Source organism: Egretta garzetta, unplaced genomic scaffold (genome assembly GCF_000687185.1).
Source record: "Egretta garzetta isolate BGI_Z169 unplaced genomic scaffold, ASM68718v1 scaffold336, whole genome shotgun sequence".
Lineage (NCBI taxonomy): Eukaryota > Metazoa > Chordata > Aves > Pelecaniformes > Ardeidae > Egretta > Egretta garzetta.
The window spans coordinates 70,967-143,055 of record NW_009259966.1 but is presented as its reverse complement, the minus strand read 5'-3'; positions in this window follow the sequence as shown (position 1 = coordinate 143,055).

The following is a 72,089-nucleotide window of genomic DNA, read 5'->3' as shown; positions in this document are numbered from 1 at the left end:
TTAAATGAAGTTCCTAACTCATGCAAGCTAGTCATTCTGACAGAAGATTAAATGGTCAATAATAAGAGAAGGAATACATCAATTACTGTTTTCTCCTCACTTCTTGTTTCTCCTCATATTTTGTTTTTTTTGTATGTTCTTTCTTTGAAAGAACAGGTTGAAAAAGACACAGTAATGAAATTTTTAAAGAAAGAAAATACTGTCATCTTTTGTTCAATGTGTACAAGATGGTTTTAAAAGTAGCAGTCATGAAAAAAGCCCCAAACCAACTCCCTTCAAAACCAACAAAACAAAATTAATAAAAGATAGGATCTTTATGTTCTTGGTGTTTTGTTTTTTTTCCTTAGCACTACATGAAAATCTACAGCAAAATTATTTTCCCAAAGGCATGCTGCTTACATAACCAGTGATATTTATGGATGCCTTCATGGTCCAGTTCTGTGTTGTCTCTGTAGGTCTGTTTTATACATGATGTTGCTTCTCTTCTACTGTGGGTATCTTTCATATCCCATGAGAGCACTTGGAAAATGAGTCCTGAATAACTGTGCACGAACTACCCCAGAGACTACCAATATGTAAGTAGATAAAAAGAAATCTCTATTTACCACACCATTGTCCTCTGCTGATAACGGGTCTGCTCCAGACCCAAACTTACCTTCCCTCTGTATGATATGGTAGAAAGAAAGAAAGATGGAATATATTCTGAGAGTGGTAATCTTGCCTAATGTATCCCAACACCCCCCCTCCGAAAAAAAAAAAGAAAAAATTTATATCAAAACAACTAACAATGGCACGTCACTACAGGTGGGCATGAGTAGATGTGTGCTGCCTTCAGCTCTTCTTAGGAAACCAGCTCCTGCCTTGAAACTCTTTGTCAATACTTCTATGAGGCTGAACCTTGACTAATGTGTCCTAACAAATTCAAGGTGCTTTTCCATGAAATATTTAATCATTTACTGGAACAGGATTAACAGTTGAATGTCTTCAGTATCTTAAAGGAATGACTTAGGTCCAATCTCACGCATCTCATCGTGCTTCCTTTCACAAACATCTGTTCAATGAACAGTTTGTGCCAATGAACAGTTCCCCCCAGTGACATGGTGGGTAGGACCCACCCCAGTTTGGTGGGTAGGGCATGCATTTACACTCCGATCCCAACTGAACCAGTTATCTGTTGCTCACATAGCCCTTGGTAGAGGTAATTGAAATCCACTGGAAACCTCTCACATGGTCTTTCCATCCTCATGTTCATTACTCTATCTAGTGAATATTCATTTGATACCTGTGGTATGATGTTGTTCAGCATTACTGCTTAAAATCTATCATCACTAGTGTTTTGAAAAATAAACTAAACAAACAAAATTAGCATGGTCTTAGGCTGTATTTTTACCAAGCAATTCGAGACAAATGCGTTCCAAAACTCAACAGGGGCATTGTCCGAATCCAATGTCAGGGAGTTTTCGATACAATCCCAAGGACGAGATTAAGACACTAAATCCAGTCAAATGTGGTACAACCTTTCAACTTTATTTTTGATGCAGAGGGAACCACGTGAGGAGGTTACAGAGGAGGTGAATGGGGCAAGGTAAAGGGGAAGAACCGAGGAAAAAAGGGGGAAAAAGGGGGGGCGAGAGAAAAGGAGAGCTAGAAAGGGAGTGGGTTTACGTCAGGGAGGACGGGGTGAATGAGAGAGAGAAAGAGAGAGATAGAAAGAGAGGACTAGCTACCACCGCCCCGGGTCCAGCGATGTTCTAGCGCCTCTGTCTGTGGCGTAGTCGGCGCTCTGGCACCCACATCTGCTACTCCAGGTTCAGTCCACGTGATGCTGGCTTCGATGAGACGGGTTCCAAGAGGTCCGAAAGGGAAGGATGAAGACAGGAAAGAGCCCCCTTACTGGAGTGCACATGCTCCTTTTATAGGGGTTGGGGTCCCTTGCTCATGCGCAGATTGCACTGGCGTACGTGCAGTTCGTGCCATACGTGTTGTCTCCTTAGGATGCCTTCTACCTTTTTCGCGCCTTGGGCATTGTGCAGGCGCATGGTGTTGTTTGTCTGCAGACCGTGAGGGCAGGATCTTCTGAGTGCTGGGAAGCAGTGGTACAATGGCAATGGCAAGACAAAACTACATTCAGTAATGGTTCTCTACAGGCATGTACTACCACTCTAGCCCCAATACATGGTTAGCAATCATCTCCTGCTGTCACAGTGTTCTGTTTTCCCCTTTTCCCATTCCTAGAAAATGTACACGTGTGTTATATTTAGCAGTGTGCTGTCTCCTTTTCTACTTATGCCCTTACACATATTTTTTTTTAACATCTGCTTTATTTATAGCATAACATTATAGCAGATATATCAAGAACCAAATATTTCTAAACAATTCTCATCACTCATGTGAATTCCTTCACCACAAATCAATTTCAGAATCAATCCCAGGCCATTTTAAGCTCCCTCACATCCTTTTATTTCTCTTCAGACACGGTGCCAATAATTCTATTAACCTTCTTGAAAGAGCCATGTGAATTCACTAACACATTCAGCACATCTTGCACCAAAAATCTGAATTTCAGTTACCTTGTGGGGCAGAAAAATGCTTGCTGGGGACACTGTAACGCATCAGAATTAAGACATAAACGTATTTCCTGTAGCTGTATCCTTGACCTGTGGCCTCCCAGCACAGTTTTTATTATCTTTTTCCCTTGTTGCTTCTTTCTCCATTTTTTGTTGCACTCATTTACTGAGTCACACTGCAAAACTAGTGCAACCAAGACCCTCCATAGTGCTCTTCTAGGAAACCCCAAAAACTGAGGGTCAGAAGTCATAATCCCACCACTGGAGTTGAGACCATATGGGTACCATGCTGTTCAGGCTCTTGGAGTGAGGAAAGATGGATTAGGGATTAAGTCTCTTCAGACTGTTAGGGCTCACAGGCTGCAGCTTGCCAGAGAGGGGGCTACACAGTGTGCAATGAAGTCATACCTCCCTTCTTCAGCATCTGGATTGCCTTAAAATGGACTTTTCAGCTGAGGACCATGGCTTTAAGCTATCCGTTGCTTTTGTTCCAGTCTTTTAGCACTTCGAACTCAAATTCTCATGTATCACCTCCAAGGATTTAGTTGGGTTCATTCTTGCATTCAGAATGCTCTGAAAATTTTCCTGAAAGCTTTCTCAATGCATTCCCTCCCCTCCTTCCCCTCTAACTTTTAGTCTTTAATTCCAACTCCTTGCCTTCATTCCTTTCATGAAACAGAGGCTTCTTGCTTGCAAATCATCTGTCACTAAATTCCTTCTTCCTTAAAATCACGCATTTGCAAAACCTTTCTTTCATAAAATCACTCTCCATACCAGTGTAGTCTCTTCAACTTCTTTGGAACAGGCGTCTTTTTTTAAATTGATGCTATATCTCGTTTTATATTTGGTTATAATTACATTTTTGTCTTCTCAGTGCAACACAGTTGTGACTTGTCAGTATTCTTAATCACTGTGACACATGCATAACTGTGTAGGTACTGACAGATTGCTAACCTCTGCTTTAGGACTGTTACTTTTGAGAGAGACAGGTATTTAAATAGTTTATATTTCACTGGTTGCCTCCTTTTTCCATAGCTTTTACAGACTCAGGTACATCTGTATGTAACTCCAGAGGACTACAACACAGGTTGTGGTTTGTTGTTTTTTTTTTAAAGTGAGTTTTTATCTCATTTAACTCTCTTATCTGTACTACATATACCTCACTTCTTCCATATGATATAGACAAAACTGTGAATAATGTATGCAGTGTCAGTACTAATAAACTCAACTCCTTGGGCTAAAGTGCATTAACATGCCCTACACACCTGGGTGGTACACTAGTAAAACACTCCCTAAACTCTTCATATCATTGGTGTTAAAGAATAAACTGCATTTTCTTAGCTCTCTAATTTTTTTAATCACAATTTCTGTTTTTTTTGTAACATCCCTATTTTTTAAACTTCTATTTTACAAAGGCCAGCAGGTGACTCAAAGCTAAAAGTATTTCTCCGTCATCATATGAGTGTCACACATGATCCCAGCACTTGTAATTTCACACACCTTAAAGCAAAAATTCCATCTTCACTGTGTCAGAGCTCATTATCTACTGCTTTCTGATAGCCTCATACGCTGCTGCTGTCAATACTGCTTCTTGCAAACATGTGCATTGAACAAGATAAGAAAATCCTACATTAAAATTATTATTTGCAACTGTGAAAAAATATACTTGTTTCCAAGCGATTGTGCTGACACAAATTTGTAAGGGGCCTGCTTTGACTTTATTAATTAATGGCATTTTTCCATTGTCATTATCCACTGTTAATGGACCAGAAATATATAAATACATTTCTGATACACAACATCATTCCCGTCAGTGAGTTTATAAATACAATATGACAGCACCACTACCATGTACCTGAGAGTTAATAAAGGAAAGCATCACTAAACCTGCCTAAATTAAATCTGGAAGAAATAGAAACAGGATTTAGATGAACTGAATTATATTCATATGCCTATATTACATGGAAAAGCCAAAGGTAGCCAACTACAAGAAAATTTGTGCAACAGCAAAATATTATCTGATATTTCTACAGGATTATAACAACATTTTGCTGCTGTTTTTTCCATGCCTATTCGTATAATATCCCAAGCATCTGATCATTCCTGAGGTGGTCTTTCCACTGATTTACTTTATAAAAATGTCACAAAGGATTTCACAGAAAATGAAGACTTTGTGATATACCTTATACCATCTTTGGTAACAATAGCAGCACTGCATTATTACTATGGACTAGAAGTCCAGATAAACACAAATTAAACAATCTTGGAGAAAATAAAGGCTAAGTTATATTTTTAGGTTTATTATTAGAATATTACTAAACTCCAAATAGCGATGTTGTTTGTATCACCTTGCTTTTCACAGCTTAGTCCTTCCCCCGCTAGGATTTCACAGGTACAAAGGAGAATTACTTTAGTTACATTCACTCCAGTGTGACTGGATGAATCTGGGAAGAAGAATCGAGTCTGTCATAGAAGTTCTGTGGAATTCTATGGAATCACAGAATAATTTAGGTTGAAAGGAGCTTCTGGCCATCTTCTGGTCAAATCCTCCCTCATAGTTACAATGGTCAGGACATGTACCCATTGTAGTTTGTGGAGGTGCAATGTGAATCAGACCAGTGAAATGCTCCAGTATTAAGCAACTCTGCATGACAGCTGAACTGTGACAATATTGCACAGTTAGGAAAGAGCTGCTGGAGACATGGAAAACAGGAATGTTTCTAGCCAGCATCTTTCAAAGAAAAAAAAGAGAAAAAAGATGTGGCACTATTCATTCAGTCGACACCAGGCGCATACTATTGTTCTGCAGCTTGATTTGCCACTACAGGCTGAAAAATTCATCAGTCATCTTACAGAGATATCACATTGGTTTTAACTTTGATTGTGACAGCTTAATTTTGGTTTGCAGAGATGATGACCTCCTTTCACATCGTATCTGATTATTTTTTCAGACTGATTTAGAATCAGTTTCTTTCACTAGTTGGAACAAGGAAAAGTAAAATGACACTTTAATTTTTTTTTCCAGGTTTGAATTTATCTTTTGTCTAAAAATGTGAAAGAGTGGCAATTTAAATGTGTATATATATACGCACACACACACATATTTGTTTACCTTTACAAAAATCTTGGCTGTTCCATGATCTTGAATCCTCACCATCTTTTTCTTCCATACCTGTAGGTGTTCCTGACCACTGAAGATTTATGGTGGATCTGTTGACTGTGGACAGTGTGGGACACACTCTATGCAGAAGATCTCTCTGATTCAGCAGATTCCCTACCCCTACACATTCATGCATATTAGAATTTAGGGGGCAAATGTGTAGTGAGAAGATGAGGGTGTAGAACTGCTGAAGATCCAGAGCCTTCCATGATTTTTTTTATGAAATGAAATCAGTATTTATATATATTCTTCTGCCTCTTCCTGACATGGTATAGGCTTTTCATAGCCTCAGGGATTGCTTTTAAGAATAAAGTAGTAATGAAAGTAGCTTTTGGGGAAAGAAATGGACTCTTTTTAACTTCTAAAGGTTAGTTCAGGACTTGCTATGTGTTTGGTTTGGTGGTTTGGTTTTTTTTTTTCTGATCCTTATTGGAATAATGTTGACGAATTTCAAAAGGATGAAACAAACAGCTAGAAGAAGGGATAGTCTGGAAGATGTAGCATCACAAAGAACAGAAAAAAAAAAAAAAACAAACAAAACAGTCCACAGAGCTGTTATCTAGGAAGATCCTTTCTGTTTGAAAGATTGTGAACTATAAATTGCAAAATATTTGTTAAGAACCAGCTCAGTTAATGTCCTTTTTTTTTTTCTCCTATGCTGTTCTCCTTCTCACTGCTGTGATGGAGAACTAGCCTGCCTTTATTTTTCCACCTCAGTGTCATGCCCTTGTAGTGAAACTGTACTCAGTCGAAACACATTTTTTCTTTCGCTTGCTGTTCCTGTTGAAAATCTCTTGCACCTGCAGGCAGATGTATTCACAAATACAAGGCAGTTCTTTCCCTGACATGTGCTGAACCTGAAGGATGTATAATGAAAAGCGTTAGTATTCTGCTTTTGACAGAGAGTCCCTAGGAGTAACCTTCAAAAGGTGCAAACATGTAGCTCGCTGGTATTACATGGCTCCCCAGGGACCGTGCTACGAGAGTACGGAGATTGCAACAGAGCCCACGAAGCTGTTTTAGTTCAAACTGCAGCCTGGCTGGATCTTAACTCTGGAGACCCACAGCCCGCGCCCCAGCTAGCCCCACGGTCACCATACAGACCTTATGGGATGTAGCCTAAATATTACTCTGTACCAAGGTGCTGCCGTGGTACTTGCTGCTTTCTTTCTTCCCTCAGAAAAATTCAGTAGCACCTAAAAATGCTGAGGCTCACTGAGACTCAAGCTCTTCGTGGTGTGAGCGCTGCATTTTTTCAAAGGGCTGACACGCAGAACTCTTCCACATAGCAAAGCCTGACCTGGACAGTCATCAGCGCACTCATACTTTGCTGAGGGTCTGGCTGCATCCTGTAATCTGCACTGTGCCCAATGCCTGTAGGAGTCTCTGGGGAAGGTCACTCAATGCTATATGACCCGTAAATTGTTACGTTACAGCTTCTTATCTGTCTTGTCCTAAAACCATCAAGATTTTACCTTGTAAAATGCACTTACATTTCCTAGAGATTCCCTAGATTGGGTAGGTCAGGAGGATGATTTTCATAATGTGACATTCAACTTGCGTGACATCAATTTTTTCATTACAATAGTTATTTTAGAGAGACGGGTTTATTCATTTTGTGCACCTAAGAGTATCTATTTTTAGGATAGTGTACAAATGCTTTAATCCATTTGCTTTTGGAATCCAAACTTACTGAACATAATTCACGTATTAATGAAGCTACAATTATGCAGACGGTGTTCTACTGAATTGAAACATATGGAATCAACACATTTAATATAACTAGCAATATAAGACTTGCTGATTCAAAATTAATTGATAACTAAAGGCAAATCCTTCATTTACATAAGCTTTCAAAATTTTACTTCCTATCTTACACAAATAAGCCTCTGGGGGCCGGGGTGGTGTTGGGGGACAAGTACAAAATCCATACCTCACCTGTGGATTACATTGCCAACTATGGTATTTTCAGTACCACAGTCTAAGCAATGTGTGAAAAGGCAACACTTTTTCTTAGTGCCTCAGACATGAGGGTAGATATTTTGGGACATATATTTTCTGCCTGATGAGAGAAAATATAACATTACCAATTATTAGTTAAGTAAATCCAAACCTCGGGGCATGCCTGCCTAGAGTGATGGGCACACACAGTGCAGATGGCTGAGATAACAGCAGTGTCCCTGTGTACTCAACGCCAGTGGTTCAGCCTTGCTTGGTGGCCTAACCATGACTTTTGGACTTTGGAGACCTGAGCAAGTAGGTTCACACAGCTGTGTGGCTAGTGCTGTGCTCTGTGTTATGACAGACAGCTTCAGTAGAGTGACTGAGAGACAAAAGACTAGTTATAATTTTGAAGAAGATTGAAATTTACTTCAGAAATGTTCAGCCACACAGAATAGCCTGTAATATATATATGTAAGTATAATGCTGCAATAGGTCCAAGAGAGAAAGAGACAGCATGCAATACAGTACAAGAACAGTTTTCATTTAGATGCAATTAAAAGACCCAGAATAAAAAGTGAGAGGCAAAATCTGAATGGAAGAAAATTGTTCTAGGAAGCTCCAAAATTCAGAATATGGCTGTGGAAGACAGCCAGTGAAAACCCATTTCAAATACGTACAAACACAGGAAAGGAGTTAGCCTGGGTCTCACTGAAAAGAAAAAGAAAGGAAAAAAAATCACAGAAAGAACATTTCCAAATGCAGAATCAGGAGTTTCAGCACTGCCTACATTTTGAAGAACAAAGGAGTCACAAGGAGATTTACACAAAGGCCAGGATGTCCTTAGGGAAATCTCAATGAAGGAAAACCATGGCACCTGGTAGTGAAGCTTATTCTGCATATTAAATGAGGTCATGAAAAAGCAATTTTTCCAGTGATCAAAGCCTCTCTGGAGAACTCAAGAAAAAGCATCAAAATGAGGGAGCAGAGCTACCAACCAGACCAGCTAAAATGTTAATAAAAATACTTTACTCTTCCACAGTAAAGGTCAAACGTTCTGTAGGTGAAAACTAAAGCAAAGTCCTAGGACAATAGTTGACCAGGAGCACGTTCCTCTCTGTAGAAATGACTAGTCATGTGCAGAAGTTTCTGGCTACCCACAACCTTAAAGGCAGAAGATACCAGTATTGAAAGAACCTAGTCTTCACTAGCATAGTCACTCAGAAATTGTGTAGTGAGGAAAATAAAATTAAAAATAATCCCATAACACAGCATCTTCTATTTACTTAATGGGACAAAATATATGTCCTGTGAGTGGCATTTTTTTTAGATAGGCCAACTGTCTTAATCAGGCATGGATATGTATAAAGGTATATTTATATTTATACATGTTTGTATTTGTATAAGTGCATATATATATATGAATACATTTATTGAAAATAAGGTGAAAAAGTCTACTTAACTTGTTACATAAAGGCAAATATTTCCAGCCTCAAGCAGACCTGTTACTTCCGAGCTTTGAAGTGGAGGTGTACATAATCAATGTTTCAGAATAGTGGAGACATACCCAATGTAAATGAAAAATCAAAGTATTTAGGAGAACAGTAGGACAGTAGAAGGTAATACTAAGAATGATGAGCATGGCTGTACGTCAGAGCTGAATGTTTAGCAATATGGGTTTTTTTAAAGAAAGGTAATGTGACAGTCCTAGATTGTGTAAGTAAACTTTTCTAATATATTTAAAAAATTGATAAATATTCAGCACATCCCCAAAAAAGGTGAAGTAGTAATTTATCATTTAGAAAGACTGCAGGCATCCTGTCTGTGCACTTACCAATTTCTGTGGAAGTGATTTGCAGCTGGGGTGAAGTTAGACATACCTACAATTCTGAGGATAACAGGGATTTTTCTGCATGCTAACCGTAAAATAGGAAGCTCTCTTTATCATCTTTCACATTAGCTTAAAAAAAGTAAAAATCCTTTGAATCGTATCTTCTTAGAGCTTTAGTTGAATAATGAAAAAAATGATGTGACTAATGAGGGTAAGAAAGACCACCAACCGGGGGAAAAAAAATATCATTTTTTCAGCAGAAATTGTAGAAGCTGTAAGAGATCATTCTCACAGCCTCCGCTCTTTCTGTGGAAATGTGCATTATTCCCATTTTACTGATGAAGAAATTGAAATGGAGAGTGATGCCATATCTTGATGCTTTGTGGAAGAAAACTGCGGGTTTGTCTCTCTCTCAAACTCTCCCATTCTCATTTTGAGCCACTGCTGAACTCTCTGCAGGGATCACCAGTGGAATTCCCAAGGTGAAGCTGCAGTCTTGTTTGTCAGGGCATCATCCCAGTTCAGAGATCTTTGATGGAAAGAGCTTTGAGTGTACCTGCCACAGTGTAATATTTGTGCAAGGGAAATGTATTCCATAATATTCCTTTTTTTGCTTCTGAGTTTATATTGCTGACTGGAATTCCTTGCAATCCTCTTAAAGAACTTGACATTTATTTGAAATTTTGGTAACAGATATGAAATTTAACAGCCATGCAGAAAGCTCCGGTTGTGACTGGCACTGCAGCACCATCTTTCAGAACAGACTTACCAGATTGGTAACTGGATGAATACTGCTTTCTCAGGAATTTAGCAGAGGGCTTCTCTAGAAGTGTTCTGAACACGCTGTTACAACAAAGTTTTCTGTTGCTCATTCAGACTAGAAAACTGAAAGACTCCTGGGTAGCCAGGACCAGAAGGAAGAGAACAGGATAAAAAGGCAACAAAGTCATGAAGACAAGTTGGGACAGCACCTAAACAGCACAGTGCATTTTGGAGCGGATTTGGCTGCCTTATATTAACAGCAGCTTCCTTCCAGAGATTTGAGCATAGCTGAGCAGGGTGGCTCTGCAGCGGGGGTCACTCTGGGTAGCACATGAATTGCAGAGTGAAGCAAACATCCAAGCCCCTCTAATGATAAATGGTTCTCATTGCTTTCAACTGCCTAGTTTTGACATTCAAGATCAAATCATTGACACTGCGCTCCACGTGAACTTACTGTTATTAAGGAGTGAAATGTGCGCAATACCAGTCAATCATGGCACTGTCCTGGGAGCAACAGATTTCAATAGTACTGAATGTAATTGCATTCTGATTGACATGGGAGGCAGCTATTCCTCCTACCAGGAACTAGTTATCTATGGCTGTATCCCATAGAGACATCCATGGTGGAAGAGCTCTTTTTTGACAGTGTTTCATACTTTCAGATTGAGAGGAGGACACATGCCATTTTCAAATGATCCAAGCAACATGCAGTACGTGTGCCCCTTATAAGAACTCCTACAGAAGCAACATCCTTTTTGATCCCTAAAGGTGTTTTATTTATAAATTCCTTGCACTCATCCAGAAGCTGGAAAAAGTAGGTGAGTGATAGACACTACATTTATGGCATTGGATGGTAGTTTTAATTAGGAAAACATTATATTCAAAACACTGAAGAACTATCTTTGTTTACTTCTTGCAATAAAAAATTAATAAAACTTACATTTTTTTAGTAGGTTTTTTTTTAAATGTCTTGGATCACAGCATGATCAGAAATCTAAAAATCCTCACTCTCCAAATTTTGCTTCAATGAGAGTTTAATAGGAGGAACAGAAGCTGAGAAAGTTGAACAATGGCAAGTTATGACCAGCTCTGGAGGTGATACCATGTCTTCATTGCTATTTGAATTATGTTTAATTTGAACATGCTTGCTTTCCCTAAATTTTATTTTTTGCAAAACAGCAATAACAATCTACTGCCTACAAGGTTACTTGGTTTAGCAGCTAACATGCTTGGCTTAGAGTCCATTAACAGACCAAAACTTGTGAGCTCCCAGTATCAAGCAGTCTCTATGATGATGAGTGTACATCTCCTACCACCAAGCTGGAATGTAAGAGAGGGAAGGAGAGGATAGGATGTCCTAGAGATATCCAGTTTAACCCGGGACAGTTAGTGTATTATTGTTTTCCTGAGAAATGAACTCCATCGATGTCACTGAAATTGGAGAATAAAGAAAAAGAGAAATTTGATGCTACAGTTACATTTTCCAGTCTGAAGATTAAATCAAGCATGGTTTCCATTACTTGCAAAATTATTTTGCCTATGTTCTCACTTGTATTTCCCATAGTTAAAAAAATATCAAGCACACAATTCATGTTCTCTGCTTTCACAAAGATCAGATGGCAAAGCTGAATGTTGTGTTTTATTACACACAAAAGACTCAACTCTTGCTAATACCACTTGATAACAACTGAACAAGTTAGTAATTAAGAAGTTTTACCATCTTGCTGAATGTACCATGAGAACTTATTTTGAAGTTCTAGCTTTACACCAAATAACGTTATGGAACTATTAAGCTCTTAGAGCCAGTGCTTTCTATCTGGCATTTTTGTTCTTTCTTCAGAGCATAAGTGTAATTACTTGAATGGAATAATTGTGTCCTGTATGAATAATATGGGGCTATGTTCATACTTTTGTAGCTCTTGGCATCTTCTTAATTAATTGAATAAAAAAAAGTAGAGATATTCTTCCATAGTAAATACCCAATACACTAATGTTCCTGATAGAAGAGAAATCACATATTCTTTTCTAATATAATAGCTCCATTACTCTAAAGAACGTCAGTTTAGACCTCTGATACACCATTTACACATTTTGACCACATGTGATTATCCAGTTAGTGCACTGTATAAAAAAGATAACAAAAAGCACTTGTGTTTCCCTCATACAAAAAGATCATAATTTTCAAAACCAGATAATTCATATGTTCAAAGTCCTACCAAAGCTGTGAGAGAATCAGTTAAAAGAAGCAGATTAAATAAATCTTGCAGCTGTTGCTGTTGGACCAAGAATTCCTTTTTCCCACATGAATGGCTTTATCACAGACTCTGGAGACTTGTATCTCTCTCAGATTCTGGAGATGTGTACCTCTCTCTGGCTCTCCTGGAGCTTTTCTACTTCATCCGACCTATTTAAATCATAAAGAAATGTCACAATCACTAAACAAAGGAATACTTTTTTTCTATAAAAATGTTTTCTAAAAAATGGAACAGCATCAAAAGGAAAGATAAAAGGATGGGATTTTGCAATGCCTAATAGCCTGACCATTAAAAAAAAGACTTTGATGAGAGCAGTGGATTCAAGCCTCCTCAAGTAGGGGAAGAAACAGAACCAAGGTATTCTAGACTCAAGGTGAGCAAATTAAACAGTCTTCAGAAATCCCTTTGCCTGTATTTTATGTCAAAGTTGAAAATAACACCAAAATAGTTACTCTCAAAACAAAACCCAATCTTTTAACTTAACTTATAGAAAACCCCCACCATTTTAACTTAGTGCTAATCTCAGGTTTTCTTTTCTGTACTACTTGGACATCTCTCCTCTTGCCCACACCCAATAGCTAGCTCCACAGATTTAAGCATAATCCCACAGTGTCACCCTGTGATGTTCTCCCTGAAGAACAAATACAGCACAGTAAGAAAAAGATTTTTAGCTTTGCAGTGTGAATTCTAGACTTATACTTAACTGTAAAGAATGCTAATTAAAATTTAGCTGTAAAATATTAATGTTAAAATAATACTTGTTTTATGTATATGAATGTCCCATTCTGAAGATACACTACTTTGCAAGTCAGAGTTAAACAAAGAGCACATTGCACCTGTTCTGTGGTTGAATGTTCAATTTCACTATTGTAGCAGGACATTAATGTAGATTTTTTTCTAATATTACAAGTTAGTATGTGTATAATTATGCACATGAGCTTGTAGGTATGTTTTTGTTAGCTCTGTTGGTTATTTTTATGTCAGGATAACTCACCTTGACAGTCATAGCTACTGGAAGGAGAGCACTAAGAGGCAGTATGATCATAGTGCAGTCTATATTGCAAAAGTTACTTTTTTACAGCTACTAACTTCTGCTTAGGCAAGACAAATGTTCTTGATAGCAGCCCTAATGATGACACCTGGTGTCTTATTAAACAACTGCAGTGAAAATTAACTCTTCAAGAGTTTTTAATGAGTGTATAAATGTGATTAATGTGTCCAGTTACCCTTATGCAAAACATAATTTATATGTTTATTCATAAACCTTAGTATTGTGTTTAAATCTTTCTTCTATATTTATAAATAATAATCCTGCACAGCATCAGGACAATCTTTGTTTTGTATCAAATCATGACATGAGTCTATAGTGGGAGAGAAATCAGCAGGTATGGTATTACGGAATGGATCAAATACTTTACCGACTAACACCTGACATTCACATTTCCATGAGCAGTTGTGGGTTTTCATATACCCTTTCAGACACAGAATGTAATCTACAGCTATATTCTGTCATTTCACTTCAGCTTTCAGGAGATTATCACATAAGGTTTGTCATTCTTCTGGCAAACTTGTTATCTGTAGATTAGTGTGGCTTTTTCAACAGCCTATCCATGGTAGGTAACAAAATTATTCACGAGTCCACTGTCACAGGGAATAGAAATGAAAGGACAGACCTATGCAAACAGAGAATCAGTGTTCATTGCCCACATGAGAAATGGTCTTTGAAGCAGGCAGGCAGGGCGATTAATATTATTAAGGAATGTGATTCAGCAGGTTGCTGTAGTAGACTACTTACCCTCAACAGCAGCGAGTGACGGTGTCCTCCGTGTCAGCAAATGTTTACCCTGGACTTAACAAGACCCAGGCCTAGCAGGCAGGGCTTATTCTGCTGTTTCTCCACAATAGTTGTGATAAATTGTTCTCATATCTGAAAAGAAACCAAAGTTTTGCTGAATCTTACCTACTTTAGCCCACAACTACCTGCACTACTTGTAATTAATTCTCTTTTCTTCTCTTTTTTTTTCCATAATTTTTAGATAAACAATCATGTTAAGACCACTGAAGAAAGCATCTTAAAAAAATCACATCATTAAGACTATTCAGGTATTCATGAAGTACTGAAATATGGATAATGACTTGAACATGTCAGTAAAATGATCATCTGTCCCCAATTAATATTGATGTATTGCAGTTGTGAAGGCTTTTAATGATCACATTACTAGGAAATTATTGCTGCTCATATAATTTGTCCTTATAATCATGTATTTATCATAGATACAAAAGACAAGTTCCCCAAGAGGACTATTAAAGCCCATATTCTGCTGATGCTTAATTGGTAGAGAAGACAGTCTTTACACTTATGTGGGAACAACTGTCTTTTTATCAACACGAGTGTCTCTTTTTAATTACAGTATATGTATGCTACACATACTGTGTGTTTTATGGGCATGGGATGTAACAATATTTCTGAAAAATATCTGTATGGGGTAGAATAGATAAGCAGTTTGGCAAGAATCAGCCTGAATAACTTTCAGAAATTGTCTTTAGAGGGGAAAATGATGAACTAAAAATATTAATAGTTTTTTCTCAGCTTACTTTAGGGACCAGTTCTATAAAAGTTTATTCAATCACACAATACTTTTGTAGCTCATAGATGCAGGGATTGGATCCCAAAATAATGCCACAGGTATCTGAATGGTGTGTTCAATAGACTAGATAGATTTCAGACCACTGAATTTTATAGGCTTAAAGATAAAATGAGGGCACCATGGCTAATCACTAAATCTTACTCTGCAAAATTAGTTCCCTTGTCTGATCAAATTGCCTGACTGTCTCCATAAATAGATTACAACTGAGTGTTGTATCTTCCATCTAGTTCTATCTGTAAATTAATAATATACATGGCCACTAAGTATACTTTTTATTATGATTAAAAATCCTGGAGTCCTGAAATTATAGTTTGTTGGCTATGTAATTTAGAGGGTTATCTGATGGATCCATTTCCCCTGCAATTACAAAATGTGTCAGACTTGAGGCCTACTAGATACAAAATTAACTGGGTTTGTTTCTGCTTTCCTAGGGCAGGTATATCCATCATTCTCAGGGGGCATTTTGCTTATAAGGACTATAGTCTCACACATAGCTGTAAAACAAGAACTTTGAATTGTAAAGCCTTTTTTGCAGCTGCCCTTTTCTTTTGATTGACTAGTGTAAGAAAAAGCTGCTGGTTAAATTCAGCTCAGACTGGTCTGTGATATTGATGGTTGCTCTAATTATTAAAATTAACACAAAGAGAATGTGGTTCTCTATCAAGCTTTCTAATTCTGAAATTTCCCTTGGTTTCCCGCTCACTGTGATTCACTCCGGTCATTTCGTACAGAGGAGACGGCAAATGCCTTCAGTGCTAACCTGAAAAGTGGATTAAGGCTGCTGTTTGCTGAGAGATATACACACAAACAAGGGAGATGGGGAGAGAAACTTGGCAGGTCTCAGCAACATCTTGGGACGTTCCTCTTCGGCATGTCACAGTGGTTTAACATCACAGCCGCTCCAGTTTGGAGAGCCAGGAGAAGATGCCTGCTCTCACTGCTCTGCCTGGGGTTATTGGCAGGTGCCCATAGTCGGCAGTTGCCAGAAATTGGCCCCATATGAACAAGCGGTGACCACTAGTCTCCAGTTCTACTCTATTAGTTATGTATGACAAGCCGAACGATAGTCCGTGTATCTACCCTCTCCCTACCCCTGACATTATTGCCCAGACAGTGCTGTATAATGAGACTGTATGTACCTCACTCTGCAAGGTCTCTCATGAAATCATCAACTCTCCCTTAACCCTCATAAAGGTCATCTGGAAGATTGACTGCATCTTTTTTGCCTTGGGTTCTGTGCTTTCATTATACAATGCTCAACTTCCTTTTTTTTTTTTTTTAATATAGTTCTTTATTATAAAAAATACTTGTTTATTATTATGTTTTTCCTTGGGGATGTTTTCTGTGTTTCCCTCTAATTGTTTGTCTAGATTCCCCCAGGGAACTTGAGTGGGCTCTCCTATACAACACGTCTAGCTGTATAAACTAAGATTACAGGTCTGTTCTGTATTGTCCTTCTACCTAAGGTAAGTTACTTATATGCAAGTTTTTACATACATACAGAATAATTGCCAACTACCATAATTTTCTTTCCCTGAAAAGTTGTCAGGGTTGTTTGGTGGTTTGTTTTTTTTCTTTCATTAAAATGAAACATATCTGTTCTGACAGAAATTTCAGTCTTCCTTTGTAAAAGAATCAAAATGGCTGATAGTCTAGTAAACCCCAATGAAATCACTTAAAGCTCAGCAGAAACCTAACCCAAGTCACTGCAATTATAATTCTAACCAACATAGGCAAAATGTTTGCATGATGCCTGAAGCTGGAGAATAGATTTTACCTTCCAAGTGGAAGTGTGAAAATATCCTTAAGTATATTAAAGTATATTTTGTCGAATAAAATTAGTAATTGGACTGATACATTTTTCTCTCTATTTTCCCCCTCTTCTCTCAAAAAAAAAACCCCACCTAAAACCCAACCAAACAAAACCAAACAAAACCAAACCCAACAAAAAACCAACACTGTACTGAAAATATATGCCCTTTGACTAAAAATGAAACTTTTCTTCCCCAGGCAATTTTTTAAAAAGTTAATAAAACAAAGGGCTAGAGTCTCAAAAAGGAGGAAAACCAATGTGGCATCACATTACTATCCAGAGTAGGACAATCAGAATGTTTGTTCCGCTAGAAGGATTTTCATTTTGAGGCTATGAAATCAAGAGTATCATTCTCAGAGTTACCAAAAACATGTTCTTACCCTCTAGTCACAGCATATCCTAGGTCAGCTGCTCTCAACCTTTCTTGCTGACATGATAATTCAACATAAATAGTTAAACTCCCAGGCGAGGATCTCAGTTACAAGGTTAAGGAGTCATGCTGACCTATTTACTCATGGGTTCAATTAACACATAGGTATATTGTGTATTATGACCCATCTCCAGCAGGAAGTGTTGCAGCTGTCTTAATTCTAAATACTCTGAAGTCTGTTTCTCATAATAGCTATCTAAGGGCAAGAAATCTTGGGTCAAATCCCTGATCTGAATAAGATATCGCTTGTCTCCCCTTGCATGGACTTTTTCAGAGTCTTGCTTCTGTTGCACAGTCTGGAATGAAGCTTCCTTATTGCTTCTTGTTGGAGCTTAATACTATGTTAAGGATGCATTGAGCTAGAGAGGAAGCTTGATGATGACTCGAGTCAATGGCTGGTACACTCTCTGTGCAGATTAGCCAGCAAGAGTCTAGTCTTCCTTCCTGGAAAGGCAAAATCAGAAGAGTAGCAAAAATAAAGAAATGAGACCCTTTTCCACCCCATTTGATAGTATATCATTCTCATGGGAACTGTAGATTCAGGTGACTTTGGACAATTGGTATTCAAACAGTGAATTTCACAAGGTGGTGTTTAATGTTCCAGGAAATGCAGTGCTGTGACACTCACTCAAAACCTATGTCTCTTGTAGGCCATAGTATGTGTCTTACCACTATATTCACAAATTTCTTCCAACAGCTAGATAACCCAGATGTTGTAAACACTTTCTGAATTCATCTCTGATGTACTAAAGGAGTCTTCGTTCATCACATAGAAAAGTGGAGGCTGTGTAAAGATGGGTGTAAGAGACAGTCCTCACCTTGGTGTCCATAATATACCTGTTTACCTAGAGAGGGTGCCATGTGTGGAGGACGCTGCAGCAGTTTCAAGAGGCCTCAGAAGAATACCTCAAATGCATTTAAGTGAGCTGATGTTTGCAGCAGAACCATCAGGAAGGAGCAGAGGAAGACATACTCACTCTCAACTGTACCTGTTCTTGGGAGTTGTCACTGTAATTGCAGTTTCCCTGTCCTTCCTCCTTCACAGGCGCCTGGAATGAGTGGTCTGAATTTATACACCACATTTAATGAAAACTGTGTTTCTCACTTTTTTTTTTCTTTATTTCCTCACCTGCTCTTCTCTTGCTAGGTGTTGCATCTATATTCTCATAGACCTAAGAAAAGAATATAGTCATCTCTTGTTTTCCCTGTGGCACAGCTATGCAGGGATCTGAGTTCTACTGATCTCGTCACTAAAGGCATCACTATGCTTCTTGAGTTGGTTAGCTCACTAACTAGATTTCACATCATAGCCAAATAAATGGAGAGAAAAAAAAGTTTTTTCATCTGTCTGTATTGGCTGAATACACAGCTTGACACCACCTTAACAAGTGCAGAATTGGCTTGAGCTGCAAATTTTGAATTCATAGCTTCAGCTTTCCTGGAGTCCAGGATATACTGCATAATTTTTTTTTTTATATTTCCCTATGTCTTAGAACCTTTCTGTTCCCCTGAAGTATCTGTAATGACTAAAAAACTTTTAACTGCATGAAAAAGGCAAATGGGTTAAATGATGTAAGGATTTTTTTTTTTTAATGAAAGAAATGGGAAAAAAATCTCCTATAACTGTTCTGACAAGCTGCATGCCAGTTTCAGCTAGATATGATTTAAGGCAGCCAAGTTATAAACCCTGAAAAATGGGGTTTATAATGGAAACAACTGACCCTGAACTTCAATGTCATGTGCACAGTGCCATAATAGCTGCTACTTGGCACACACTTTCCATCTCTCACTTCAGTCAACAGATAAAAAAAATATGTTGCTCATTTATTAGCTTATAGGTTAGGCTGCCCATGCATGGGCATTCAATTTCTCCTCTTCTTCTGCCTGTTGCATAACCTGCCTCTAAGATTCAGTGATCAGAAAGATTTAAGCTTGACTTTGCTCTTTCTAAAGTCGAGGTGGCTGCTTTGCAGATTGTCAATTTGCACATACAATTTTGTGGGCTTGGAAGACTTCCACAGGCTTGGCCAACATTAAGCAATTTGTTTCCCAGACCTTATTCAACACTTCTTCAATAAGAAAACACTGTATAAAGAAATATTATACTCGTATTACTCAATATCATGTGGAGTAAGAGCCAGGATGTTTCACCGGGAAACAACAATCTCCCTGTAGTGTTTGCCTAGCTGGAATAGCCTGGGAAAAAAATCATATGACTCTCTGTCCTGCTTTTCCAGCTCTTGGGTTATGGTCAGCCACCTAATAAGCAGGGACTGCTCTCTTTCTATCACATCAGCAACCTGACTACTTTCCCAGAAGGAAACATTAGGAATGAAGCAGATTTACTGCATCCCTTTCACTACCAAAATACAAGAAGTTTCCCAGCTGGTCTGTTCCCTCTTCCGTTCTCCAGCCTGCAGTGTCACATGTATGGAAGGTGCAGGGCGAGAAATTGTTCCTGTAGCATGCAAGGAAGAAAAGGCAGGTGGTCCTCAGTCTGAAAGAACAAAACTTCATTTTCCAGTAGGAACACAGACAAAACAGATGGAGCTACTAAAGTGTTGGTCTCTTTGAAAGGGTTCATAACAGGAACAAAGTGGGATGCTGCAGAATAGGCAGAAATGATGGGTGAACATTAGTACAGAAACTGTGTAGATAGGATTGATTGAGATTAGGAAACAGAACTGATTGCTGGGGAGAGAAGAGCAGACACGTGAGTGCCCAAGCCTCCACAGGTCTTCCTTTCTCTTAAATCAGGGTATCCTCCATCAGCTAATTGCTAGTTTTTTCAGGGGGCTCAGAGCCTGGAAAGGTAAACATGGTGCGCATTACAAGCGCTCTTCAGCAGAATATGCAGAATTGTTCACACTGACGTCAATGGTAAATTCCAACTGGATTTGAAGAAAATGCATCAGTCTATTATAATATATTATAATATCCTTTTGCCTTTGATTGGTAAAAAAGTATTTGGGAGCTTTGAAATTTTAAGAAGCAGTCATTATCTGAAAAGAACATTAAGGTGGTCTAGATTACTGCTCTAACCTCACAGCAAAGGAGCCATTAACTGGGCCCAGAGAAACCCAGATAGAGCCATGTCAAGCATATGGAATACCACCACCCCATCAAGATTTTACAGAACTCAGGCTTTTTGAGAACACAGCAGCTTTCAGACTTCTGAGACTTACAGCAGGTCACACCTACAGATGCTACTGAGTGGGACAATATTACTGACTTCAGCAGATTCATGCCATCATAGTATCAATAGGATTCTATGGGACCTGGGAATCTAGAGGGCATATATTGCACTTGATGATGATTTGATGATTATTTGAGGAACCAAACCACAAATATTCTAATAAACCAGCTATTTTGTCCTGAGATTTCTGTAAAAAAGGTACTTGGGATAGGAATCTGCATAAAGTATTGGTACTAGAGATACCAAAGGTATTGAAGATACCAAAAAGGAAGAATGCAAACTTGTATTAAGCCTCTGTTTCTGAACAGAAGACAGAAATAAAGGCTGAAGACTGGCTTTTAAAATTTAAAAGAGTAATCTGTAGTTTTCTGCACCTAAAGAAGATCTGTTTTTAATCAGGAAGGCAAGGCTAATTTCCAAATAGTACCTCAGAGCAGTCCTTAGGGCAGTTCTTCTCATTAGGGAGTTGACTTTTTCCCGACTGAAATTAGAAAAGCTCTGTTGTCTCCACACATTTATATACAACTGTTGAAAATCTGGTAGCCTCTATAGTTTTGAAAGAGTACGTGTTCTCTTCGTGCCTGTGTTATCATTTTTCACGCGTAATCAATACCTGACCCAAATGACACTGAATGGAGAAAAAAAAGAAAAAAGCATATCCCTCAGCATGAACAGTCTAACTTTTGACATTCACCTCCAATGCACCCTTGAAAAAAGAAGGAGCCATTAAACGTTCCCTCCTGTAAAGCGGAGGAATTAATAGCAGTTACATTTAAATACTGCTTACATTGTTTAACAGGCAGTCTTTTATAATGTCAAGTTAATGAGAATGCCAATCAAGGAGGAATACTGTATGTTAAAACATGCAAATGAGATGTTAGCATAGCAAAGTTGCTGTCATCTTTAAATCGTGCGACGTGATGCCAATCTGTGAGAACTTTTTCAGGAAATGGCCAGATTTCAATGAAAAAGACAAACTTAAATGATTACTAAATTCGCAGTGTTTGTCACTTCCATGACAGCTGAGGGATGAAAGCAAAGCCAGAACATGCTCAAGCATAACTTTATTTTGTGTAATCTGAAAAAAAGCCCAGTTCATGACATCTTGAACAGAATGTGATTGTAATCGAGTAATAATTAAATTTGAAAAAACTAACCAGTGATCTCTGAAAGCCATGAATTACAGAAACAGCTTATAACTCTGCTTTTATAGGCATATTTTCTTTGCATCTCAGAAGCTGGTTTTTGTTGGTTTTTTTTTAACTGAGTGCTGAGTGAAAGTGGAAGCAGCACAACCAGCCTCTGGAACAAGGAGTAAGGAAAATCCCCTGAGCTTAACAAAGCCAGGGCTCTGGTGGAGTCCTGGGCTTGTCGAAGGTTGTGCAAACAGTTTTAACTAGCAATTTCTTTCTCCAGGCTCTGCACAGAAATATTTATAGTACTGTCATACAATAAATAACTGTCAAAGTTAGCTAAGTTTGCCCTGGTGAACAGTAATTGTGATGCCTCGTCTGCACCCTGCTGCACTGGACCTATGTATTTTAATTTAAAGATCTAGTCCTGGTTGGGGTTTCTTTTGGGGAGGTGGGAGCAGGGTGGAGGAGGATTCTTTGAGGAAAGAAGGGGAGTGTGCGACTACTCTTAAGTCTCCTGTGGCTTTAGGCTCTACAGAAAAATAACCTTTTGGTCCAAAGGGCTCAAGGTATACCAGTCTCAAAGCTACCTCTTCCCAAAAGTTCAAGGCCTGTGAGGTTCTGGTTTACATCTTCAGAGCACTAGTTTCCAAAGAATATGTGTGACATACTATACAGCAATTTTTACTTGGCCTGACCTGATACCTTCCTTTGGAAAATATTTTACATTCCAGGAAACTGAAATTTACTCAGTTGACTCAGGGAGTTCATCTGAGTGTTTTTTTTATTCTAGTTTGAAAGCTCAGAAGTTACCGGCTTTCTTACTTGCATTTTCACCTTGAAAATCTGTTTCTGACCCTGATCTATTTTCAAATGTTTAAGGGGAATAATTTATTTTAATGCCATGTGAGTTCAGTGTGATTCATGTTCTAATAAAAACCAAAAGGTATCCTGATGACTGCCTCATTACCTTAAAGAGTTTCATTATTATAAAAATTATTATTTTAATATGGCCTCAAATGTAAGATGCCTAAGGCATATGCCATGTACACACTGTATGCATTTAATTCTTTGACATAAATTTTAATTTAACAGCATTATACCATTCCCTGCTTCAGCCACACGTTGTTCTCCTTTTTTAATATAATAGGAATTTTAGGAGTAATTTCATTTTCTTACAATATTGATGAGGAAAGACTATTAAATCTCACAATGAATTCCTTTCTTTCCCTGTGGACAAAAAAAAAAACCAAAAACCCACCACATATGTTTTATAATTCTGTTTACTTTTCTAGTCTCATCAAAGTGGAAAAGAAGGGTTTTTTCTGTGCCTTTAAAAAAATTTGTGTCAGTAGAATAAAACAGGGGAAGAATTGAAATGGTCGTAGGGCCTTTTCTGTAAAAATGTGTCTTTGAAATTTTCTTTCTCATAACACAGGCCAAAATTTAGGGTTTGGGACAATGCTGAATATATTTTACCAGCTCTTTTAATATTTGTCAGTATGACCTGAGTAATTTAGGTTCTTTCCTCTTCCTTCATTGTACTGGGGAGGCTGTGAAACTATGAAGCTTTATAACTTTTTAAAGTTACAGCTTTATCATCACATTTTAGTAGAGTAGTGTTTTGGGTTTTGTGGTTTTTTATATCTATATTAAAAGTAAGCAAAACTTAGCCCAAGCTGCAATCCTAAAAAAAACGGAAAGGAATGTGCCAAATAAACACATGATGATGATAAGAGAGACTGAAAGTCTGAACCTCACTTGTTGCGCTGCAACCTGCAGCAGCAATGAAAAGTAGCTGGTAGCACTTGGCTTTCTTGCTTTTTCCTTTGCTCCTGCCCAAATGGAAACTCTCCCCAGGCCACGGCAGCTTCTTGCCTTTATGGCTGTCAAGCCCCTCTCCCCCCTGCTCCTTTTCGTATGTTCAAGTGAGAAATATTTTCAGGATACTAGGAGTCTGACTGATTGCCTGCTCTGAAAGACTAAAAATGAATTATTCCCACTGGGCCAAACTGGCTGCAGTAAAGCTTTTTCCTGTTCTTTAAAACATCGGGAGACCCTGCTGGAGTAAAGAAAACCAAAGTTTAGCATCTCGACATGAAAATGAAATGTAGGAGGTGGCACATTTCCAGTGCAGATTAAGAGTAAAAATTGCAGATCCCTAGAGGTAAAAAAAAACCTTGGAAGATTACTTAGTAGATCTTTTGCTTTCAAAGGGAGATCTTCTACAATACTGCCTGAGCGGTGCCCAGGGACAAGGTTATTTCCCTTATGCCAGTAGAAGTCCCTGTTAAATGACCAGTGAGGGAGATGATGGTTTTATATTAACCTCATTATGTGTCAAATTAATAGAGTCATATCTTAAAACTCATTCCCCTATTTGTCTTCTATCCAACTATGCTTCATGAGGAATCCAAACCCTGTTTCAAATACCGTTGGCATCTCACTGCCAGTGGGTTTCCTCCTGCCACTGAAGCTGTTCATTTCCATAAATCATCAGTGACTTGGAAACCCACAGAGGCCATCACAGCATTAATTTGCAACATCCTTTCTGGTGTAAAATGTCTATTTTATGCTAGCTATTTTTATTTTTCTTTAACATAGAAAATTTTTTTAATGTTATTTCTGAGTTTATTTGAGGGAAGACCCTGCTTATGCTGTGTGTATCCTTGTTAAGAAATAGCTTTTTAAGAGTAAAATTTTATAGAAATCAGGAAAATGAGATTCTAGATTCTTCTTTTTCTTCAAGAAATGTGTTGCACCTGACATGAAAGACTTTAATTAGACTTTCTCCCATTAGCACTGAAGTATGACAGGGGTTCAGAGATTGTAGTTTGATTTTTAACAGAGCAAGACATGAAAAATATATTGCTTTGAAATTTGAAACCCTGGGCCCCAACTGGCTTGGGAAGCTATTGGAGGAACTTGGATAAAACCTTGCTAGGTTTTGGATAAACTCTTGGCAGCCAAAGCCATGGGAAAGAAGTCAGAGGTATTCTTAACTACAGTGTTCCTAGGCATTTACTTAATATTTAAGTCACAGGAATACTGAATTAGAATTCACCAGACAACTAACTAATATATGCATTACTACTGACTTAGCAAATCCACATTTGTGAGGAATTGCCACATCTAGCAAAGATGGAAGTTATTGCTAACACTTTATTGCAGTAATTTAAAAAGCAGATGGGGTTAAAAGAGACTGCTAGGTTTTGCACCATTTAGACAAATGGAGGTTCTGTCCTTTAAATAGAAGGTGAAGATAATGTCTCGCCTGGTTTTGATAATTTTCCACCTTTCCAATTAGCATGACTTACATCTTCTTTCAGTACTGTTTGAAACAGTTGTTGTTTCCAAGCAAATAGATGATTTGGTATAGTGGCAACAGGACCAGCTGAAAATGAACAAGGTAAAGGTGTTAGCAGCATACTGCTGTTAGCTAAGAATATGGTTTCTCACCAAGTTTTGAAAGAGTTTTCTGTACACATTGCAGAGAAATTGCAGAATTCCATAAAGGTTGACTTCAGAGCAACAAAAAGTGGTCATCTCTGTTCTGAGCTTTGTTAGATTTGTGTGGAGCTTACAGGCCACTGCAGCATCACATTTACCAACCTCCAGTCAAGTGGAACTTCCCCAGTCATCCAGTCATCCAGGACTGCTGATAGATGATGGAAAGGGACTTGGTGAGCACCTCCACCAGCTTTCTCAGTACCCTTGGGTGGACCCCGTCCAGCCCCATGGACTTGTGTATGTCTAATTGGCCAAGCAGGTCACTAGCCATTTCCTCTTGGATCATGGGAGCTTTGTTCTGCTCCCCATCCCTCTCTTCCAGCTCAGGGGGCTGGGCACCCCGAGAACAACTGGTCTGACTATTAAAGACTGAGGCAAAGAAGGCATTAAGTACCTCAGCCTTTTCCGCATCCTTTGTCACTATGTTTCCCTCGGCATCCAATAAAGAATGGAGATTCTCCTTAGCCCTCCTTCATTGCTAATGTATTTATAGAAACATTTTTTACTGTCTTTTGTGGTAGTAAACAGAGTAAGTTCTAGCTGGGCTTTGGCCCTTCTAATTTTCTCCCTGCATAATCTCACAACATCCTTGTAGTCCTCTTGAGTTGCCTTCCCCTTCTTCCAAAGCTCATAAACTCTTTTTCCTGAGTTCCAGACAATGCCCTCTGTTCAGCTGGGTGAGCTGGTCTTCTTCCCAGCCACCTTGTCTTTCGGCACATGGGGACCACTTGCTCTTGTGCCTTTAAGATTTCCTTCCTGAAGCATGTCCAGCCTTCCTGGACTCCTTTGCTCTTCAGGCTGCCTCCCAAGGGACTCTGTCAACCAAGCTCCTATACAAGCCAAAGTCTGCCCTCCAGAAGTCCAAGGTGGCAGTTCTGCTGACCCCCTCCTTACTCCTCTGAGAACTGAAAACTGTCATTTTGTGATCACTGTGCCCAAGATGGCCTCCACCCATTACAACAGCCACAAGTCCTTCCCTGTTCACAAACAACAGGCCCACTGGGGCTCCTTCCCTAATTGGCTCTCTCACCAGCTTTGTCAGGAAGCTGTCTTCCACACACTCCAGGAACCTCCTAGACTGTAGATGTCTGGTAAGTTGAAGTACCCCACAAGAACAAGGGCTAGTGATTGAGAGATTTGCAATTGACATTATCAAGGATGGGGTTATTGGTTTATGCCACATAGGGGCGAAATGACTAAAGCATTAACCTGTATGATAGGAACTGGAAGATGGAGATTGGTCAGTAGTTAGAGGTTAGATACTTACCATATACTGGTAATTTCTTTACATCTATATGCATATGGGATTTTCTTAGAATTTTCTGAAACCTTTTAAATTTTAAATCGGTATTTCAATAATTTAGTAATGTTTCTAAATTGCTATTTAAAAGATAACATCTTGCCTTATGTTTTAGTTTTCAAACTAGTTTCCAGCTGTTTTCAATGATCTTTGAAATAATCTAGCACAGGATAACAAATAAAAGAAAGAAGAGTTTCAGTGATAAGAGGCCTACAAATGATGACTTTGAAAGGGGAAAAAATGCTAGCGTAGCCATTTTTCCTTTGATTACCATCACTGTGTAAAAAAAAAAAGAAAGTTTTGGAGCCTATGGGCATTTAAATATTAAGCTGATGGTAGACTGTCATGGGAAAAGTATGCCTGCAGTCTCATTCTTAATTCCACAATCTACAGCAGATAGACGCAGTCTGTGATTCATTAGTAAAGTAAATATATATTCTTTAAATAAGACATGATGCTTCAGTAAAAGGAAGACAATTTCTATAATAAAAGCTAAGGACTTAAGGACTTGAATCTGATTCAAGCAATCACAACCACAGCAGAGGCAAGGAGGAGAGACTTCATTCCACTGACAGTTCTTGGAAGCTTTCTGTCTCTGGAGCACATAGGAAGGCAGAATGCATTTGCAGCATCCACAGAACAGATGGACTGTCTCTGAATCAGCTTGAATTAGATAAGTATTAGCTTTCAGGGAAATTCAGGTGGTCCCTTTTTTTATATTTTTCTAATTTTATCTCTGAGTGGGGTTTTGGTCTGTTTTTATTTCACAGAAGTAATAATTGGCTTCTTTTTTTATATAAGATGCTTTCCCTGGAACATATGTTTTGAAGTGTCCTACTTTCCTCTAGTTCTACCCACATGAATCCAGTGGAAAGATTTTTCTTTGTATTTTCCAGGAGCAGAAGAAGGAACTATATGTGACTGGGAAAGTACAGGACCAGCTCATAACTTCCACTGGTATATTTGTAACACACATGGGATGTAATTCTGAGGCAGTCCTTTCAAAAAATACAGATTGAGAGTGAGATTTTGGTGACTAAGTTTATGCTTTCCCAATGCTTCCTTGTCTGTTATCTTTTTCAAGTTTTCTCCTAGCTGTACTTAGGAAGCCTGTAGCAACACAAAATAAATTTAGAGTTTAATAGTAACAAACCTGTCTTTGGAGCAGACTTTTTAGTAGCAAGACCCTCTACTCTGCAGAGCGACTATTGAGAGGAACCAAGGACTTTCATGCAACATGGCCAGATAGCTAGAGTTTATTTTCTTGGTGTCCCTTCCTCTACTCTGGGTGGTCTGCATACCTTCTGAAAAGCAGCCATGTATAGACATGCATAAAAACACCTGCCAGGTTCAAGTAAAGGAAAATCAAATTCAGAATTGAGAAAATACTAGATTTCAGTTTTCCAGTGCAAACTTATATTGAGCCATTTGTGTGAGCCTTAGGAAGCAAATTTTAATTAGATGACTACATTGTTGGTTTTATTTTTTCCCTGAGGTCCCCTACCACTGCACACAAGATGAACCTGTGCTAGTGATTAGGAATGGTGAAGCTGTGGTCTGGTTTCTTGCTGATAAGAATATTTGTACGAGTCTTGGTTGCTATTTCAGGTGCTGGAGGAAAGTGTCTTAAGAGTGTATGCATATTCTGCTTATTTAGCCTTGTCTTATATCCATCCACCCACCCTCATTTCAAGCTCTGCTTTTTTCTGTCTGATCTCACTTTTTAGTCCCTCATTTCTCAAATATTTCTAATGGCCTTTTTCAATCAGCTGGCTGTGGTCTCTTAAAGTCTCAGATATCTACATCAAGGAGTTTCTCTCAACATTGCAGCCTGGGTATCTCACTTTCACCTGGTCTAGCTCCACTCTTTACAATCCCACATCCTAGTCTCTTGCCAGATTTGCCTACTTCTTATTCCTCCATCCATTTCCTCCCCTGATGGGGGACTTCATCCTCAAAACTGAAAAATCTCCAATAATTTTTTTTGATTCCTCACCCCATGAATGCCAGGTCATCCCTGTCCCAGTAATCCTCCTCTCACCTTCCTTTCACTAACCCCACAGCATTTTCTGTTCTCACCTCCAGTAAACTACTATTTTCTTCCTTTCCATGAACTGTATACCTCTTCTCTCTTTTTCTTTTTAATAATCACTCTCCAACACCCTGCAGTCACCAACCTGCCTGCAACAAGGAAAGGACCACTCAGAGGCCAGAAGATACAAATGAGAACCCAACTGTCTGCCTCCCATAACTCACCACACACTTGACTGTCCCAGAAAAATAACAGTATGGATAATGAAACTCTGTATGAGACAGTGGAAAATCTTTGTTCTTCTGCATCACCATTCAGCATTTTTTATGATACTAAAAAAATGGAAAGAAAAGCTTGTGCGATTTTCTACAGAGAAAGAAAAATGTGGGTTCTGAAAGCCTGCTACACTACACCTGCTGCTCTGTCCTGGGTTTAATTTTATTTCTATTCATACTCTCCTTGCCAGTGGGGAAGGCTAAGTAAAGTCAATGCCTCCTCAGTCATCCTTATCACAAGTGATCGTTCTGTGTGGCCTATGTTAATCATTCTCACCCGTCTCCATCTCTCACTATTAGATTAATAGTTGCCAATTATGCATACTCTCCCCCGCACAGCTATTGTTTACACATTCTCTAATTCTCTTCATTAGGCCAGTGAGTGGGCATAATTATGGTTATAAGTTATCCATCCATTTCTCAAGGACAGTGAGAAATGTAGTATAGCAAGTGTTTGATTCCATAACATGTTGGAGTAATAAAAATAAACTCAGGCTTCGCAGAGCCCCATCACATCCAGTGGGAACATTAATCTCTTACTTGGCATGTGTGTTCAATGTGCAGATTCATCGCAATTTTAGAAATTTTAGACAGAACACATAGAGAAGAAATTCACACTGTTGCCTTGATCTTCACCACTTGCCATTTTAATGGGAAAAAAAAAAAGAATGATAATAAATTTGGGGTTTAGCATGTAATAGCTAAGACAGACAATGAGTAATGGCAAGGTGCTCAATCTTTCTCTGAGTGTTTTTGAGAAAAGCTGGAGGCTAAAGGTGATAGAAAGGACAGACAAGGGGCACATTGTTTATTAACTGAGATGAGCAATCAGAAAACTCATTACATTTTGGCTAAAAATCTCAGTGCATTTTAAGGAGCGCTTCTCAAAAAAATGGAAGATTGCATACAATTTTCTTTCTGGTCCTTTAAGTAAAACACTGCAGTCATCTGCTCTATAATGTGCCTCTGCCAAAAGTATCTAACTTTCTCTGTTTCTCCTTCCTTAAGAAAGGAATAACTTCCTTATTCCCGAAAAGATCCAAGTGTGGCTTTTTAAAAACAGAGAATAAGCAAAGCTCTCCATTCTGTAAAAGATGCTTTCATAAGGGATCTATTCCAATAAGTACAAGCCAAAAATTTTGTTCTGTATCTCATTTATTCACAAGACAGTAACAACAAACATTTGGTTCATATTTCTCATTAGCAGATTTTCTCAAATAAAAATAATGAGGCATATTGAACAATTAGTTAGCAAGTGGAAATCTCTCCATAATTACAATCAAAAATTTATTTACAAATAAGATGGCTTGCCCAGTCCATGAAAAAGGGTGAATACTTTGTAATTAATTATTTTTCATCTGAAGCTCTCATTTGATCAACATATAAAGTCATAATGCACCTCTAAATGAAACAGCATGTAATAATCCTTTTACAAAATGGGAAGCAGATTAACTTTTTAACTACTAAATTAGTAGTTTAAAAAGTCATCCCTCTTTATATTTAAGAAAAATCTCAATCTGTTTTCCTTACATTCTATTCAGTTGTTATTCTTTAAAGACTTTCAACTATCTTCTCTCATTTCCTATCCAAATAGACACACGTGCTTCCCCAGGAAGCCAACTTCACCATGTGATTTGACTCCTGGGAAGCTCTGCAGAACAGACACTAATTCTGGAATTTTAAGTTACTGGTAATTTTAGCAGTAACTTGTGCATGTTGTAGAAGGATCATGGTGCAGTGGACAAAGCACATGGAAAAGTGTTGTCACAGAACCATGAATCCAGAGAAAATAATGGCATTTAGATAGAAGTTAACTATCCTTACAGATATAAAGAGTTGCCAGCTGTGTGCCTGAGACCCAAAATATGCATATCTGATACATTTTTTCCTGGAATTTCTGCTGTTATGGGCTATATTAGCCACATTCATTGGTAGTTCAAACACAACTTTTTTCTACTACGCCTCATTGTCCTGCATATACAGGCTTACAGTTTGTACTTCTGTGGCATTTTGTCTTTTAGAGTGAGAGACTCTGCAATTAGTTTCCATGTCTGCAAACATTGCGCTTGGCAGTTCTCAGTAAATGCAAACCCTTGAATGATTCATTGAAGCTAGATTACTTTGGGGGTGAAAAAGAAATACAAAGAAAATGACAAAGAAATAAAATGGTTAAGGTGTCTTCTGTGCCATCTACAGTGACTAAAATCTTGTCTGCACAAAGTGGTTCACTATTTCTTCTGTGTTCTCTGGTTCAGATCTTCATTTAGAAGAGAAGATCCACAAGGATGGATCCCTAGCAAGTCTCAGACTGAAGAAGACTACTTGTGTTGCTGAAAGCAATGACAGGTACAGGACACAGAAAAATGTCAAAACTCAACAAAAAAAAAGTAATTGAGCCAAAGCACTAAGACTACTGATGTCTTTATTGAAATGAAAGTAGAACACACAAATAAATTCAAATTGATAGACATCTCATGCTGAACATGCTTGACATGCTCAATAAAAGAGTGCTTCATTCTATGATTCTATGAGGTGGGACCGAATCTGAGGATATGTGCAGAAAGAGGTGTTAGAGACAAATGGTTCAAAAGGCATGGAAATGAAATATCCCATAAATTAATTTCTAATTCAAGAAGCAATAAGTACTGACCAGCTAAAGATGCTGTTTAGGGTAGAATTGTGAGTTAAGTAGCTCGTATTAATTCTCATGAGGTTTTCGCAAAGTAATATTTTAGGGTCTGTAATATATGTGATAGTATTTTGATAAATATTGCGTTACTCTCTTGAGTTTATTTGGATTAGCAGAAACTCAAACGACTTGCAGTTGAATAAGGATGGCATTAAAAGAGGAATGCTGTCTTGACAATACATTCAGGCCTTCTGTTTTGAAATGACAAGCAATGTTATAATTATCTCAAAAGTGTCTTGTGGGTTTTTAGGATTTCTCCCTGAAATTATGTATTCCATTCAAGCACTTCCAGTGGAAATCTATATCAAGATATTACAGCTACAGTCTCCCATTTAAATGTTATTTGGGGCAACAAGATCCACAGGGTTAATTAAGAAAGCATTATACAGTCCACTATTGAGGAATGGGCTAATGACTCCAGACCGTAGGGGACAGAACCAGTTACACGCATATAGGACCTAAGAGGATGGTTTAATGGGGGCAGCAATAAAGTGAGAGCAGAAAAATTTTACTACCCACTGACGGTCAATAGCTTTTTTAACACAACATCTGCGACAGCTTGGATGGCTGTGATCATCAGCAGTCACCCTGAGTTAAAAATCTGTCTGAATTAGAATCCCAGAAATATTTTTTCTCTAAAGCAAATAAGTCACTCTGAACTTCTCTTTATGAGAAACAGATTCTATTCTGTAAAAACTGTTGAATCAAATAATTCAGCTCAAATCATTCTTTCTTGGAGCCAATGAAACTATGCTGATCGCATAATATGAGTATCTGGTCTACTAATTCAAACCCTGGACTGGAAGCAGGCTTTAAGACCGCTCTTAGAGCTTGAAGAGTGGGCATTGAACTCCAAAAGCATCAGTTCAGAACTAATTTTTTTAAAAAAAATTGTGTGTGAAAACAATGAATATTCAAAAATTAAAGACTTTGATTCAAAATGAACAGGCAGTAATTTCACATAAATCCATCTTGACAATATGAAAAGAATAAGCCTGAGAAGTATTGAAAACATGTTTTGTTCCAAAATAATTACAATCATGGGCTTTTTATTCCAGTAAGACCTGAAATTTACAGGGTTATATTTCTTGCAGACACACAAGTTTGAAAGTCAAAAGAGAGAGCAAACATTCAATCCGTAATAACAACACTAGTAATGGTATGCTCAGTATCTGTTACCAATAAGAAGGAATTGGATCAGATAAAAAGCAGTGAGCCATAATAAGAAAGCAAATATAGTAATGCCTTTTGATGAAACAGAGACTGAAGAATACAATATCCTAGTCAGCATGAGTGTCACCACTCTTCCTGTCCCATCAAGTACATATGGCAGAACTCAGATGATATCAGTCACCCTTATCCTGGTTTGTTTTTCTAGTTCTTTTATTTTCAGTTAAAAAGATGATGCCTCTGACATTACTATAACAGTGCTTCTTACTAAGTAATGTTTGTTTAGGCAGACTATTATTGGATATTCTCAAATGATTTCTCATCACCTGGGAGATCAAGAAATATATGTATTTCTTTTTCTATTTTACTTGCAATTCCTCTTTAAATATTGTATACAGATGCCAGAACTGAAATTTGTTCGACTTATACAACATAATCTTAGGAAAAAAGAGAAATATTAAATTCAGTAGCATTAGAGCTCCAGAGAAAATTATTCTCTGTCATTATGTTGTGCTACTTTACTAGAAAGGAAGTAATTTCAGGAGCACCAAAATACATGAGGACTGGTTTCCTATGGATTCAAGGTCATGTTGTGGGTTCTTTACCATAAGAAAGTAAGCCTGGAGCTGAACATTTCTCTCACTAAGGGAAAAGATAGAGCCTCTTACCTTTCTCCATCTGTTCACTTTTCTGAAGCTTATAAAAAATTACTGTCTTTTTTATATTTGCCACTCTATCATGTTTCTTTTACATTGGTGTGAGAGATACTGTAAAGTGAAGCTCTCTATGCATGTTCACAGATGCACACAAATATATATATACATGCAGTGTTTGCTTTCTAAATCTTTGTTTACTTGGAAAGCAGGCGAAGAGGTAAAAGGATTTCCTATTTTTAAGAATTATTTTTTAAGGAAGGTGAGAATAAAAACGTGAATAGATGGTATAACCCTAACAGTTAAAAGTTACATTAATTATTTTCTATTCAAGCACAAAAATGTGATAATATTGAGGTGAGTATGAACAAGGATGATAACTAGTGCATCTGCGTGATGATGTGTCAGAAATATCACAAAGACTCAAAAACGTATTAGAGCATTTCTGTTCCTTTTAAATTATTGTGCCTGACCAGCTATTGTTAAATGCATGCTAACCTATCTCCTTCACCAGGCTATAACATCACAATTAGTTAAAGATAAACACAAGCATGCTTTGCAGATCATATACACAAACAAGTGAAAAAAAAAAAAAAATCAGCCAGTGAAAAAAACCTGAGAAGAATGCCAAACAGCTATAATGGAGCACACCCTAAAAAGATCCCTAAGGGCCTGCCGTTTATTCTCCACCAACTGCCATAGCTGTCTGGAGTTAGGAGTGTCCTAGGAATTTTCCTTACCTCCCCCCCCCCGCTCCTCGCCCCCAGCCCTGCATACTTACTTGTTTCATATGTGCTACTGTTAAAAACAGTAAAAACAGTACCGTTAAAAACCCCTGTTTTGGTGGCTGATTTATTATTTATTTTAGTAATACTCTATCAAATTCCAGATCAGGAATCAGTTGTCTGCATTATGGTCATATGGTCAACGTCAAATGAGTGGGATTTCCCTCTCCAGTGTCCCCCTGCTAAAATTGCGAGCCCTCTGATGCCTCTTCCATTCAGCTGTTGGGATTAGCTTGTAAAGAAGGGAAAGATTAAAGAAAACCTTTACTTTTTACTTTTTATATTTGCAAACTTTGGCCAAAAGCATGCAGAACTCACTGGACAAAAATGTCCAAATTTTACCAGCTCTTCTGTGACGTGGTAAAGGGTAAAAACTTTTCCACAACTGAAAAAAAAAGAGAAACACTGATCATGCTTTCAAAATGACGGATGAAAACAGTTAACAGGCCCAAAAGGGTCTAGACAACAACTAAATTTACCACGAGTCTTGTATACTGATAATACTTGCAGACTACCGCAGTGACATTGGCACTGGGGCCTGCAGCAGCACGATCAGGGCAGTGGCATTGCAGCACCAGCTCTAGGAGGAAGTGTCTAAACATCCAGATGTATTTTTGTGGGAAGGAAGAATGGTGTCAGAGTATAATCACTGTCAAATATAGCATTAAACAAAACAGGGACGCTCTTTTTCCTGATTTATAAAACAGAGGTCTGAATACTCTACTATTAAAGTAGTGCATATTGTCCCAGGTAAACCTTGGACCTTCTTTGATTTCTTCAAATATTCTAATTAAAGTATTACTTTATCTTTTAAAGTACTTTAAAAAAAACCAAAAAACCAAAAAACAAAAAAACAACCAAAACCCACAGATACTTCCTCTTACAGAAACAAGTAAAGTCAAAATATTTGCCAGTATCTACCAACTGATCTTACTCGTACTGAAGTTAAAAGGTATATTGTTATTCACTTTTTGGAAGTGGACTATTGCTTTCAGTTATATCTAAAGATAGGAATGAGGTAGACATTTTAACTGCTAACATTATCTGCTAATGAGTAAGATAAAAAATTAGAAGATAAAATTGAAAAGATCATAAAATAATCCCAATTATTTCAGTTAATTGCAATGCAGTATTAGGGTTTCAAGGATAGAAGGTTATATGCTTTATATTAGCAAATTCCCTAATTTATTTATTTTTTTACTTCTGTGGTCCTCCTGTAATATATATAGGAAAGCTTAAAGATCCCTATAGTTCCACTGTAAAAAATGTCATCTTTTCTGTGTGTTAACTATATGGAAAATTAATAAGGCTATTTAAGTAATCTGTATGATTGCATGTTGCAGCCAACCTGTGGAACACCCTTTACCAAAATGTGATCAAGTCTGTGTCACTGTATTTCATATTTCACTCCGTGAATTTTACCAGTAAAGCAAAATTTAACTGAAAGTTTAAAGTCCCAAAGCCCAAACATAAAAGTGAAGGTCACAGTTAGAAAGCTCAGTCCAAGTCCCATAGAAATGTCTGAAAAACCCTTTTAGAAATCAATCACTGAGCATGGAATCAGACCCTGATGGACTTACTACCCAGTTGCCAATAATAAACAGACCTGTTTAAGGAATGGGCAGGGCTCTTAGCCAGTGGACCAGAGCGGAACCAGAGCGGAACCAGAGCTGCCCTCAGGTGGATGGAAGCAGCACAGCTTCATTAACACAGTGCTCTACCCTGCATAACCCCATCTATTTGCCCTGGTTACCTAATCCTGTGGGCTCAGGCAGAGCTTAAAGTAATCCTGTCTTGATGGCTTCGAGACTTTGGGCTGGCTTATTCACAGGTCACTTCAGTAGCCCTGGACTGTAAGAAAACCTTCCATTTTAATGCTTCTTTCTTGGAGCAGCAGCTCAAACATTCTTTCACTGGCTTTTTCACAACGATTTAACATAAAAATAACAGTAGCAGAAAACATATATACATATTTCCTTAGACATCATTTACAAATGTCTGCAACTGAAAAGTAGGAAGATATGCAGTTGTTATGTGTATTTTTTGGCCCTTGCTAGCAGAAGACTGTTTTGGAAGTCTTAGAAAGAAAACTGTAATCCCAAGGCACCGTGGTGGTAACAACAATTCGTTCCTGATGCTAGCTGCATTTTGTGTCGTTGCAACATTTTGATGGGTACAACTGTTGAAGTTCTTGCAGCAGTCAGGCATGTTCTGCCTTCTGTACTTGGGACTCATGTACATGACACAGCTGTTGGCAGATTGGAAGTACTGTGCATCCATGGTTTGCATGAAGATGATCCAGATATTTTGTAAGGAATAGAGACAGACAGAAAATATCCACAAGGAAGAAATAACATAAACATTCAGTAGCTGTCAGTTTGCCATACCCATTCCTTGGGTTGAAGAGGGAATATCTGTCATTTTATATGTTTGTACAGCTCCTAGCAAAATGGGATGCTGTGCCATTTGGCCTCTAGATGGTACCAGAATATAAAGGTTTAATAATAGATTATTTTTTGTCTCTGGAGTCAAGGATTTCTTTTAAAAATCTCCTCAAGTCCAAAATTCCTCAAGTCTGTGCCTCTGTCTTCCCTTTTTGTAGTGTTCTCTATCACTCATTAATTCCTAGTTTGCTACCAGTATTTCCTCTTGCTTCAGTTAGGTTTGTTTGCTTGCTTTTTAAATGTGACAATATTTTGGTCATCTAAGAACAGTTCCTGGTAGCCACATTTATACATAACAGAACTCAATTAACACAGCTAAATTAATTGAATGTTAACATTTTAAACATTCATAAAGTAAACTAGTTTCTTAATTTTATAGACTTTCTCACTGTGAGATATTCCCCAAAGTTTATGCAGTAAAAAACAAATAAAAAGCTGAACTAGATGGTGTATGATTCTGTGATGTTTTCGTACTATCTTTAGGCTTGTTGTATCCGCTTCTTAAAACACATCCTAGAATTTTTATATTATCGTCTCTGTCACACAGAGGCGACCTTAAAATTCTCATTACCTAGTCCAGCTCATACCATTTCTGGTTTTGTTTCCTTTGTTTTTATCTGACTCAGTATGAAGCCTTTGTTTGCACCAGTAGCTTTCAGCATGCCTTTTGGGTCAGTCGCGTTACACTTTTCATCTGTTGATAGCAACTGCCTTAAAGCATGTACATCTCTGTGGCCAATTTGCTTTCAGAGTCCACCAGCCCGAGTCAATCTTTAATGAGTGAGAGTGAGACTAAAGAAAAATGAAGTAGTCAGTTTGATGTGTTAACTTTGTTTCAATCAGATAATCATCAAATAAATACATATTGTTTCAACTGCAATACAATGATTGAGTGTCTTACAGGATTATTTTTTTTTACCAGACCATCATACATGTTAGATGTTTTAATACATTTCACTTCCTCAAGTGGGTAGTTTAATAATATTTTTCCTCAGGGACAAAAAGAAACCTGATCATCATTGTAAATCTGACCTGACATACTGAGTTATCCACTTACTCTGAGTAAAGTAGGAAATGAAGGAACTAAAATGAAGTTAAAAAAAAATAACATTGTGTCCTCACATTTAATGGCTGTGTATTTGAACAAAAAAAAGTGTCAGATTTTGGAGGTAAAATAGCTTTCAGGAGGAACTCCTCTGGATTTAGTGTAATCATTCCACGTTTATACTCTTGTAAACACAGATAACACCTAGCCTTTTGTCAGACTCTAGTGACCTGTACGGATCTTCACCTCCCACTGTTTTTTCCTGCCCTGAGCAGGGCAGCCTGAAAGGAGTCTCATATGGAACAGGCACATTATGGCTCTTCCAAATCTCCACTACAGCTCCCATTCACTAAAGAAAAATTAACACCTTTTTCTTTTTTTTCCCTTTCTTTCTCTTCAGGATAGGAAATACATTTGAAGACAATTACCATTTACACTGAAATACTTAGATTTTTCTTATCTGTTGCCTATATTGTGAATAAAATCCAGTACTGCTTTAAAATAATATAGTCATTGCTGACAAAAGAATTCTATGTATATTATCCTGAAAAAAAAAATTCCACATAATATATGCTCAGTATTCTAGTGAAGCAAATTACCCATTTCTTTTCCCAACTATCGGATGAGTTAACTCCAGCTCACAGACCAGCTGATTTTCTTAACTGTGATACTGTAAAGACACTGTTGGATGAAAGCTAAAGATGGCATACATCTTTGTTCTCCTAGAGATGCTCTCTTGCTACCATGAAACTAGACCCAGATGGAAAAAAAGAAATAGAGCATATAGGTGGGACTTCTGAATACCTCACAGTCCAATTAGAGCTGTCACTATGATTACATTGTCAGGTGTTCAGCAAAGCAGGACTTAGAGGACAGCTGGACTTCCACATGCAAACTTCATGGCATACCCAGCTGGTCTGGCACATTTTGGGACATATCTGCTGTAACGCGCTTGCACTGCAGGAGCAATGAGCTGCAAGGTGTGCTGTAACTCAGCACCTTGCCCTGTGTGCATGTGTCATCTCTGTGCAGCGCACAGACGCATTTGTCTGTCCAAAGTGAAGGAAATGTGGGCATCCTCTCCTGGGTGTCTGACATCCAGGTGACTGCAGTGCCCTCAGGCAGGCTACACAGATGAAGTTGTTTGACTGTCTGTAAGAAATCTGCCCTTCTCTCTGAGTTTCTAGGCACAGAAAACCAAATTAATGGAGAAATTCAGGTACCTCAAGTTGCCAATAAGCAGATAGATGTAGAATTCTTGAACGTAAATGATTGAAAAATTTTAATCATAGCCCACTGCTGTTATATTCTGCAACATGAGGAACAGTTTCAGTTATTATTAGCTTTGTTCCTCTGCAGAAACAGTTTCACATTCATATTTTGATTAAATTTACCACCAGGACCAAAAAACCCCTACTTTGCTAATCACTTTGTCTCTCCTGTTTTTTTACCTTTTTTCCCCATGAAATTAAGCAGCTACTCTCTCATCATTTCAGATGAAGCCCAAAGTATAGCAGAACAGGCTTATTTAAAATTCTAAAGCCTAAAAAACAGAAGACATTAAAGAAAAACTTCCAATGAAATAAAGAAACAAGCAGAAGACTTAGGTAGGGACATAGAAACGTATCTGACAAATGTGGAGGCTGTATAGCTTGTGCTTTATCAGTGACACTCTTTAGCACGTGTTAGTGGCTGCAGAAAGGATCTCAGATAGAGTACTTTGCCATGAAAAGGCAGCAATACACAAACAAAGCAGATATAAACATCACTTTGTTAATATTGTATTATCCTTTTTTTTTTTTTTTGTAATTTAAAGTGCTATCTTGGGTTTCACAAGGAAGGTATTGATTGTACATGAATACAGCACAGCTTTTGTCGTTTCATAGTCATTCAAACACAGATACCGCAGAGTCATTTTAGTGTTACATTTATGGACTGAGCAGCAATGTAAACTATACAAACCTAACAACTACTAGAGAGCCCAGGGCATTTCCCCCCCTCCTCCCTCCAATGGATAGTGTATTATAGATTTCTGAGAAAGAAACAAACAACCCAGGCAGGAATATAATTGGGCCGAGGAAATACTCGGAGGGTGCAGAAGAGTGATCACCAGGCAGATACATACGATGGCCCCGATGATTGATACCGTGTCTAAGCTCAGAAATAGGAGACATTGGAAGAGGAAACCTTTGCGTACTCTCATATTATAAAGAAAAAAAATATGTATGGAGGATTGATTGTGAATGGTTATGAAAAGTAAGAGGGAGCTATGGCTTGGAAAGTGACAGAGCAGGGAGAGTGATGGGAAGCGTATGCAGGTATAATAGGTTTAGTTAGAGGAAAGACAGTCAAGAAAAATTCTTTTAATGCTTTCTATACGTTCCTCCCTTTTTATGATTGACAGTATATGTGAAGTTCTTGTTCCACATTTAGCATTCAAATGACTAGTCAATGTTAATCTACTATAGATTAAAAAAAAATCAGGTTACAGTTATACATATGATTATGTTAATTGCTCTAGAACATAATTTAGGTCTCTATAAAATCAGATATAAAATAAAAAATTGTGAAATTAGGCATGGGAATAAAGAGCTGAAATGACACATTTATATTTACAGACATTGCTATTTTTAAAAGCAAGCTGATGAGTTTGGCTATTTATTAGGTTACTTAAGAGATTGTCAATTTATCTGAAGATGCCCTAGTCTCTTCATGGAAAAAAAATCCTGAAAAATAAATAAAAGAAAGTTGAATAAGCACATCTTAACTATTTATTTTTCTTCTATGTATGTTCATTTAATTTTCTCTCTCTCTTGAAACCATGTTGTATTATTTTCTTCTCTGATCAAACAGCTTCCAAATACAATGAATAATATCTCACAGTTACAAACAATGCTTCAACAGATCAATATGAACACACAATAAAAGACAAAAGATTTAGTTTAAAAATTTCTAAAGGATTAGTGATGAAATACATACATTAAACACTATGAAAAATGCTACTATGCTGTCAATATATCTAACATTATTTTCACAGCCTTTTTTGCCTTCAGACTAGTAGTAAAGACTTTCATTTATCAATTTGCATTTAATATGGCAGTTCTGATCACTTGGGTCTTAGTCATAACAAGGCAATTGACACTAACTGTCTGCTAAGGGCCTATGCTGTCTCCTGGCTCAGGAATCCCCATGAAGAATGCATTGAGTGTAGCTAATCCCCAAGAATTACTCTTTCTGGGAAATCTCTGTGTTCTATGTTAAAGCTAGAAGTAAACCTCTCCTAACTTCTCATTCATAACTACGCAAATATCCACATTAACATCTCTTTGTCATACACTAGCTTTTAAGAACCTGCAAGTAAGTGCTGAAACAGCAATACCTCACCGATGTTGAAAGACATTTTCTGTTGGCCAGTACATCATAGAAAAAGTCCTGTGATATATTTTTGTACCTGTGTTTGGTTTTCTTATACAGTGCTGACAGATGTGACTTAGTTGAAATGTCTCATAGACTTCAACTTTTAAAAATTTTGTCCATTGAACACTTAAAAAAAACAAAGGAAATCAAACTACAAATCTGATATTTAGAAGTTCATCAGTGTGTTACAAATAGTTGTGTATATTAGGACTATTTAAAATTCACTGACAGGTTCTGGTGATAGTTTTTCTACCACTCCTGGATCACAAGACACCCAGATGTCACTTTAATAGGATTAGTTATCATGGTTTCATCAAGTTCTGCTTTCGTCCACCTTCCACAGGCTCATGCTTAACAGCTTTAGTTATGCAATATAAGCTAGATATTACCTGTTCTTGAATAAAGATAAAAAACTTCCTCATTAGTTGCTCCCCAGACCCTTTTGTGGCTACTTAAATGATGTGACTAAGAACTGTTCAATTAAGAAAGGTTTGGTGGGCTCAGGTCCTTACATATAAGTTACAATGCTGAAAAATACCTTATCCAATCAATCCTGGCTTTGATCACAAAGCAGGATTATAGTATTATTTCCACATTTTACTTCTCCGATGAAAGCCTACTTTAGAGAACTGCTCAGGATAAGCACTTCACTTGTCCAAAATAACCTATATATAAAAAAAAAAAATTCATAACAGTGAATGGCCAGTAAGATATGACAATTGAGAAAAATGCACTTTAATTAAGCAGCAAAGGCGACAATATTCATGTCCAAACCAATAGGACAAAAAAATATATTTTCATTAGTAAAACTTCAAAAATTACTAGAAAACATAAACAAGTTCACTCTTCTGTTTCTATTCATCGTATGCTGTGTGGTTAGCATGAAAGGAGATGGAAAGGGGTAGAGAAAGGGTACTGATATATATTTTTTGTTTTGTAAAATGGCAAACCCCTAATTTCTGGTTTTGGAGACTGCATTAATAGATGTAGTGTCTCTGTCCCCTTCATTCCAGGTGAGAATAGCTCTCCTTAGACTCTAATGCAGAATGGCAACCAACTAGGTACAGGGAAAATAGTGAAAGAGAGTAAGTCACACAATATCCTCATTTGTTTATTGGTTTGTATATAAGAGCAAAGAAATGGAGAATACTTTTTTCACAGAGTCATTATCATTGCTATAAATTGATCTAAGGACATTGTGGATATTAGTACAGCCTTTATTAAGCACGAGCATTCTGACTGTGTTCAAGGTAGTAGCAAGCAAATCTCTATGGGTCTAAGAATTATGTTGCTGAAATACATGTATTGGGCGCAACTTTTTATTGGCACAAAAGGAATCCAATTTCCAGGTTCATTACCCAAAACAACATAGAAATTTGAAACAAGAAAACATTTTAGTGCTTGAACTATAGATCAAACTATAATTCATAGGCCACATTCCCTCATGGATTGTGAGGATAAGGAGAAGGGGAAAGAAAAAAGCAATTTTTCTGTCCCCTTGATCGATGTTCTATTTGACCTCTGAAATGCCCTCTTGCCATAACCTTTTAAATACCATCTGCTCTTTTTGTGAAGACTGTGATGGGAAGGAGTCACTTCCAGACAGCAATTGATTATAAAAGCATTAATCAAGGGCATGGATTATCTGCAGCATGACATTGTGTGCTGTAGTTAAGCAATTTCACCTTAAATGTGATTGGAAAGGTTAATCCTGTTTCTCAAGACTAATTTAGACTTTGTATCAAACACTTCAGGACATCGTGAAAACAACTGCAGCAAACAGGAACTGAAAAATTGTCAGCTTCCATTATAAAGTCTCACAAACTTTGCCTCTGAGAATAGATAAGCAGTAGGTCTATAGTCATGTTCTTCAGTTTTTCAAAATTGAGCTAACGTTGCCAGCTTTCCCTCTCAAGTCACTGGAATTGTTATTCTCCCTCTTTCCGCAAGTCAAGATAAATTTCTTTTTCAGTATTTGGTATTCTTGGGTAACATTATCTATTTAATTGTTTTTACCACTGAAGGATTACAAAGTCCTTTTCTGTCATGCATTTACCCTCAAGATTTCTAACACAAACTTCCCCCTGGGCCTACTACCTAGGTAGGCAAATTGCAGCAGAGGGGGGTGTAAGGGGCTCGCACAAGGCAACATCCAGCCCCGGTGGTGTGCAACAACTGGAATGCAGATTCGGCTCCCGGGACCCTGCTTTGACTGCCCTTTCTCATTAACACTCCCCTTCACGTTTTAGGGTAATATGTGAGAAGTTAGCTCATGTAGGTATGGCAATTGCTGATAGAGAATGCTGCAATAAATATGTGTCAAGTGTATTGTAAGGTTGAGGTAATTTATTTTTATCTGAGGCTCCAAACAGGCTGATTATGCTATGAAAAATTAGGATATTCTGTACCTTTCCCAATATCTGTTGTCACCATCTTCAGATAGCACAATTTGCAATTAATAAAGTGATCTGTCATTACTATTACAGTTAAAGTAATCACTAGGGAGCTTGGCAATGGTCACTTCAGAGAGCTGGAGTGGGGGGAAGTGCATGTCTGCGTCAAAGGCCAGCAAAAATGGCCTCAGCCGTGCTGCACAGGTTCAGGGGAGCTGGATCACAGGAGAAACATGGAAGCTCAAACTGCCGTTAAAGGCTGAATTCATATTCTGCCTGGTTAATTCACCTTCATGAAGTGCTTTGGCATTTTCTCATGTCCATCTATCGAAACATATCTTGCTTTCCCCAGAGGCATTGGGTACAGCAATGGTTTTCAGCCTTCTCTGACCAACAGACAATAACATTGAAAAATAAATATACTGAGGTAAATAGCTTTTTTTACTCTTCATATCTACCTCCTGTTTAATTGTTTAATTTCCTGTTCCTGCAGACAACATCAGCACACCATGTGGTCCGTAAATTATGAGCATGTACCACAGATGAAAGTCCTCACCTCAGAGACATAAATACCACAGATCAGAAGCAATAAAAATCCAAAGAATAAATGCCAACACAGCAGCAAGACTGTCAATAACCTTTCTAAATGGAAGCCCTGTATCCCCATTATATTATCCTATATATAAACAAAAGCTATATAAAACTTCTTGTTGAGCAAGACTAAATGCTATAATGCTGCTCCCAAAGAGAAATGTGGAGCTCGGTGCCATTTACTGTTTCTGTTGATTGATTTTTTTCTAAATTGAAAGCACTCTTCTACAATAAAAACTAGAAGCTCTGTGCTCATACACATAAAGCAGATCAGTTGCTAGCACTTCAGGTTTCTCAGATGTGACAGGAAAACATGGTCCCAAAACACCCATTGTGGGAATTTCTCTTTGTTTCTGGTCTCTTTTTCAATTTAAAAATAATCTATATGCATGGTCAACCAGCATAAATAAAATACATTTTGAACATCAGTGTCACTGCAGTCTTCCTCTTGAGAACAAACTTCAGTTGCAGATGCAGTGGTGGATACTGACAGAAATCACTCATGAATTGCCTTAAAGTTGCTCTGTAAGATGCAATCTTCAGGAAATTGTTCTGGCATAGTACCATCATACAGGCAATGTCTACTCTTCTGGGAAGCTTCCTTTGCAGACCCGTGTTGTGTTTGGATGTAAGAGGATGTAAAAGGAGAGGTTCCAAGGGCTGGTCTATACCCTATCTGGAAGCAGGAAGATCACCCACTTCTGATGACTCTTCTGCGCTCATTTGCTCCCTTCTTTCTTGAATGTCTCATACTGAGTTCTACTTAGTTGAATAAAAAAGCATAGGTCCAAAATCAGTGAATATCTCTGAAGTGCGGAAATGGGGGTTAATGTTTCATTCTTACCATCCAGTGAGCGAAAATGCTATTAATGCTCAAAAATTTTTTGGTTAGAAATATCTCTTGAGTTGGAATGGGGGTGTTTCTGTAAATATTCACTATGTATTTCATACTTGAAAGGAAGTTTTAGCTTCAGATCTCCTGATCAACAAGAACTCAGGCACTTAAGACCAAATGTAGATAACTCAATAAAATATTTTGTTTTATGAAAGTTTCTGGAGTGTTTTGTTGGTTTTTTTTTTCTTTTATGGTGGAACTACAATTAGTCTGCTAAATTATACATATTACTTGAAACTTTCCTAGAATATTGTATTACCTTTCATTAGACTTTCAATGATCATTTCTCTTCAACTTGTAAGGCATAAGGCCTTTTAAAATACGGTGATAGCAACTGTCATAAATGCTGCTACAGTATACAGTTTGCCTGTGACATCAGGAAAAGAGAAGCAGATGATCTAAGCTTATCCTAGTTGTGTTCCAGACCTAGCTTTGCCCTGACCTGGCTTTGCTTCCTCACTGTCTTGTTTTGGGTCAGGATGAAGATTTCCTGTCTTTATCAGGATTGCTTGCTCTACAATTCCTTGTTTTTCCCACTCTATCCATCTCATTCATAGGTTTTCATTTATTATAAATCTCTGTATTATGCAGTTCATCAGCTCCAAAAGTCTTAAAGATTTCTGTTAGCTTCTGCAAAACATTGTGCATAATTTTATAACTTCCTAAATGTTTTTTATACAAAAAGCAGGGAATTTGCATGTCTCAACTTCCATATGTCATCACAGATTATTCTTTTTTCTTCTTCCTTCTTCCTCCCCTTTTCTCTACTTCAAGTTATATTTCAGGTTTTCTTTCCAAAAAAAAAAAAAAAAAAAAAAGGAAGAAACCAAAACCAATCCATGGCATACTTTCATGATATTATGAAAGTCTGTAGCAACAGGGAACTCAAGTGTCAATTTCCTTCCCAGATCAGATCTCAACTTGAGAAGTAATTGCAGCCAAAAAGACCAATGAAGTTCATGAAATAAAATTACTTTAAGAGGTCTGATTCATAACTGCTCTTGACAAAGCCCATTTCACGTCTGTACGTCCATGAAGAGATAACCATCAAAATAACAAAATGCAGTAGCTTGCTTTCAAGGTAACTTTATATTAAAATTCCACTTAAAAAGACACATTTGGGCCCAAATCCCTTCAAGAATTAAGAGACTATAAGATAACAGGTATTTTACTCACTTTGTTACGGTAGAAATAACTACATAATATTTAGGGCAACAGCAGGAAAACTGGGTCTTTCAACTGACATGGAAGAGCCTGAAGTAGTATAGCCACCTGACAAATTTTAACTTGACAAATTAATTTCTATAGTTTTGTTTCCGGTATAGACCTGTCAGCTGGCTGAAATACAGCCCAAATTCATCTTACGGATCTTTAAGAGTTTAATCAAGGTGCCTAAGATAGAAGCATCATCAGTAGAAACTGTGTAAACCTGCACATCACAAGTCTCTAAAATATTGTGTTGGTAGTTCTTGCTCTACAGAAGCCATGGGTGATATATGGTAAGAGAATGTATAGGAAAACTATACACACTCATACATAAATGCCTTGTAAAGTGTGCTACACTGTTTCAGCGTCTATTCATTCCATTAGGAAAATCCATTTTGATACACCTTCCGATGTTTTGTAATCCTTGAACGGTCCTGTGTCCAGTGCTGCTTGTCAGCTTGCACTTTCTAATTGCTTAAAATGCAGGTCTTAGCTCCAGATCAAGATAATGTCTTCCCCATAATATTTCAATGTCTTTAAATTTAATTAAGCAAGACTTTTAAGAGAAATAATACATTTACGATCAAAACCATTAACTTTTAATTTACATATTTAAAATATTTCTTTCAATTGACATATGAAATATCATATGAACCTCTGCCTGCAAGCACTGCCTGCTTGCAGGTACTGGCAGAAGACAGGAGACAGTCTGTAAGTACATCTGTGAGCAAGTGCTAACGCAGATCTGGCAACTGCAAGGGAATGTGTGTGGGAGGTACCTTCTTGCTTGTAATCCTTTTTTTAGACCACTTTCTGATGCCTTTTAAGATAGAGAACAAGCTGATTCCAGGAATACCAGAAAACAGTGTTCCACAATACATCACTTTCCACTCTTCAGAATACACTCTTCACACAGAGAATATTTTTTTCAGTTCCTCAAAACAGTCTAAAACTATATTGACAGGTCCTGTAATTAGATCGCAGACAATAGAAGGCAAAGGGAGCCAGCAGAGCTGCAGAAATACTTGTACAAAGGAGCATAATTAGAGAGTTAAACTAAGGAGCAATGAACAGCTGCATAAAAGAACTACAAATTCATTAAAACAGTTTTCCACTGTTCATTTAACATCTATTATTGAAAAGTAAACCGTGCAGGTCTCCGTTGTTGAAATTACCATTCTTCATGATTTAGGTGGTTGACATGGGGAGTTAAAAAATGTTCACTTACTGGCATAGTCTGTGGAGACTGCAGACAAAGTGACACAGTTAAATATCAGAGGATAGATTAACAAAGAGCTCTAAGCAAACCATTACTGCTTATTTCTAGGTGTGGGTACTTTTCACCCTTTTGACTATCAAGCTATGGTAAGGTTAAACAACATAGACCAGGAAAATTATGCCAGATTGTAATGAAATGAGGGGAAAAGAGCCAAGAAATGTTGCCATCTCTTGCAAACGCAATTTTAGATTTTATGCCAAAAATAATGCGTTTAAATAAGTGCCTGTCAAGTAAGCAATGTTTATTCAGCCCTTTGAAATTAATGACTTTCAAATGCTTGTCATAAAATATAAAGCTGGTAATATGAAAAAATACATAAAGTAGAGAAAAATGATCCTGAAATAATGTTTTATATTTCCAGAACACAGCAAAAGAGAAAAATATTAAACCACCACCAATAATCCCAATTCTTCTTTCAGTGTAGTGTAAGTGTTAATTTCAGGTTTCTCCAACTTTAATGGACAGGAATCTGGGGAGAATGTAGAGTCTATGCCAAGTCTATCATGTGGCCAAGCTGATGCTCAGCGAGTAACAGGCAAGGCTCTTCTTTGAACTGAATGAATTTGCGTCAATACTTAAAGCTATTTTATAACCTTGCAGTAAATCTTTTGACATGCTGATGCAGTGACACACTGCAATACTTAACTCCCTTTTCTTACACCTCAAGAGGCTCTCCATTCCCCACAACTGGTTAAGACATTTTTGCAACACTTCATGGCTACTTGTAGTAAAGTCTCAATGGAACATTGCCTAGAAAAATGTATCAGTAATTTAATCTAACTGCAAACTAGAGCCTTTTTTGCTCATGCAAGATATTCCTTTTAACATAAACACCATTTAGTTGTTACCTGAAAGCCTAACAAGCTTTTGGTTTTCCACTTAAAATGAGATGTTATTTAACCCCACCTCTGCTGTCCAACATGGTTTTGTCCAGAACCCCTCCCCTAGATGAGAAGAAATGTATATACAGAAAAAGAAAAAACATGCAATTATCAAAAGTGTACCTGTAATTCCTGGGGTTAACTTACATTCCAACATAGCAATTTCAACTGACATGACAAGGCAGGATTGTGATGCCACCAAGCCACACTGCTCAGCAAAGCATGTGTCAGTTGGAACATCCGCTACTTAGGAGATGAATGACAGCAAGACCGGGAGAGTAGCAGGTATTTCTCAGGCAACCACAACAGACAAAACCTTTCCTCCAACTTGTCAGTAGTGTTGCCACCATATTAGTACTAATATTTCAGAAGAGAAGGCTTTTTCATTTGCGTCTCAACTGAAAAGCAATACAGAGGGGTTGACAGGTTTTTTGGTGGTTTTTTCCCTTTTTTTTTTTTTTTTTTTTTAACAAAAGGAGTTTTAAAATTGATAGAGGGTGGGAGAAATGAAATGGAGAGCATGCCAGATAAAAATGCCAGAGGCCAAATTGAACAAATGTCTGCACTTGGCACATAGATACTACAGCAATAGAAATATTTTAGATTTTTTCCAGCTCCAGGGACAGTTTACTCATTTGCATTAAGTCTTTGCATATGATACATAACATCATGCGGAGCAGAGAAACACATCTTTTCTTCTTACAAGAGAGTGTCTTGCTTGTTTTCTTCCTGTCCCCATGATCGTTGCCTTCTCTCCCATGCCGTGGTTCCCCAAGCCAGCTCCAAGGGGAGCAGGGTGCTGCAGTTGCTTTGCCCTGATGGGTGGTGGGAGCACCTTGGCCCAAGACACAGCTCCTGCTCGCTGACAGACGTGAGGTCACTCATTGGTGTAAGTGAGGCAATCAGACTGAGCAAGACTCACTATCCTTATGCCCTACTACCTCACTCCAGCCACTAAGCCCCTGTACAAGCGATGGGCACCATCATCGTCATCAAAGTTGAATGAAAAGGACTGGGTTTGTGGTGAATTTGATTGTGTTGGAGCATGCTAACTATGCTTCAGGACACTTAGAAGTGCAACATGCAGGTTACGAGTCCCAAAACAGCTTCAGACTGCAAGATATGCAACTTGACTGAGGTCACACAGTCTTTGACTGTGTGCACTAAAAGAAATGCAGCTGCCCAAAAGTATTTTCTAGATGCTAAAGTGGATTAGCATTTAGGTGAGATCTTCCTACTGGCATTTTTAAAAGCATCCAGACCTATAAAGTTTATGCATTCAGAGAGACTGAATCCCTTGAGGGCAGAGTAAACCTGGAGGTTTGAAAGTTTTAAGCTTAAAATTGCACATTTTGGTCTATAAGCACTTATCAGGCTTAATTGCAATTCTGAGCACGTTTTTCTTTCACTTACAAATCTATTTCAGTAAATTGCATTCATAGCACCTTATTAAGATTAGTAAAAAAAAACACCACACACCAAAAAATGAATTTTAAACAAACTCCCCCAAGTGTTTTGCAAGAAAAAAAGGGGAAAAAGATTGAGGTCATCAGCCAGAATACAAATCAATTCATGGTGTAGAAAATTATATGCCTCTGTGGCTTAGAGAAATACAAAGTAATATATCTGAACATTTGAAAAAGAGGACTCTCTAGTTTTCCTGAGTTATCTAATAGTCAGACTTTCCTTCTTAACAATACTTTCTTTTTACAAGGACTGAAACGTTATTTAAACAATTATATGCTATTAAGTAAAAGATGAATTACAGAGAAAATTGCACCATTAGTAAAATTTAAGTTCTTAACTTCATGTAATAAAAGATGGTAACCTTTTTGTAATGGCATTTCAATTTACCATTTATTATAAAAGCCTAATTTAGAAGGTAAAATGAATTCTGGTACCAGTCTTATTACTCTGACTGTTACACATTTCTATGCAGGTTTTAATTCATAACACAGTACCAGCAAAATTATAGAATCATAGAATCGTTTAGGTTGGAAAAGACCTTTAAGATCATCGAGCCCAATCGTTAACCTAGCACTGCTAAGTCCACCACTAAACCACGTTCCTAGGCACCACACCTACCACATCTTTTAAATACCCACAGGGATGGGGACTCAACAACTTCTCCTGGGCAGCCCATTCCAATGCTTGAAAAACCTTTCAGTGAAGAAATTTTTCCTAATATCCAGTCTAAACCTGACACAACTTGAGACCATTTCCTTTCATCCTATCGCTTGTTACCAGGGAGAAGAGACCAATGCCCAGCTCAGTACAACCTCCTTTCAGGGAGCTGTAGAGAGTGATAAGGCCTCCCCTCAGTCTCCTCTTCTCCAGGCAAAATAACCCCAGTTCCCTCAGCTGCTCCTCATCAGATTTGTTCTCCAGACCCTTCACCAGCTTTGTTGCTCTCCTCTGGACATGCTTCAGCACCTCAGTGTCGTTCTTGTAGTGAGGGGCCCAAAACTGAACACGGTATTCGAGGTGCGGCCTCACCAGTGCCGAGTACAGGGGCATGATCACTTCCCTGCTCCTGCTGGTCACACTATTTCTGATACAAGCCAGGATGCCATTGGCCTTCTTGGCCACTTGGGCGCCCTGCTGGCTCATATTCAGCCAGTTGTTGACCAACACCCCCAGGTCCTTTTCCTCCAAGCAGCTCTCCAGCTACTCTTCCCCAGGCCTGTAGCATTGTGTGGGGTTGTTGTGACTCAGATGCAGGATGCGGCATTTGGCCTTGTTGAACCTCATACAATTGGCCTTGGCCCATTGATCCAGCCTGTCCAAAGCCCTCTGCAGAACCTTCTTATCCTCAAGCAGATCAAGAGTCCTGCCCAACTTGCTGTCATCTGCAAACTTACTAAGGGCGCACTCAATCCCCTTGTCCAGGTTGTTGATAAAGATATTAAAGAGAACTGGCCCCAACACTGAGCCCTTGGGAATACCACTTGTGACTGGCTGCCAACTGGATTGAACTCCATTTACCACAACTCTTTGGGCCTGTCCATCCAGCCAGGTTTTTTAAAAGATCTTGGCTTCAGCACTGAAGTATAAGAGATGATGCCCTTGATTAAAATGCTAAGGCAACACTTTTATACATGAAGAATATAGAGCATTTCTGATGCTTAAAATACATCTCCTATCAGCCCTGGTTTGTTCTTACAAGCCTTTCAAAACAGTTATAGTAACTGCTGACAATTTGTTTCGCTCATTCTTTCTATGAAATGCTATTTCTAGTTCATTAGGTATTAAGAAGTAATCTAATTTTTATTCCTAAGACAGAGAAAATAAAATACAAATTAAAATTTGGAGAAAACTTAATGAATAATTGTTTTAACTTTAAAGTTATTATTATTACTATTACCATCTTGAAGAATACCCCCCTTTCTCTTTCTAGCATCTTTTATTTATTAGCCCATTTTACATATGAGGGTAGAGGTGGAATGGAAAAGAGGTAACCTTTTTAGTCAGCCTTTTTCCTGCATGAACTGAAGAACATTTTGATGAGAACCACCCAAAGGCATGTATTTTTTAAAAGCTCATCAGAGCACAGGCCTTATCAGGTGAAATCACTCAGTCACTGTGGCAAGCTTCACCAAATCAATTGGTGAGAAATGTGGTTTTGGCCAAACTGACAGAGGTGAACAAATTGTAAAACAGGGGAGCCCTCAATGTTATTTTTACTGTATGCTTTGAGACCTTTATTCTACCCAGAAAAATTCTTGCAACATTCTGAAAGTTACTGTTCATAAATAAGGAGAGGAAAAGCATAAACCGGGGGCAGCTATAATGCTGTGCAGTCTGAGGCACCCCGCAAGAATCATACGTGCATTTATTCATGTGTGCCTGTGTCCTGCCTGGAGGTGAGTGCACCCACATCTTTTCAGCTTCTCTCCCTGTTAACTTCTAGACTTCCAGGGATGGAGAGAGAGCCTGCAGTGTCTGCACTGGTTTTGCCTGTGTTTTGATGGATCCAAAGGTTTGCACCTACAGCTGCCCACAGCACATAAGGCAATGCCCGCAACTGTTGCAAGGAGCATTCCAGACCTGGCTTGCAAAGGGCTCTCCCTCGCCAGCCCACGTTTCTTGTTTCCTTCTGTCATTACAACAGTCCAAAAGGGAAAAAGTGTCTTAAAATCTGACCTCAAACAACTATTTTTTTAGAGTTCTAGCAAAACAGATTATTTTCTGAATCCAGTGTGCTGCTGGATTTCAGTGGGTTTGCAGAAATGGAAATGTGTTTCATAAATTGACTTGTATTTGTCTTTATTTTCACCATTGATGGTGCACCTCCTGCATCTTTACAATTGTGTTTTTAATAGCACTGCATTAATAAGAACAAATACATTCATTTTAAAAATAACTGATACATCCAAATGCAAAGCCTGAAATTCTTTCTCAGTCAAATGGAGAAGAAGGGACGATACCTGAAACACCTCAGACCAACAGTCACGTCTCCATGAAGCTGTCACCATTAAAAAGTTAACAAGAACACACAGCTGTACTTGAGACACCACAGCATGTTACAAGAGTTCTGGTACTAGAGCAGGTAATGACCTTTGGTATTTCAAAGCTATTTGATGGAGGGAGAGCATACACTTACATGCTGCACCATCTTAAAAGGCTGATTTTTAATGCTGACAGCTATTCCTTGGTGAAATCTCACAAAACAAGACATGGTAGTCTAAAATCCGGCAAAAGAAGGTTTTGGAATAAAAGGCAGAAATGTGGTTTCTGCCTGTTGGATAACCCTCAGTTTCTCCCACTCTGCTTTGTTTCAGTGTTCACAGGAACTCAAAATGTAATACAAATTAAATATTGTTTATGTATTTATAATATTGTAAGCTGACCAGAGTTGGACTACCATCTCTACCCTGTTCGTTATTGAAGAGAACCTTAGCATTTGATTTCCCTTCTTTCCATTTAGGTCATTTACAACACTTAGCAAACATAAACTTACAATACTGTAAACAGACATGAAAATAATAATGATTTATGGTTTTGGTTGTTTTTTTCTTGTGGTTTTTTTTTTTTTATTTTTATTAAACATTTTGGACCAGTGCTTTGGGAATTACAATGTATGTTTAAACTAGAGAATTCAGTCCATTGGTCGTACAGGTTATATGGTTAGGCAAACAACTGTACAGGATCTCCTTTAATAACCTCTGAAATTTAAGTGAAAATTCATCAGCTTTGCACAATGAAAAGCTATGATATCTGCAATCAGAGGTTATACAATCATGGTTGGCATCAATGGCTATATTCTACAGAATAATTTTCCTTTTCATGAAGAGAGAGGAATTCCTGATACTGGTGTTTCTATGTTGAGAGGTTTTTTTGCAAGATACATATTCATCAGGTATCACCCTGATATTATTATCATTTGCTCACAAGGGCAAAAGAATAATGTTAGCACTATAATTCCTTTCTGGACAATCCTCAGTGATGCTGTGCAAATCCTGATTTGAAACAACAACCTAACTTTGTCATCAGAGTAACAGAAGAGATGTATGAATGTAAAAAAGGATTTGCTTCATCGATGATTTGAGAGTTAGTTTTTTTAAAATCTTTTTATTTTTAAGTCTGAGTTCAAATGTGGGTAGGGATATTCCAGCATCTTATACAAAGAGGACATTACAGACTTCCTCATCAGTCCTTCTTAACTTTATAATAAACCAGAAATCTTTCTTATATAGATTTCATTAAAAAAGTCATGCTCTAAATAAAACTAGTTATTAACAGAAACCTAACTGAAAAATGTTGCTACCTGAAACCACTGCCTACATTTCATCTTTCCCTGTGTGGCAAACTCTCATGAATTACTTTATATTTACTGCAGAATAGTATATGCACATAAGGAGTTACCGTGAAAGAGTTGACATGCTATGAAATTGAGTATTTCATGTCTTTAATGTGACCATATATTGTCATACCTGCTGTTACAATTCTGTATCCAAAACCTTATTTGCACATTAAAGAAAAATGTTGTACTCCTTGTATCAAAGAATGCAAAACCTGCAATATTAGCAAAAAATACATTCCCTGCAGTGTCTGTCCCAAGCACCTGCCAGTCACCTAACAGAAAGTGTTTCAGGCCTTTACTTATCTACCCACTTAAAACTGCTGATAAATTGTTAGTAACAAACATTTGACCACAAAGAGAGAAAGGATGCTCACCCTTAAAGGCTGTTGTAAGTAATTCTATTGATTTAATTTGCCTGATACTAATACAGCTGGTAACATTAAACAGACATTAAGTATGTTTACTTATCTAGTCAGTTGTAACTGAACAAAGAGGTCAAAAATTGTTGAAGTGTTTTGCAACAGCTGTTTGTCTTCACAGAGGAAAGCAAAACCATGTTGTGCAATTATTCTGGTATATGTGAAGATAATCTGACTTCATGTCATTTAAGAAATACAGATTGACCAAAGTATTTTTAGCCATAAACCACACATGTGTCTGTATTTGGGTACTCAAGACAGGTTAAAAAATGATAGGTCTAGAAAAGATGCCAGCTTATTCACTCATTGCTAATACCACTCTAGATTAGGAGTACAAAGTATAACGCAGTCACACTCCAGTGACCAGATGCTCTGTTGATACCAGACATCCCAGACCACCTGTTTTCACATCCTTACACACACTTTAGTCTGTCATTCAATGTAGTCTTGTGCTGCAATTTGGCATTGGATATGACTATTGCTCTGGCTGTGAGCCAGACCAAAGCACAATGCTCTCTATCTGTCAGTAAAATCTGAGCAAAAATCCATGCAAAGCAACAAAACCTACACTTCCATTTTTATAAGCATCTGTTTGTAGAGAGACAGAGAGAAGGAGGAGGAAGATGACTGGTGGAAAAGAAGTGAAATGGTTAAATCTCTGCAGCTACTGCATAATCCTTGTTAGCATTTGAAATTTTCTAGTTCCCAAACATCTCAGCCGCTCTGTCTCTCACAATTCTCCAGATGATCCACAAAACACATGCTCATCGCAATGCCACGAACATGCTACAAAACTGCGAGAATACCAAGGGAGATACCAGCAACCTGGCTCTTTGGTAATATGATTCCTAGAGAAAAGAAAATGTATTACCACCACCCCTCTCTTTTTTTATACCAGATATGTATTAAGGAAAATCTTTGTAATATTCTAGCTTCCTGGAATATAGTCAAAGTTTGGGCTTTTGTACTTCTATCTGTGAAATTTCAGATAGTTATATGGATGGATGGAGGGATACATAACATAGTTGAGCAGCTTGTGAATAGTAAGTCTGACACATGCAGAAGGAAAGGTCCTTTGTTTAGGACTTCTGCATCTTAGCAGAAGAGAAATTCCATGCATTGGGCAGTTGCAACAGGGCCTAGAAATTCTGAAGAAATGGAGAAATTGTTCTTTTTTTTTTTTTTTGACTAGACAAATAAAAGTCATGGATGGGAAAGGTTGATGTGGCCTGGGATGCCAAAGTAAATAGCAAACCTATGCCATGCTCTGCCTCACATCACACTGCGCTCCTCAATGTCATTCTCCTACCAAACTCTCTATACAATTTCATATTTTAAATTATAGACTGCTCTACTTCTTTTTTTTTTTTCCAACAGCATCTTTTGCACATAGGGTAGTAAACTGGTGGATATGCCTGGGTGGCGATGCTTAAGGTACCCAATTCTTTACCCCTGCTAAGAGAATGGAGTGTCTTAACACTCCCTTCAGGTAGAACAATGGGGTTAGATTAAAACACTGGCAAACCCAGACATGGCTTAATTGGTCTGACTTTGAATTCGGTTATGAAGCTGTGGAGAACAGTAATGCTTGCTGAAAATTCATGAACATTGGCAGCCAATCTTTAGCTGACACCTCTAGATCCAGAAGAGGATATATAACCTTTCACAAAACCTTATTTCTCTTGGCATCTTCTGCTTTCATGCTTTGTAAGAATAAAACCATTGCATACCCTGATGTTATTATGTTCCCAGCAGTTTGCCTCACAGGAGCTGCGTGGTGCTCAGGACACAGTTTGGCTGCACAGCAAGCAGTGTCTCCATGATGTGCCTGAATGTGGGCGAGCTGGCTCTGGTTATCAGGGGACACCAGCACTGTCACAGAAGGCACTGACCCCTGGGACAAGGAAGTCAGTTTGCGTGTGCCTGGACAAACCCTCAGGAAGGAGAGGGCCTCCTAGCAGTAGGCACTGGGACCAAAGGACAGTGGGTGTCTGGTATGCTGGCAGGTCTCCTTGCAGGCCCTGTGGTATTAAATCTTTGTCTCGTGAAGATCCTTTACATGTTTTTCAACAAGAGATGAAACCCTGAGACTCTGTGGCTTTGGAATTAAGCAACTTCCCTAGTCTAGGAGTGCTGAAATCACTGCTTGTCCAAAGTGCAAAATCATTTTATTTTTCCTTTTATTTACCTTTTTTTTTTTTTTAACCCCATGGCCACCTGCTTACCCAGTTGATCAGAAGGTGGAAGGAAACACTAGAAGAAATAAAATACAGTGGTATAGGAAATGGCTACAATAATCATCTTCCCCTTATTTCTTTTCATTTGCATCGAACAGGTTTAACTGCAATGTTTAATATGCTCTTTGCAGTGTTCAGCAGCTCTCTGCTTCCTCTCTACACAGAAAGGAGTGTTACCTTCTCTAATGCATCATGGGTATTTATGTTAAAAATCTTTAATTATGACAGAATATAGGAAACTACATAAAAATAATTATGTGAATAAAGTTTGTCACTGTTACAGTAACAGTTATTGCTAAAAAGTGAAAGTAGCTCAGCTTACTTTTGGCAACAGTTTGAAAAATAGATTAATAAGAATATTTCACACAGTTATTTTAAGACAGCCATTAAGAGTATTATAGAGCTGATTCTCATATATCTTCACTTCTCCAGCAGGAACTGACAGAGTCCCCTGTGGGAACATCACCTGGAACACAGTGTTTCAAAGATTCCTCCCTGAATTCCTATGAGTGTTCTTGTCACGGTTCATATACAGAAATACTGAACATAGTCCTAAGAGATATTTACTGCCTGGTTGTGGGTTTTTTTTCTTTTCTCAAAGGAATTAATTACCATTTTAACAAATATTTTGCTCTACTTTAGTCAGCATTCTAGTACCTTATTAAAATTATCACTCTATATGAAAATTTAAGGGTTTTTTTAAATGAAGAAAATGCCACACATAAATGGCAATGGATGGCTGTTTTTTTCCCCTATTGTTTTACTGCTTAGATACATAGTGGATAATAATGTTTTGAGACCATTTTTCCTCTCTTGGCTTTTCGAGTAAGAAGCAATCCACTTCCTGTATCTTCCCATTCATCAGTCTATCACCAGGATCTAGTCTATCACAATTTTCTCAGAGATGCTCTGTGTAAGATTTGCAGAGACTTCCATGTATTTCTGCCCACAGATGCCTAAATACTAAGTGTAAGCGATCAAATTGCTATCTACCTATAGCTCTACCTTGGAGAAGTCAGTATTAAATTGTTTAACCATCCAACCTTTCTGTTACTTAACATTTGCTTAGGTGAATTATGGTACTGTTTTTATGCCTAAGCCTTAGCAAGCCTTAAGGGTTTGCTTCCAAACCAATTCCCCATCAGGCCACATGGTAAAACCAAAACAGAACAAAACAGAAAAGAAGGACATCTTCAAGCTTAGAGCTTCAAGGGACTGCTTTAATTTCTCTCTTCCCATTCCTATTAGGAAGTGAGACTTGAGGTTCCCTTGCAGAAGTGCATGCCAACCAGCCAGTCTCTGGTCTCTGCCAGTATTCCTCTGTGAATATCAGAAGACTTTGGGTTGGAAGGGACATTTAAAGGTCTTCTAGTCCAATCTCTCTGCAATGAGCAGGGACATCTTCAACTAGATCAGGTTGCTCAGAGCCCTATCAAGTCTGACGTTAAATGTTTCAAGGAATGGGGCATCTACCAACTCTCTCTGGGCAACTTGTTCCAGTGTTTCACCACCCTCATTGTAAAAAATTTTTTCCTTATATTTAGTTTAAATCTACCCTTTATTAGTTTAAAGCCATTATCCCTTGTCCTACCACAACAGGCCCTGCTAAAAAGTTTGTTCACATTTTTCTTATAAGCCCCCTTTAAGTATTGAAAGGCCACAGTAATATTTCCCTGGAGCCTTCTCTTCTCCAGGCAACAACCCCAACTCTCTCAGCCGGTCCTCACACAAGAGGTGCTCCATCCCTCTGAACATTTTTGTGGCCCTCCTCTGGACCTGCTCCAACAGGTCCATGTCCTGCATGTTCTGAGGGCTCCAGAGCTGGGTGACATACTCCAGTTGGGGTCTCACCAGAGCAGAGTAGAGGGGCAGAATCACTTCCCTCAACCTGCTGGCCACGCTTCTTTTGATGCAGCCCAGGATACAGTTGGCCTTCCTGGCTGTGAGCACACATCACTAGCTCATGTCCAGCTTTCCATCCACCACTACTTCTCAACAGGGCTGCTCTCAATCCCTTCATCCCCCATCTTCTATCGATACCAAGGCTTGCCATGATCCAGGTGTAGGACCTTTCACTTGGCCTCGTTGAACCTCATGAGGTTCACGTGGGCCTACTTTTTGAGCTTGTCCAGGATGGCATCTGGATGGCATCCTGTCCCTCAGGCATGTCAATCAGACCACTCAGCTTAGTGTCATCTGCAAACTTGATGACGGTGCACTCGATCCTACTGTCTATATCATTGATTAATATATTAAACAGTACTGGTCCCAGTATGAACCTCTGAGGGACATCAGCTGTCACCAGTCTCCATCTGGACACTGAGCTGTTGACTACCACCTTCTGGATGTGACCATCTGGACAATTCCTCATCCACCAGTCTACCCATCAAATCCGTATTTCACCAATTTAGAGAGAAAGATATTGTGGGGTACCACGTCAAAGGCCTTACAAAAGTCCAGACAGATGACATCCGTAGCTCTTCCCTTGTCCGCTGATGCAGTCACTCCCTCACAGAAGGCCACAGGGTTGGTCAGGCAGGACTTGCCCTTGCTGAAGCCGTGCTGGCTTTCTTGACTCACCTCCCTGTCCCCCATACGTCTTAGCATAACTTCTAGGAGGATCTGTTCCATGATCTTCCCAGGCACAGAGGTGAGGCTGACAGGTCAGTAGTTCCCAGGGTCCTCCTTTCCACCCTTTTTAAAAAATGGGCACAATGTTTCCCTTTCTCCAGTCAGCAGGGACTTTGCCTGACTGCCATGACTTTTCAAATATCATGGAGAGTGGCTTGGCGACTACATCAGCCAATTCCCTCAGGACTCTGGGATGCATCTCATCAGGTCTCATAGGTTTATGTATGTCCAGGTTCCTCAGGTGGTCTGGAACCCTGATCTTCTTTTACAGTGGGAGGGACTTTGCTCCCCCAGTCCCCAACCTGCAATCCACCCAATCAAGAGGTGCAGAAAGAGATGCTGTCAGTGAAGACTGAGACAAAAATATTGTGGAGTACCTCAGCCTTCTCCTCATCCTTTGTTACCGGTCTGCCAGTCTTGCTCATCAGGGGGTGTATGCTTTCTTTAACCACTCTTTTCAGGCTGACATACCTATAGAAGCCCTTATTATTTTTTGCATCCCTTGCCAAGTTCAGCTTCAGCTGTGCCTTGGCCTTCCTGACCCCTCCCCTACACAACCTGGCAGCGCCCCTATACTCTTCCCAGGATACCTGTCCCTGCTCCCACTGCCTGTGCAGTTCCTTCTTCCCCGTTAGTCTGACTAGAAGGTCTTGACTCATCCATGCTGGTCTCTTGCCTTCTTTTCCTGATTTCTTACACATGGGGATCAAGTACTCTTGTGCTCTATGGAAAGCATCCTTAAAGATCTGCCAGCCCTGTTCTGCTCCCACATCCCTGAGGGCAGTTTCCCAGTGTGTCCTATTGACTAACTCCTTGAAGAGCTGGAAGCTTGTTTTCCTAAAATTCAGGGTCATGACTTTACTCTTCACCTGACTTGCATGCCTCAGGACTGTGAACTCCACCAGTGTGTGATCAGTGCAGCTCAGGCTGCCTCTAATCTTGACATCATTGATTAGCTCACTTGCTAACAGGTCCAGTACCGCTTCCCCTCTGGTAGGGCTGTCTATTACCTGGCTTAAGAAATTATCCTCGATTCATTCCAGGAGTCTCCTGGATTGCCTACAGCTCACTGCGCTACTTTTACAGCAGATGTTGGGGTGACTGAAGTCCCCCAGCAGGACAAGAGCCTGTGAGCATGATGCCTTGTGTAACTGGAGTAAGAAGGTTTCATCAATAGGCTCCCCTTGATCTGGCGGCCTGTAGTAGACATCAGCCACAAGGTTTCCTTTGTTGCCTCTGTCTCTGTTTCTTACCCATAAGCTTTCAACCTGCTCATGGCTGTTCTTCAGAGACAGCTCTTCACACTCCATCCACTTCCTGATGTAGAGGGCAACACCTCCACCCCTCCTTCCTTGCCTGTCCCTTCTGAAGAGCTTGTAGCCACCAACAGCCACAATCCAGTCATGGGATTCGTCCCACCAAGTTTCAGTAATGCCAATATGTTTCACTTTACATAAAACAATTATTATTTACTGGAGGAAGAGGGACTCTGATCTGGTAGTTCTCAGCAGGCAGAAGTGAGAGAGTAAGGAATCCTAGTCCTTGCTTTCATCCATATTTGTGCAACATACATAATGCTGAAGGGACAGATTCACCATCTCAATATAAATTCAGATCTATTCTCTGAATCAAGGCTGTCCCAGACCTTCACATAGGGATCAAAGTGTCCATGCCATTAAGTATTAGGGGTCACAGATATTTCATCTCCATGTTTTCCCTTATTTCTGACATGTACATGTTTATTCCAAAGGAAAGGGGTGTGTGTGTGTGTGTGTGTGTGTGTGTGAAGCTCATCTTGCCAAATATTGTGGGAAAAAGCTTATGAACTGCCTCTCAACTTTTTTTTTTGTTATTGCTATAGGCATTATTTTTTCCATTTAATGATGGTTTATATAACCTTTGGCCTTATGTGTGGAAAAAGTCTTCTTTAAAAGCCATTTTTAATTTTTTTTTAAGAAACAAAAGCTTGTATAATATTTTAAGGGTAAACATTCAGCTTTTCAAAGGAAAACTGAGTGCTCCTGTATCCTGTCTGATACCATTCATATTAATCAAATTCTCATTCAATAATAAAGAAAATAGAACTGCTAAAATTGGTACCACATCCAAAGTGAGGCAAGCATTGCATTGAACAGCACAGGCAGCAGAGACTCCAGCTTCTGCTGAGTGCATGATGCTGATACTTAAACAATTACAGTTGCAATCACAAGTAATTGACATTATTCAATTTCATCTTAATGTGTGTTTTGCCATATCTCATGTTGTATTTCCCATGAAGCAGTCACAGAACATCATACTAATAGGTGGGGAAGAAAATTTGGTGGATTGTCTAATAGGACTGGCTATCAAACTAATTATGAGTCATTAAATAAGCTCTCTCAAGGCTTGTGCACATGTTCAACTGTAATCAGGGGATAATAAAGTTCAGAAAAATTTCTATCAAAGAGGGCCTTCAAAACAGAGATGTGGGAGATTCTATTGAATACTTTAAATTAGATATAGATTAGTCACAAATCACTGAGAGAGCTTAACAAGAAATCAAAATCAACACCTTGAGTATGGAAGCTCCTTGTCAATACACAGCTCACTAATGTGTGACTTGATCAACATTTCAATATATTTCACCCCACTCATCCAATGATACCTTGGATGAGCTGATGCGATATGTTCGCTCTTTGTACAACACTCAAACAGTACTAAGTACTCCAGCAAACACTATGGTACTAAAAATTTTTTTTTATCGCTTCTGTCACTTCTGGACTACAACTAGTTAAAATATTTGCAGTAAGACTGTTTACATTTGCTCCTATCATAAAAAACAAATCACAAACATGGTCTGATCTAAAGTTTATTCTAATCACCATGAGATTTCTAATTGACCTGAGAGGGCTTTGCATGCAACTTTCTTTAGCTAAAGTATATATTGTCATTTAGGTGGCATCATCATTCAAAATAGATTTTCCCCTCAGTTAACCTCAGCCAACTTTCCTATATTTCTTTTACACACCAGCTGGATGATAAAATAATTCAGACTTTCTAAGGATGGAATAACTGCCTCCATTCTCTTAAACTTGCAGGACAGGGTTCACTTGTCATAGAAATCAATGTTTCCCTGACGATTGGAACTTGCACGATATCTTACTTTTTTTTTTTTTTTTTTTTTTAAGCTTGGAACCAAAAATAGAGAAACACCACATCTATGAATCACATGGTCGTCTGAAACACCAATGCCAGATCAGATTTTTATGTCTTCAGCTGAAACACTTCAGTAGACCTTGCCTTCACAAGAAGCAAATAATAAAGGCTATGTTTCAGTGAAGCATTTAAACACATATTTTACATAAACTAACCAAAACTTCACATTTAATATGGATGGAGTTATTCACCTTGCCAGAAGGTGAGCATATTTGCAAGGCTTTGCCTTATGTAGTTCTAGTTCCTTCACCTTCATCTTCTGTGTAATAGATTTTCCAATAAGTTTTCTAGCAGCTGGTGCAGCTTTAACTGAATTCAGATTCACAGAAAGAGCAAACATATTCAGTACCAGAGCTGTACATGAAAAAGGTCACTGCCACATCAATCACATTTGATTACATAACGGCCCACACAGATTCTCCAATCCCATGTCCACTTTTTCTTGAATACAGACCTAAACTCTTGTGTACTGCACCCTCTACAGGATAAAATACACAGCATGTCAGAGGGAAGGAAAGAGAAAAGAGGAAATCTTATCTGGATATTAGAGAGATTATTATCTGCAGTTGAAAATCTAATTGCCGATTTAGGCAGTTAATTTTCAATGATGTATTTGTTAAACAATGGGATAGGTTCAATCCATTAGAACAGAAAATGTCAGATTGAAATATAGCTAATGAGTGAATCTGTGCTTTATGCTATGCAATAAACAGGAGTCAGGCTGGCTGGGTGCTGAAGCAAAAGTGAGAGCGCTTTCTCAGTATGCAATCAGCATGCTGTCAATATATCATTAATCCAAACCACACAATACTAATTAAAATTTCTCCTTATACAGCATGCAAGGAGTAAGAATATTTTGAATGCCACTGGCTATCTTTTTCTATTCTTCTGACAGGTTTTAAGTGTTTCATGACTGACAGATTTCTGCGAATATAAAATTGTGTATCAGAGGGGAATAGTATGTAAAGGTAGAATTTCAGACTGAATAAAATGTTCTTAATTGCCATTAGTTTAGGGAACAAGGCAACACAATCCTGGATCTGAATTTTTAGACTTTCTTATGCAAAATAGATATTTATAATAGATACAAGTAGGCTCACTTGAGAGACATGCACACAATTTTATGATATTCAAAATGTGACATAGACTTATATTAAGACTTCTGAAGGAGAAATTTGATTTTTAGCCCTTTGTCTTACACTTCAGTACACTCTTGGCCTCCCAGTCCATTCTATTTTTCAGTGGTATTAGTAAGAGCATGGTAAATAGAAACCAATTACCTTTCTCCTACTCACCACCAAATATTGCTGTGCAAGTTTAACTCCTAGCCAACTGGGTTTGTGTAAGGAGTGAAATATCCTCTTATAACTTGACCTTTCCAAGATGATCAGTGAGCTATCAGAAACATAATTCAAGAAATTAATCTGATTTATTGGCAAAAAGACTTTTCCTTTTAGTAGGATGTACATTTTATTTTAAATGAGAGCTATTCTTTCAGCAGATGATTAGCTACCTGTCTCAGTTTGTAGTGTTCATCAAATCACCATCCTAGAACAATAACTTTTCTTCATTGACAGTGACATTGTGAGGAACAGTGATTTATGAATAGTCCAATAACTTGAATAACAAAACTGCTACATAAACACAGTTTCTATTAAATTGGTGGAAGCACTTTTCTAAACTAATATTTTTGTCAAGTTTTGCTTTTAGTCCCATAGCTTACAGTCTCTACAGGAAAGCTGATACTTTGTCTCACAAGTCAATTAGAGTGAAATGTTCAGAGTTATATTTCTTTGCATAAGAACTTCTTTGTAAAAGAAGTAGGGTGCCAAATATTCATCATCATCTTTATCGTTCACTTTTGGTACTCAAAGAATGAAATATGTAAGTAGCAGAGCAACAAAGAGGAAAATAACTTTTATGAAAGGCACCCTTCTGTAGAATGGTGAATAAATGGAGTGGGACAAATTTTTTTTCCGAGGCAGTTCCAATAAAGTCGGATGATTTACAGCAGGGATGAATTTGGTTCACTGTCTTCCATGCACAGATGAATTCTTTCATTGAGAGCTTCTCTTAGCAACTGTAGCCACATCTCATGGCAGTGAATTGAATCTTTGATAAACTTACTATAGAATATCATTGAAATGAAGCATTATACCTCTCCATACTAGTCTGTTATTATGGAGGTGCTTATCTGGAATCATTATGATGAGGCAGAAAGGGGGAAAAAAAATCTCATTTTTGGAAGTGGAGAAGAAATCAATGAGGTAGTCCTTTTCATTTCTATTTCCGTTAAGAGGCATCTGACCTTACTTGCCACATCTCTAAAGAGAGACTCTTAAGAGAGAAAATATTCACCATAGAACATAGGAAACACTTTATTGCATAATGGTATCAGTTTGTTATAATTAAAAGAAGAGTGGCAATGACATTTCATTCTGAGAACATACCTTTAACTTATTTATCAATCATTTCTTGTGGGAAAACAAAAAAACCACCACAATTACTTTTTTGAAGAGTACCATTGATCACTGAAATTTACACAGAAATAAAAAGCTATAGCAATCACAGCCTGTCATTCTCCTCCTACCCCATTCAGGTTTGGATTTTTTTGTTTTGTTTTTTTTTCAAGCTCTTCCTATGTCTCTTTTGTCAGTCCTAACATGCTTACTTAGGAGTTGGGATTTTCCCTCCCTCCACATGCTATAGTCTGTCACAATGTCCTGACAACGTCTCACTGTGCTGAACAGCTTTGTGACCAAGTAAGGAGTGGGATAGCAGGGAAATAATGTTTCTTTGTAGTAATAAATACTTGCATTCATAAGAGAAGTCAAATATTTAAATATTTGAAGAAATTAACAAAGAAAGAAGGGGGGGGGAGGGGGGAGGTGTTTGAAAGCATAAGATATTAAAATAATCCAAATGTTTAAAGGGTTATTTTGCCTTACAAAGTAATTATTCAGTAGAGGAGATGAAATACGGGGTAATCTTCCCACCACTACTAGTTACCTTTTCAGCTTACTGCATTAATTATCTACTCTCCATAAAATCCTAATCAAGAGAGGGAGAAAAAGAACCCACAACTTCCTCTGCAGGACTATTCAGAGAAGGTTTTGACTTACTTTTTCCGTACTCTCCTTACCAAGTATGGGAAGTCTGGGGAAACTGGACAGCTAGTTCACATAACTGGTGACACGATTTAAGTGTTCCCTCTGAAATGACAAAAATTCAAAATTAGTTCTTTCACCCATTTCAGCAAGTGGTCATATGTTATGGTGAGGGGTACACTTACAGAAGCAAATATTTTTCATACAGTGCAAATATTCTGAAAAAAATTCCAATTGTCAAAAAGCAAAATTAGTTAAGATCATAATGCATCTTGTTCTGTAATGATGGTTACTTGGCACACAGCTTCATGCCTAAACCATATAAATATATGTGTGTGTATAAATATGTATGTGTATATGCAGAGGTAGGAAGATTTGGTATGGATGCCTCAATCACAGCCTTCTCCCATACATGTTTCTGGTTTATATCTTAATAGGAAACTAACATTGTAACTTCCTTCAAGCTGTGCTGGGCACTCAGCTCTAGCAGTCCTGTCATACACTTATTGGTATAATATACAAGCCTACCCATGATATCTAGCTTATAAAAATGGGCTCTGGAGGTCTAGGATGCCCTCATGCATTCTTCTCCATAAAGCAGGAGAGGAATACAGTGAGCGGCTCTTAGATTTAAGTATCTCAAGACCCAAAGGGTCCATAGATCATCTGGGTATAATGTAGGATGACTGAATAACAGAGGATGTTACCACTTTGAAGAGCAGTATTATTATTCCAGAATTTTCTCATGTATGAAGCATGACATGTCTGTCAATTCTCCATTTAGCAGCTCAGGTAGGTGAACATTTGTCTTCTTTCAGAGCACAATATATGACCAATCATTTTTCCAGAATAAATTAACATTATTCTGGAAATAGAATAGAAAAATAAAAACTCTCTCCTACTACCTAGCAATTTGTTGAAACTTGGCCCTGTTAAAAAATAAACTCTTTATAGAAACACCAACATTACTTCTACATTTCTGTCACAACAAAATGGAAGGGATGTTCAGATATTTCCAGATACAGTTTAGCATGGCAGATGTAAGGGAAATAAGACAACTAAGATTTTTTTCTTCCTTTCCTTGCTCCTCATACTAGAGTTCAGTCATTGATGTTTAACATTAATGTAACATTTCCCATTTTATAGGAAAAGGGTTTAAACCAATGATTCTCAAATTACAATCACTTCCAAGTAATCAGCAGTTGATTTTTCTGGATTGTAGCTTATTACAGAACCAGTTAAGGTCTAGTAAGTTCAAGGCTGAACTAAAGCAAACAAACCCTGCTGAAGCTAAGCAGGCTCTGTTTGAAGTATTTGGCTATTGTTGTACCTCTCGCTACAGTGGTATCCTTTACAATCCATATTTTTGCATTATCTTTCTTTTCCTATTAACTCAGATGGTCTGTCCAGTCAACTTTTCACTATTTCATCAAGCCAACGTGCATTAATTCTCCATCCAGCTTCCCAGCTGGCAAATCCCTTTTAGTTATTTTTATGCCAATGTTAATGTTCCATAATCATTAAACATTTTGGTTAAAAAAAAAACCCTAAAAAAAATCCCACCAACAACCTGCCACCCCAATGCTAAATGAAATGCACAGCTTCACGCCATGCATAAATTTGCAGTAGTGAATGGCATTACAAGACTAACATAACACCACATAATATATAAGTTGAAAATGAACTGCCCTAATGTGATGCTTGCAGAGGTTACTGTAGGGACTCCCAACAGCTCATCCACCAACCTGTGACTATAAGGCCTTGCTGGGAATCCACAAAGAAGAGAAAAATAACTCTTCTACACTACCCATGACTAAATAACTCTAAAAAGGCAACTAAGAAAAACAGTTGGTTATGGAAATTCACAAGGGTGACTCCCCATATTATGTAAAAGTGACAGCACAAAGTGAGGTCATTAGGACAGTGCGTATTTCGTGCAGCTTTGCTCAGCAGCACAGTGGTTCTCAGGTTAAGTGTCAAGCACCTATGCTATAAATTATTTCTCAGTGTCTAAACAGAAATTCAGAAATATCACCACCACTACATTTGGATTTCGTGCTCAGGTAGTCCTAGTACAATTTAGGAATATCACTTTTAACCATTCACCTCCTTTTATAAGTAAGCAGAGCGAAGAAAAGAAAGACAAGTTCCATATAGAAGGAAACTGATTGAAGGTTTTTAAAACAAAAAATTTTCTGTGTTTTCAGTTTTTGAAGCAAGGGGGATTTTAAGCTTATTTTGTAACAGCACACACCAAAATCCTTTCCCTGTTATCAGCTACAATAGTTTGGAATATTTCTTGTTTGCTTATATGAAAGTTTGCACTTAAAACTAAAATATTTATCTTAAGCCTAGAAGTCCAAAGACAGTATATCTGAAACCAGAAGAAAATATTTTAAATTTTTTTTAGAGAGAAAAGAACAGGATAGAGGGGAGCAGGGAAGCCATGAGAAAGAAAATTGCATGAGTACAAAAATTATTTTTGTAGCTCACAAGCAACCTGTTCCTCCCTGGTTCTTGTACCCTTTTAAAACTATTGAAACCGTGGCCCTGCTAATGGGCCCAAAAGAAAATCATAGGTAATTCATATTCAAATGGAACACGCGCCTAACTATAGAAAACCTGGTTTATGTATCCAAGACAAATAATACAATATTCTTCTCAGCATTTAGAAAGTTGGTGATATTTCTAAATCGCATTAAGCTTGCAATATGAGTACTTATTTATTTTCTATTTGTAATAGAGGAAGATTTTTAAGGAAGATTTTTTTTTAAAGTGCAGATAAAGCATAAAATACAAAATTTAATTATTATTAATATATTAAATCAAGGTACTGGATAAAAAACATCTCCCAGTACCATTGACAAGTTTTTTAAAAATAAAAAAGAGCTTTTCATCAGCATTAAAAAAGATGACAAATCAGCAGTCAAATGGTATTCAGGTGACTCCTTACTCTCTAATACCAATCACTCTAATCTTTCACAAAAGCTTACATTAAAAGAAAGAAATGGGACTAAGGGTCAATTGATTTGAATTATTTTGGGTCAGAGAGAAAAGCAGATTTCATCCACAAAATTCCCTTGCAGTGAAGAGCCAGCAATTTGTTGTCTTCTTTAATGATGAGTTCCAGCTTCACCTTTTGTGACCAAAGCACTAATCAAGAAGGAAATGAGGCCGCCTCTGAAAAAAATAAGTCTCAAATATTTTAGGCCTAAAATGTTAAAGAATTAAACACTACCAGGAAACAAACATACAACCAAAGAAAACCTTGCACCTCCGGTGTTATAAACTCCTTGAAAATACATTGGCAAGGTATGGTAGTTGTTCCAAGCACATATTTTGCTTTCCAGATGTGATTTTAGAGACACAAAAGAAGGGAGGGAGATTTCTGGGGTTCTCGGTATGCCCTGAAACAGAAGTTTCAGAAAGCAAAGCTCGCACTCTACCATCAAATTGTTTGGAACTTTGTCTATCCAAATAAATAAGTAAATAAATATATAAATGAGTTGCAATATCTTCTATCACTGTAAGCCAAGCTATTCAGTGCAGCTGCACAATTTGCAACACATGAAGCAGCAGTTTCAAAGATATAGATGAAGAGGAAGGTGAAGAATACATTGCTGAACAGCATTTCAGTGTATAAATTGCTTCAATTTTAGACTTCTTCTCCAGTCCCCTCAATGTCCCCATTTCAGCATAGCTGTATTCTAATCTTATATTGTTGTTGATTATACTACATTTTTTTTCCCTAGGCAGTTTTAAAATATACAGATCTTGATGGTGGAGATGCTTAGTTTGGAAATCAGTGCAGGAGACTCTTAGCCCCTCTCCAATTATATCTTGTGAAACAGACTCTCTGGAGATTTTCAATAAAATGTTCTTTCATTATCACTCAGATTACATCTTCACATTTATTGACAATAATCCTGAAGAGGGTAAGTTTCCTCTGTAAGTCAGGTTTCACCACCAGGAGTAAGGATTTCAAGAAAACATGCATTAAAATCTATACTGCAGAAACTGTGGAATTCTATTTCTGCAGAATGCTATTGAGTAAATAGCTGTTCTGTTGCACAGATCAGTGTTATAATATCAGAAAAAATCACCTTATTTACCATGAAACAGCATTCACAAGCTGAAATTATAAACTTGTAAATGTAATGATGGGTTATTAGCTAAACATCGATTTACAAATTAATTTAGGGAATACACAAAATAAAGACAAATTGTGAGCTGTATTTCAGCAGGTATTTCTAGCATTTGCTGTAATGAATGAGTACTCATGGATTTACATCAAAAACATTTAAGTGGGTTTCCAGAATGAACTTCTGATTTGCACTGCCTACTTCCAAACTCTGTAGAATCCTTTTAGGACGTGGTTGACAAGCTTCCACAGTCTTCTCGGCTTCACTCAGGCTCAGAGTGATTTGAATCTGTGCAATTAAAAATTAACATCTTAGCTGAAATTTAGGGGGTTTTTTAGTTCTCACTTGACAGTGAAGTGAAAACATTTACTATACAAATAAGAGGTAATTTAGAAAATAGTTTTTGCCAAAAAAAGAGAAAGAAAATTAATACAAAAATCAAAATATTTTACGTATGTAGGAAAGAAATCAATTTCATATCTTGAAATCAAATTTGGCTAAATTTTGTATAAAAAACTCTCAAACTCTAAAGATTTCATCTGATCCAAAGCAGAAACAGGAAAATAGATTTTTTTTTTTTACTTCAACATAAAATTAATTTTTTTCTTTCACTTTGTGCTCTTCAGTCATCACATTAGAAACCCATTATTCACATAACTCTCACTGTAGTGTCATGTCTTTAAACAAGTTAATTCCACCTTGCTGGAATAGCTGCGACAATACAAGTTGAAGAAGAATTGGTCTTGAATTCAACATAAAATTATTCAGTACTCATATTATGTAGAATAGCCCTGTTCTGTATTTTCTGTCTAAAGAAAAGACTTCATTTTTATTAAAGTGAGAATTACAAAGAAGATGCTACGCTACAGGTCTGATCATGCCTAGTACTTAGTATTTTCTATCACAAAATGTGGAGGCTCTAAGACTTCCTCCCCCCACTCCCAAGGAAGCCCCCACATTACCTTTCAGCATTATTGTTGTTGTGGATCAGATACCTATAGCAATGCCTAGAGGCAAACAAAATCACCAGGTTTACATCCAACCCAGCTCCCTGGCTCCTTTAGCTCCATTACTTCTACTTTGTTCTGATTAATCATCGCTTCTGTAATTTGCAATTTAAACAACAGCCCACAGAGTGGTGTCATTGTCCAAGATGGCCAGCACCAAGAAGTTTCTTGTATAGAGGAGCAATTGACAGGGACCATCAGCCTCCAGCTATAGCCCCTTTAAAAAGGTGCTCACTTCACAGTTCTGTTGTTGCTGTTTCGTCTGACCTTTTACACATGATAAGGAACAGCTGTTGAAGAAGAAGGGATAAGACAGAAAAAAATAGATAATATTAAGCAGCTCCCATGGAATAACTGGGAATGTCCAAGAATGTATTTCTTCAAAAAGATGCTGCAATATAAAACATGGCTAGCTTATCATACATGACAATTATACCAGAAATCAATCCCATGATCCATGCTTAAGACTTTTAGTGATTTCAGCAGACATTTTGCGTGAGCAAAGAAGGTAATATTGCACACTGTGACCTCCAAGGTACTGGTGCCTGGCAACTGGTGGCCAGCTGTGTTCTTAGTGGTCCCTGGGGGAATTCGCATTTCTACTTGGTTGTTAAAAAGCTGTTTGGCTCTAAATTCACCTCGTCATCTTTTTGTTTTTATTATGGCTGGGATGTTTTCCTCACAATTGTATATAAAGGACAATGAAGAATCTTCTCTGGTTTTACTGTGAATCTCACAGGGGTTTTTTATACTGCTCATGAAGATTCACAAGTTTGTAGTTTGTAATTAGCAAAAGTCTAGGATTTTGTTTTAAGTACTTTTCCTTTTATAAAAATGAGTTGGATAGACCCTAAAAGCTCAGGAATCAGAAGGAAAATTAAAAAGCAACAAAATCCATCTTAAGAATAATTTTAGCTTTCGGAGCAGTCTTGTTAGGTTATACTGCTCAAGTCCTGACTTCCAAATTCTTGAGACGGGAAACATAAGATTAGAAAATTGCAAACTCTTTTCACCCTCAGGCTCCATAATGAGCAGACAATAGCTGGGCACAGGCTGACTGTCATCTATGTTAGTTCACAAAGCACAGATACATCCCAGGCTCTTAGTAATTTCCTGAGATTTACCTGTATTCAACTGGCTGGAATATTTTCTTCAAGATGCACAACTCTCAAAGATGCACTTCCCTTTCCTCCTAGATAACTTTTCTCTAACCATATTTTACAGTATTATCAACCTAATTTACAGTG